Source organism: Vitis vinifera, chromosome 13, assembly GCF_030704535.1.
Source record: "Vitis vinifera cultivar Pinot Noir 40024 chromosome 13, ASM3070453v1".
Classification (NCBI taxonomy): domain Eukaryota; kingdom Viridiplantae; phylum Streptophyta; class Magnoliopsida; order Vitales; family Vitaceae; genus Vitis; species Vitis vinifera.
Genome location: NC_081817.1, coordinates 13567821 through 13639909, shown reverse-complemented (window position 1 = coordinate 13639909; position 72089 = coordinate 13567821). Strand labels below are relative to the sequence as shown.

Here is a 72089-nt window from a genome sequence, read left to right as displayed (position 1 = left end):
AACGGGTCACACTTTCTCTTCATTAAAAACTAAAACAACAAAACTTTCAATTTTGCATTTGGAAACTTACCCTTTCTTCACTCCAAGAGACGAAGAGCCTAGCCTCTCATCCTCTGAGGAAAAATCCTCAGAGTTTGATTGGCTAGAAAGTAAAATAACAAGAAAACAAAAATATATATATGAAAAGTAGAGCAAGTGCTCTGTATTTTACTTCCTTGCAAAACTGTACAAAGGATATCTTATTTGATCATCCTATATTATGATGATGATTCCTGTAAAGGAAATTACAAACTATATATAAGAGGTTATTCACCCTTTGTTCTTACTTACAGACTAAGGAATCCTATGATTGGTGGGTTACAAGGAGAGTTTGGGGATTTAGACATCAAATATCTAAAGCAAAATATCTAAAAATGTCGGTGCAAATATCTGGAAGCTTCAGGAGAACACCGCGGCACTGTGCAAAATTGCTGCGAAACTCTCCGGGTAAGCGCTATCAGAGGATCCGGATATGTCTGATCGGGGAAGTTGAAACGCCCTCCTCTCCCATCCGGCGTCAGGAGCCGGATGCAAAATATTTGAATGGAATGTCGGCGGAGAAGATTCCGAATGTGAGACATCTGGGTGGAATGTCGGCGGAGCAGAATTCCGGATGTGAGACATCTGGGTGGAATGGCGGTGCAGCAGAATTCCGGATGTGATACATCCGGGTGGAATGGCGGCGCCCTCCCCTATCCGGAGCAACTCCATCCGAATTCCCCAAGAGGACACTTGGCGCGCTCCCCTATCCGGATTTGAGAATAAGATAGAGATGATAAAAAGCCCTCCTCTGGTGTGTCCGGACGCCTTGTCCGGACATCTTTTGTCATGGATTCCAAAGAACTCTCCTCAATCTCTGGGTTGCTTTGGTGGTCAAAAAGTTATCAAAACACCAAAACTTAACACAATTTGATTAGAATTGATTGCAAGGGTCCTTAATATGTTAATTGGGTTAAAATGTGATAACTACTACTCAAAAGTGTTTAAAATAGTTAATTACAAGCTATGAAATAGCACTTTTTGAGTAGTAATCAGTGCCAGTCTAGTCATTGGGCAAGCAATTCGAGAAAAGTTTTCAACAAACCTTCTGTAGTACCCAGCTAATCTAAGAAAACTATGTATTTCAAAAACATTCTTGGTTCTTTCCCACTTTGTCACATCTTCCACTTTTGTTGGATCCATTGAGATACCCTCTTGAGAAACCATGTGCCCCAAAAATTGAATTTCTTGTAACCAAAAGTCACATTTCTCCAATTTGGCATATAACTGGTGTTCTCTAAGTGTTTGAAGTGCCATATGCAAATGATGACCATGTTCTTCTCTACTCTTAGAATATGTCAAAATATCATCCACAAATACCACCACAAAATGATCCAAATAAGGCCGACAAATACGATTCATCATGTTCATGAATGCAGCTGGAGCATTGGTTAACCCAAATGGCATGACCACAAATTCATAATGCCCATACCTTGTACAAAATATAGTCTTTGGAATATTTGATTCTCGTATCCTCAACTGATGATAACCAGATCTTAAATCAATCTTTGAAAAATAGCAAGCCCCACATAATTGGTCAAATAAGTCATCAATCCGAGGTAGTGGATAATTGTTTTTCACTGTTACTCTATTCAATTTTCTGTAATCCACACATAACCCCAAGGATCCATCCTTCTCCTTTACAAACAATACTAGAGCACCCCAAGGTGAGGTACTAGACCAATTAAACCCTTTAGTTTGCAACTCCTGCAACTGAATGTTCAATTCCTTAAGTTCAACTAGAGCCATCCTATATGGAGCTATTGATATTGGATCTGTACCTAGATACAATTCAATAGAAAAATCCATCTCTTTGTGAGGAGGTAAACATGGAAATTCTTTAGGAAAAACATCAGCAAATTCATAAACCATTGGAATACAATCTATAGTTGTCATCTTTTTGCCTTCTCCCTTGATATTAAAAATAAAATAGTATCCACCATCCTTTCTTGACCACTTGTCATCCAGGTTTCAAATTAGTGGAATAAATGTAAGCCTTCTATCACCATAGAAACTCAAATATGAACCAGAAGAGGTTTGGAATGTTACTTTCTTCAAAAAACAATCTAACACAACATATTGTTGGGTAAGCCAATCCATCCCCACAATTACATCAAATGATGAAATATCAAGAAGAACTAAATCCATTGTAACTTTAAGACCCCCAATATAAAGTACACAAGCATGACACACCCACTTGGTTTCCACCTTACCACCCATAGGAGTCTCAACACATAATGAACAATGAAGGGGAACAAATTCTATGTCTAGCATGGAGGCAAATGATGCAGAAATAAAAGAGTGGGTAGCTCTTGGATCAAATGAAACATGTGCCCAAGTGCTAAAACATAAGCTCATACCTTCCACCAAGGCATTTGACTCTACATTTTGTGACCCTATTACATAAAATCTCCCTTGTTTTTCTTTCTCTAGCTTCCCTTGTCTAAAGTTTCCTTCCCCTTGAGGTTTCTTTCCTTGGATTCGTGGGTTCATCTGTTGAAACAGCCATTGAGATGGCTGGTATGCAAGTCGTTGAAATTTTGGGCACTCCCTCCTAAGATGTCCCACCTCACCACATTCATAACATCTCATTGGTCCATTGGCCCAATCTGTAGTCCCACTATACTGCTCTTGTTTTTTGGGTTGTTGTTGGGGATGAGTCACTTTCTGGTGCTTGAAATCTCGTTCTCGTTTTTTTGAACCACTAAACCTAGAATTTCTACTTCTCAACCTTTGAGTTTCCTCCATTTCCCTTTCTATAACAAGAGCCCTTGCCACAACCTCACTGTAAGTACGAAGCATGAAGGGAGCAACCTGTGCTCTAATGTTCAATTTCAACCCCTCTTGGAATTGTTCAGCTCACATTTGTTCATCTGCAACCATATTCGAAGCATATCTAGATAGTTGTGTAAACTTGTTGCATATTCAGTCACTATCATGTTCCTTTGAACCAAGTGTATAAATTCAGCTCTTTTTTGTCTTCTAATGGCCTCTGAAAAGTAATTAGATAAAAACAGCTCCTCAAATTGCATCCAAACCATCTTAGTTACATCCTGAGTAGTCTTGATCATATCCCACCAGTTGTCTGCGCTATCCCTCAACATGAAGGAAGCTAAAGAAACACTCCTTTCCTCAAGCACTGCCATTACATCTAGTATTTTCTTTATATCTTTCATCCAATTCCCAGATTCAAGAAAATTAGGCCCACCTCGAAAGATTGGAGGAGTTAGTGCTTTAAATTCCTGAATTAAGCTCACATTATGGCATTCTAAATCAGTAGTTGGATATATTGCAGCTCTTCTCTCAGTTACATTACCATGAGATATTGGAGATGATCTAGTTGTTCGTCTAGGCCTTGGGGTTAATTTGTTCCTTGCTCTAAGCATTTTGTCTTAGAAAGGTATACAAGGATTAGATTATCAATACATCACCTTATAAGGGTTATTCATTAAATCAAGCATCCTTAAATAATACAATCAAACCACTTATGACACATACAAACATTTTCAAAACAAACCTGATAACAACAATATCATAGTAATGGATTCTCAATGATCAGGAACTCAAACGGGCAACATGATCACAATTATCATAGCTAGGCATATTCAAACCAATACAACAAGGAATGTCATCAACACAACAAAAACACAAACCTAACATTCATCCTTTAACCTTTCACTTAATATCAATATATCATTCACAACAAAATAGTGTCACAATAATAATGACTCTAGTGCACCTATTGGGCTCCCCACCTATTGTCCACAATAGGGATCTAATCCTTTATGCTCTGATACCAAGCTGTCACACCTTGGTTTTTGTTATTCTTCAAACTAAACAATTGATACTCAAATACAGTATAAGTGCTCTAAAAAAAATATGGGGATACAAATATTAAAATATTGAATCCCTGCTTGAGTTTGTACAAAAAGAAGATACACGAAGCCTGTTATAAAGAGTGCATCTTATATTAAACTTTGTGACTATTAGTTAACAAAATATGTTTTGTTTCACAAAAGAAACTTGTACTACATTAATTTACATACCAAAACCCCATTGTTCACTACAGGTAGCCCATACTACAAGTGTACCTGAAAAATATATATATTACATCATTCCTACAAAAAGATTTAGTCTTTGATACAAAAGGCAAGGCCTCAAAAGACTTTCAATGCGAGCAAACAACATCCAATCACGATAAATGGTTCGACTCATGGTAGCTTAGCTTTAAAGGCGTATCAACAAAATTTATACCTTAAATACTATTACTAAAGTAGCCAAACTACTATAGCATAGTGGTTCTAGGATCGTTCACTGGGAAGGGTTTTCGCAAACACTAGTGATATTCAAATTATGAAAATAGGTGATTTTCTTATGGATGTTAGCTTTAAAAGAAGATGTAAATGTTTTAGAAAGATTTAAACTAATCTAAGCTAACATTAAAGACTAAAATGAAAGGGTGTAAAAACAAGTTTCACAAAGATAGGATAGCTATGCTCTGGCTCTTATGCAAATTGGAAATCTCAGGATAGGCTCCTCGCGTTGGGGTTGCAACTATGGTGATGCTTGCTTCCCGAACCGGTATGGATTTAGCAAATCAAGTTTTAATCCTTTAAAATGGCAAAACAGATGGTAGTGAATTTCATCAATGGTTATTCACCTTAGACTTCCTTTGAATGGCTCGTAAGAGATAACTAATGGTCTAAAGCCAAAAGCTTACCAAATATTGGCAACTCAAAGTCATTCCAGGTGATAAACTCACCTTTCAATGGCCATTGAAATTGGTTCTAACGGATTAATGCAAAACTTGGAATTGAAAACCTCACCTTCCAATAGCTCGTAGGAGATAACTAATGGATAGAAATCCAAAAGCTTATCAAGTATTGGCCGTTGGAAGTTGTCCAAAGGAAATAAAAACCAAACTTTGCATTAATGAACCTTTAATGAAAAACGACTACCTTACCTTCCAGGTGCAAGAAATTTCCATGGGATTGCATCCAAGTCATCACATAACATCCATACTTTGAGAAACTAAAAGTTTTAGCCAATCATCCTCTGAGGAAAAGCCCTCAGAGGCTGTTTGGCTACTAAGAAAATAGAAATGGGAAAGAACAGGAGAAAAGAGAAAAACAGAGCAAGGCTTTGTATAGTCTATATATTTATATATTTTTCATCTCCATCCATCTCTGTATATCCGTCTATATATTTCTTACAATGGATGCACGGGAATATATATAGAGAAGTTTTTCCAACCTTCCTAGCTAAGAAATCTTATGATTGGTGGATTACAAGGAGAAGAATGAAAATTTATACAAAAATATCTAAAAAAAAAGATCTAAAGTGGAGTCGGCGGAACAGAGGAAAATTCGCACCATGCATGGGCTGTGCGAATTTTGAAGGTGTTGTGCGAATGTTGTGCGAGTTTCGCACAAGCTGAAGGTGTTGTGCGAATTTCGCACAAGCCTGGAGCAGTTGTCTTTCGAAGGCCATATCTTCCTCATTTCAGCTCCAAATCGTACACGGTTTGAAGTGTTGGATTTTTGACTTCCTGAGCTTTGAAATGGTATATAGCATGTAGAAAATGGACTTCGGGAAATGCTCCAAAAGTGCGAAGGAAGACTGCAGCTTCTGTCCTCTGTTTTCTTCATTCTGTTTGTTTTTCCTCTTTGCTTCCCTCCTTTACTTGGCTTGTCTTAATGATCCAAAAAGCTGTCAAAACACTAAAACTAGCCACAAATATGATTAGAATTCATTGCTAGGTCCTTAACATGCCAATTGGAATAAAGATGGAGAGCTACTACACAAAAGTGCTTAAAACATAATGAATTAAAGGTGTAAAATAGCACTTTTTGGGTAGTAATCAATAAAGCATTGCTCAAGCATTATTTCCTGCATAGGTCTTCTGACCTGCATCTAGAGGTGGATTGGATAGGGTGAGTTCACAACTCAGTGGGAAATTTTATAACCATCCCAAGCATACCCTTAAAAACCTTGAATTAAACGTTTAATAGCATGCATGATAAAAATTTTATAACCATTAACAAATGTGTAATCATGTCAAACATGCATGCATGTGTTTGTTGGTTTCATCTTTGTTTTTCCTCATCCATCCTTTCACAACTGATAAACTAATAACCCCCACCAATCTACACATTAGATATCAATGCTCCACAAGATACTCAATCAATATAATAATGACTATTCTGAGACATCACCCAAGGGCAAGTCACACCCTATGTCTTTTAAGACTCATACCCAATGGTAGACCAACCCTGTGTCTTTAGGGACTGAAACCCAGGGGCAGGACCAACCCCATACACCCACATCAGAGTGTCTTCCTCAAGGGCTTTAGGGATTTTCACCCAAGGACCCACGGTCCCACATAAACAATATATCAAAGGATAATGCATGTACCATCACATAAAGACTTCCCACCAATCAATTCTCTTAACATCATCTGTGATTATTCCATATCCTTCTTGCAATGCAACCACACCTGAACCATTTCAACAACACAAAACCATGAATCTTCATACCAATATACGTTCCAATATCATAGTAACATTTCAATGTAATAAACCGAGATGCAATGACACTTTAAAACATTTTATGAAATCATAGAAATAACATGAAATTCCAACAAATGATTCAAGGAAAGAAATCAGATACACCATAGAATAGCATAAAATTCCCTACCTTACACCGGTTTCCTTTTTAGGCTTCTTCTATGTAGGCGATCTTTGCCTATTACGAGGAACTGAAATGAAACAACATAATTTAGGTTTGCCAACCATTAAAATTCATTCAATTAAAACTTACAAAATTTTTCTTTCTTACTAATTTTTAACAACTTTCTATTATTAATTTTTTTTTCATATTCCCCAATTAATTACTAAACACTAATTCTTTTCATTTTCTTAAAGCCTAACCTATTAACAAATCCCAAATGTCCAAATAACCTAATTAATCACATGTTTACTAATCTATTTTTCAATCAAACCAAATTAAACAAAATTCATGCTAATCTTACCATTAATAAAATACTTAAGCTAAAATACTTTAATATTTAATTAATTATGATTTTTAACTAAAACAAGTTTATAGCTAATTACACTCAATTTTTACACAAATTTTACCGTTAATTCTTTTCAACATACCATTAGGAACCAAAATAAATGAAAATTACAAAGTTAAATAACTTGCTTACCTCAAATCTACACTTTCTCTCTCTAGATCCTCTCTCTAACCCAAGTTGCTACAGATGAATTGGTGCAAAACGAGTTGCAACCCCTTTTAAAGGGGTCTCCATGCAGCCAAGCACGAGGTGGCAGGCCACATGGCTGCCACCAATCCACCCAAGTAGGAGGTGGCATTCCACTAACTTCAATTTCCCAATTTTGCACTTTAGTCCTTCAAGTTGTGAAAAATAAAACCCATAATTACCCATTAGTCCTTGAGGTTTTCATAACCCTAATCAGTCCCTAAGAACCTAATAAGCATGCTTAGGTCATTAACTAATCCCACTTAACCTTAATCAAAATTTAATCCATAATTAAACATGATTAACACTAAACTAGTTTTAACATCTAATTAAGCAAACTTAAAGTTAAGTATTAAAATAATCATTATTGCCTATTTAATTCATTAGTACTAGGTATTACAATAGTACTAAAGGGAACATGTTTTATTAAGTTACCATTATCAACAAATAATTCTTTTATCCTTTAAGAGAATAGCATAGACTAGCTCCCTTACAATCCAATTTTGAAGTTGACTCAACACACTATTACAAAGAGCCAACTATGTTCCATTACCTTATGTAAATAACAATGAGATATAAGGTGCTACCGTTTGTAACCTGCTTCAACGAGATAGGTCAGTGGTGGTCCAAGCCCTTATGTCTTTGGGTAGAGAGAAAATCATTTATTTTTTCCTTTCTTTCTGGTGGAAGGCTCGATGAACCAATCAATAGTTGATCACTCTTTCTACTATTCGACCCACTATCTCACTCTCTTGAATTAGTAGTAGGGTTAGGTTGGTAGATGAGCGACTAAAGAAAAGGTGGGGTATTAAATCGACTATTGGATTGGATAGGGCTCAAACAAAAGAACGAAGAAAAGAACTAGGCAAAGGTAAATGAAGGGATGAAGGCATTCATAACCCATATTTGCTACATTCTTTTCAAAGTTGAAGATGGATATTTTAGCAGTTCCCGTGCTAGGTGGAATAGAGGTTTTGATTCGCTACTATAAAGCTAGGGATAGCTAGTCATCGGTGAACTAGGGTTATTCTAAACAAATGAGAATCTATCTATTGTTGAAAAGTGGACCATTGACACTTTCAATAGTAGATTCCCAACCCACAACAGAATCACAAGGTTTAGGCAAGTCAGGGGATCGATCTTTTATTTATTTTGTTGCTGCTGGGGAACACTCGATTGCTTTTTCATGGCTTCCTTTCTGGCTAATATGCATTGTATATAGTTTCCTCATAAACCAACATATATAATTTAAAATGGTGAATGTCATCAACCTTTTAAAGTTACCTCTACCATCCTTAAGTTACAAATCATTTTATTGTGCGATCATCTAATAAGTCCTAACTCACAAAGAGCTTACATTAAATTTCACTTTAGGAACTATTATGGTCATTGAAAAAGCCCAAAAGTTCAGTAGGTAACACCCAAAAGGGGGTATTAAAAAATTTAAACAAATATTTGTATGTTATAATTAGTTTTTCCCTTCAAGGAGTTAAAGATTATCAATTCTTTCAATGGTAGGTTATGCAATCAAGATAATCAAATATAAGCAATGAGGCACAAAGAATTTTATGTGGAAAACCCCCACGGTAACTATGGAGATAAAAAACCATGAAGTCTAAGACCCCTAATCTAAATCCATTATATGAGATCAAGTTACACAGATTTACCTGACCGCTTTACCCTAAAGACTTACACTCTAGCACCTACAACTTGATCCATGTCCATGACGCAGCAACCTCCAATTGCTCCATTGAATACACTTCGGCCTTGATAAAGGGATGAAGGTCTTTAACCCAAGATTCAAAGCTTGAATCCTTTGAATGAGAGATCGAGAATGGTATGGCTCGTTAAGCTTTTTTTCTAGGAGACTCTTTTGAAATCTCTCCAATCTATAACCCCAAGAGGGTTATAATGAAGTATTTATAGGCAAATAACCCAAAATCTTTGGTATGAATAGGTTTCCAAATCCAATTTGCATGAAATTCTAAAAAATATTATTTTATTTTTTGTAGGAAATACATGAGCGTACGAGTGCACTTGACCACTACTTGAGCACCTCGGGCACTTGAATGGTGCTAAGTGCTTGAGCAGTCCCAACGCTTGAGCGTTGCTGCTCACTTGAGCATCTCATGTTTCTTCCTAAATTCTTAAAAACTCAATTTTCTTTAATTGAAAAAGATATCATTCCTCTTTATACCTCTTAGGAGCCTAACTTGCCACAAACAATCTTTTTAGACGTACCTATGACTTCCCTGTTAGATGAACAACAATCTTTGATCTTCAATGGAGAGTAAGTCACTATCTAAAAGGACTTTATGACCAAATATTAAAAGGAACAAAATTGCCAACATACAAACAAGACTCAATGTCCTAACAATCTCCCCTTTAACCCACCTAAACTCTCATAAAGGAGTTTACATAACATAGAATAACACTCAATTAAAAATAACTTAAGAGAATGCATCACATCATCTTATAGTACTTATTTACAAAACCTGTAACCTAAACAAATATAGAAAACTATACCAAAGGTAAAGAAATGTGTGGGATAAGATATAATCAAAACAACATAACAAGATAGTTAGAGATTTTACTTGATGCATTATGAAAGCATGAAAGAGGAATAGATTCTTGTAGTAACACTAATGTACAAATCTAAACTCGAGAGGAATATATATATATATATATATGCAAATCAACCAAACATAATAGAAGCTTGATAAAACACAAAAGTTCAACAATAAAGCTTAGAGGTCCATCTCTAATATTAAAAAAAAGCAATGAAGATCATATGAAAAAGCTTTTATGACTTAGAATAGTTTTAGAGAGACAAACAATTCAAATAAAAATATCTTGCAAGAAACATATGTGTTAGGTATCCCTCTTAAATTTCCAATTATGTTTTCAATAGTTGATTTGGTTTCCTCCAATGTCTCATATTTAATTTCCTCTAGTATTTTAATTAGTTTCCCTTAAGAATTAAAAGAATAAAAAATGAATTAAATAATTCAAAATTTACTTAACTCTCCCTAAAGAATATCTTCCCCTTTTTGTTAAGAAAAAATTTAATTATCGTTTCTCAATTAGCTCTCGAAAGTAATATGCTTCCCCTATTTAAGTGAGTAAAACGTAGTCATGATCTTTCTCTTTTTGTCACAAAAATGGCATAGCATATAAAATATGAATAGGAAAGCATAGAAGAGAGAATGATAGAAACATCAACAACATATATATATATATATATATATATATATATATATATATATATATCTATATATATCAAAAGATGATTATGGATACAAGAGATGAGTAATAACAAAACTAATCCAGATCAATATAAATATAACTAAACATAAGAGATAACAAAAACTAAGCATCCAAAGAAAGCGGAAAATGAGTAGAGCTTGAGGCACCCTAAGAGTGGATCCAAGATATGATATATGAGAGCTGACCCTGGATCTCACGAAGTTGCGTGTCTTGTGAGTCCATCATCTCTTGGGAAGCTGGGTCACCTGAAGAAGATGCATCGTGTGAAGCTCATGAAGAACTAGCATGAACGTGATTGGAGCAAGTGCAAAGAGATAGCTTAAGAAAGTCATCCTTATGAATTGCATCCTGATTTATAGCTCAGAGCTCATCATCTTCTGCAAGTGCATTTTGTTTTGCCTCGAGAGTTGCATCCTAAGGGCCATGGTGAGTAGGGGGTGCCATGGGTCTATAGACGTGGCTAGAATACTTGGCTTAGGAGCTCCCATACAAGTAGGCATGGGAAGCCTAGACCCCCAAGGTTGGGTCAATATCAAACCAATGTCCTTCAAGATTTAAGAGATAAGGAAGGCGAAAGGAAGGTTGTCACCTCTATAGAAGGGATCGGGATAAAGAGTCATCGCGTCCAAGATCACTTGGCTAATATTGAACTACTAGCTGGTGAGTATAACATGAATGAATCAGGCAAAAGATCGATGCATTTAGGTCCGATGGATCGAGAGGTAGAAGTAGTAGGTGAAAAACATAGCAAAAAGTCATAATGGCTTGGAGAAGCCAACAATGGAGATATAAGAAGGAAGAAGGTGAGGAGTGTTGTAAAGAGTGGACAAGATGGCATCAAGCTCCCTTCTAATAAGAGTCTATACCTTTGGTGAGAAGGTAAAAATGCACGCCTTAAGTCGCAACATGCCAAGTACATGCCAGATGGAACAAGAAGAGACTAGAAAGGATTGGTCGTACTTAGTCACTCTAAAAGTGACTTCAGCAACAACTGAGTGCATGTTCACATAGAACATTTGCACTAGATGTGGATAGTAAGGACCTGTTTGGGAAGTGTTTCCCAAAACAGTTTTCTATTCTCCGGAACAAAAAAATGTTGGAAAACATGTTTGGGGACTTGGTATTGTTTTGGTCTTGGTGGTCCCCGTGTTCTCAAAATCCCATTTTTAGAGAACATCTTAAACTTATTTATCTTGTTTTTTCACCATTTACATAGCAAAATAAATAAAAAATAAAAAAATGGGTTGTTCTTCGTGTTTTCATTGGCTTGTTCTTCATCTTCTTTGTCTTCTCAAGTGCATCTCCTTCCTTGTGAAGATCTCCACCACTATCACCAACACATTCATTGCAGAGAAAAACAACCAACTGCATCATTTTTATTGCTTTCAAATCAAAAGAATAACACCAAAAGAGAGAAAATTTTCTGAAAAAACAAAGAAAAAATTCTTCAAAAATGCAAAAAAATAAAAAGAAAAATCTCTAAAAAATTCTTTAAAATCTTTTAAAAACCAAAAATTCTCTCAAAAGGAAAAGTTATCAAGACCCGTGAGATGAAGATGAGGATAGAAGAAACCCAAATGATTGACAGATTAAGTAAAATGTCTTAGTTCCAATGATTTCGTTGTGGTACGAGACATTCGATTCCTCTCATTGGTCGTTGTGATCGATGATTTTCCTTTCTCTCTCTGCTTTTGGCATGGGTGATTGGGTCTGTTGTCTCCTCTTTGCAGCACATCATGGGTATCTTTTTGCATCTGATGATGGGTATGCCCTTGGTGGTGTTTGGGCATTGGAAATGAGAAGCAAATTTGGCAATATTATTTTATATAATAATAGTTTATTATTTTATTTATGTAATAAGAATACTGAATCAAATCATCACATTATGTATTATTTATGGTAATAATAACATATATGGTATATCATATAAATTCTAATGAAATTGTATGATTTGAATAAGATTTGGTAATATATTATTTTATATGGTAATGATGTAGTATTTTGGTATAATATTACCAAATAATATGGATTTAAGGATACTATATCATGAGGTAGATTTAATAATATGATATAAATTTAATGATTTAAACTTATTTAATTGTAAATATTTTTTAATACTTTTAGTAATATTTTTATAATTTTTTTACCTTTTCAATTATCATATTTTGTGTTTCATCATGCTTGAGACATGAAAATTGATATACCTCAAAACCCTCTAACTTAATGACCAAGATTACAACTTTGAATAATTTGCAACACCTTGAGCATGTCCTCACCAATACATCTCTATCAAGACGTAGAATGTATTTTCATCATTTACAATTATTTAAAAATTGATATAATTGCGTTAAATTTTAATAAAGTGTAAATCTAAAAATTATTTTAATTGAAGAAAACACTCAATTTGAAAAAACAACTTCCAAACAAGCTTTTTATTTTATAAAACTATTTTTATTAATTCAACCAAACGTGTTTTTTTGTTTTAAGAACAAAAAAATGTTTTTTAGAATTCAACATCCAAATGCAAATTTTTTTCTAAAGACACTAAAAGTTGTTTTCAAAAATTATTCTAAAAATATGTTTTTCAGAACAATTTTTGAAAACACTTCCCAAATAGGCCTTAAGTCCCTTGAAGCGAAAACAAGGACTCTCATCCTCGCTCTTAAATGATAGTGGGGAAATGAGTGTCTTGGAAAGCTTGAAGGTCGACTGGATCCTTTACCTCGATACGCCTACTACAAAAAGAGGCATAGAAATGATCTCATACCTTCTGCTAGTGGAAACACTCCATTGGAAGATCTCCTAGGTCAAAAGGACCCTAGAGTGTGATGCCTTGAATGGGCTCGAGTGACTTAGGAGGGTTCACCTTACGCTACTTTCAACAACTCGCCATATATAGCAATGGAATATGAAAGGAAACTAAAACCGAGAAAAATGGAGAAAACTATAAAAGAAAACTAATTAGCTAGAAATGCTAAAAATAAGGAATAGAATAATACTATATGAATAAAAACTCCAAACATAAAAAAAACTGACCTCAAACGACGAAGAAATAGAAACCTAAAGTGCTTGAAACAACTAGGAAAGGTGAAGTGGTGCAAGTGGTGCGCGAGATGGCTTTAAATAGCTTCCAGGAGCACTCAAGCATCGTGAGCGTTGGATATGACTTATAGTGCTTGAGCGGTTTAACCGCTCAAAGTGTTGCTAGATAGAACTTAAAGCGCTTAGAGCATTGGAAATAGTGCTTAAGCATAGGTAACAATGCTTGAGCATTGCAGGTAGAAATTCAACACTAAATAGGGAAAGAAATACAATTAAGAGCTTTGAAACTTTAATGAAATTCATAAGAATTGAAGGAAAAGTAAGAGAAACGCCTTAAGGCATAATCATAATGCTCTTAAACTCTCAAAATTAGATCAATCGGTAATATACCAAGTGAATTTCCTAGATAGTACACATCAATCCATCAAAAATGAAATTTCAAGTTCAAAGGTCAAAGTTAATCAAAATTTCATTTTCAAAACCCAAAGTATAACCATTAATGTATAAGAGGACCAACATAGGTACATAAGTATTGATGTTTAAGGGAATACGACTTATTATTTAGTTTTATATTTCAAAATTGATCACTTAGAAAAGATCTAATCATGCCTTTGGTTAAATTAAAGTACACATCCAATCAATTTGATATAAGATCACTAGATTTGTATTTAACACAACCTCATTGGTCTACATACAACTGTGGACCCTCACCCGATCCATCGGACCGGCACGACTCGCTTTTAAAAGAAAAGAAAGAATGAAAAAGTTGAGTTTTCCAGTTTTGAAAAACCCGCCCCCGGTGAGGAATGGTGTTGTATGGAGTCGCCACTTACTTTTTATTTTTATTTTCAAAATGGGGAAAAGTAAGTAAGAACAAAAACCCCTAATGACCCTAGTATGGAAAAAGCAGTCTGCGAAAACTAGATTCTGGGTCCAGGGATCAGGTTACCCATTGGGAAGGTACCTCATGCGAGGTAGCACCCCTCTAGGACTGGAACTCGGTCTCTACTAATGAACTGGGTATGTGGGAGCATATGGGTCAAAGATGAAACCCTAGACTAAATAGATGTCATGAATCACACAATCCTAATTGGTATTTGGCATGCATATGAATTCAACCAACCAAAAAAATGGGTACGTACCTATGGTCCCCAGCCATGCGCTGCATAAAAGGTCAGTCAAACACAGATAAACACATAACAAACATTCAGGATTAAGCACCATGCATGCATATGATTCAACAATCAAAACCAACGATACATACATGTGGTCCCTAGCCATGTGCTACAATAGAGGGTGAGTCAGCCACGCAACATGTATTTAAAATCAAGCATCAAAGCTTGTGCCAAAAAGGAAGATAGCTGGTTGAAATGAGGTAAGGGACTCCCCAAATGTCATACAAATCGAACTAGACTCATCTAGACCACACCACCCATAACTTCAAAATTGCCCATACTAACTGAAATCAAACACTGACTTAAACCTTCAAGATGGCTCACAAGTGCCCTATAGCAAATGGGTTTGAGCCCCAATGGATAAGGGCTCGAAAAATGCCAAAATCGAGGGCTACCTAAAGTCCTCTAGCAAAACAGGTTGAACTAGTTCTCAACTGGTACAACCTATTGAGAAGAATTCCCAAATTTTTCTAGAAAACTCCTAAATGAGTGAGGATTCAAACAAAAGAAACGGTTCTCAATTCCGAGCCCGGATGAGTGAGAACCAAACAAAGAAAGGTCAGGGGTTCTTCATGGCTGACAGAGGCAGCCAGCTATGGTGCTGAACCGGTTGAACCGGTTCCCAACTAGTTCAGACGATTGATAAAAAATCCTAAATTTGGCTAGGAAGTTTCTAACTGAATAATAAAATAAACAAAAGAAACGGTTCTCAATTCCGAGGCCGGATGAGTGAGAACCGGACAAAGAAGGTCAGGGGTTCCTCATGGCTGACAGAGGCAGTCAGCTATGGCACTGAACCGGTTGAACTGGTTCCCAACCAGTTCAGACGGTTGATAAAAAATCCCAAATTTGGTTAGAAAGTTTCTAACTAAATAAGGAAGCAAACAAAAGAAACGTTTCTCAATTCCAAACCCGGATGAGTGAGAACCAAACAAAGAAAGGTCAGGGGTTCCTCATGGCTGATAGAGGCAGCCAACTATGGTGCTGAACCGGTTGAACTGGTTCCCAACTGGTTCAGACGGTTGATAAAAAATCCCAAATTTTTCTAGAAAGTTTTTAACTAAATAAGGAAATAAAAAAAAAGAAACAGTTCTCAATTTTGAGCCCGGATGAGTGAGAACCGGACCAAGAAAGGTCAGGAGTTCCTCATGGCTGACAGAGGCAGCCAGCTATGGCGCTGAACCGGTTGAACCGGTTCCCAACTGGTTCAGACGGTTGATAAAAAATCGCAAATTTGGCCAAAAAGTTTCTAACTGAATAAGGAAGCAAAAAAAAGAAACGGTTCTCAATTCTGAATCCGGATGAGTGAGAACCAGACAAAGAAAGGTCAGGGGTTCCTCATGGCTGACAGAGGCAGCCAGCTATGGTGTTGAACCAGTTGAACCGGTTCCCAAATGGTTCATACGGTTGATAAAAAATCCCAAATTTGGCCAGGAAGTTTCTAACTGAATAAGGAAATAAAGAAAAGAAACGGTTCTCAATTCCGATCCCAGATGAGTGAGAACCGGACAAAGAAGGTCAGGGGTTCCTCATGGCTGACAGAGGTAGTCAGCTATGGCACTGAACCGGTTGAACCGGTTCCCAACCAGTTCAGACGGTTGATAAAAAATCCCAAATTTGGTCATAAAGTTTCTAACTAAATAAGGAAGCAAACAAAAGAAACGGTTCTCAATTCCAAACCCGGATGAGTGAGAACCAAACAAAGAAAGGTCAGGGGTTCCTCATGGCTAATAAAGGCAGCCAACTATGGTGCTGAACCGGTTGAACTGGTTCCCAACTGGTTCAGACGGTTGATAAAAAATCCCAAATTTTTCCAGGAAGTTTTTAACTAAATAAGGAAATAAAAAAAAGAAACGGTTCTCAATTTTGAGCCTGGATGAGTGAGAATCGGACCAAGAAAGGTCAGGGGTTCCTCATGGCTGACAGAGGCAACAAGCTATGGCGCTGAACAGGTTGAACTGGTTCCCAACTGGTTCAAATGGTTGATAAAAAATCCCAAATTTGGCCAAAAAGTTTCTAACTGAATAAGGAAGCAAAAAAAGAAACGGTTCTCAATTCTGAACCCGGATGAGTGAGAACCAAACAAAGAAAGGTCAGGGGTTCCTCATGGCTGACAGAGGCAGCCAGCTATGGTGTTGAACCGGTTGAATCGGTTCCCAAATGGTTCATACGGTTGATAAAAAATCCCAAATTTGGCCAGGAAGTTTCTAACTGAATAAGGAAATAAAAAAAAGAAATGGTTCTCAATTCTGAGCCCGGATGAGTGAGAACCGGACAAAGAAAGGTCAGGGGTTCCTCATGGCTGACAAAGGCAGCCAGCTATAGCACTGAACCGGTTCAGACGGTTGATAAAAAATCCCGAATTTGTCTAAGAAGTTTCTAACTAAATAAGGAAACAAAACAAAGAAATGGTTCTCAATTCTGAGCCCGGATGAGTGAGAACCGGACAAAGAAAGGTTAGGGGTTCCTCATGGCTGACAGAGGCAGCCAGCTATGGCGTTGAACCGGTTGAACCGGTTGATGAAAAATCCTAAATTTGGTCAGAAAGTTTCTAAACTATTCATAACCAATCAACAACAATCATGTGTGGCCTTTATTACCCACACCCAAGCAATACAATCTTCATATCAAAGGAAATAAAAGATGATGCGGAAGGAAAAAAACGCATATGAAGAAGATGAAGATAAATTGCAGGTAAAAAAAAAAATTCAGCCTACTTACCTCAGAATCTCCACCAGATATGATCCGTGTATGTCGATGATGACCTCCAAAAAATGAGATGTTGTAGCTCTCCTCTTCAAAATAACCACAATGCTGAACCTTTCCCCCACGCTCTTAACTCAGAAGGTGCCGTGACCTTCTATTTTTCTCACCAGCAAAATATCCCCTTTCCAAAGTGCCCTCCTTTTCCTTCTTTCATTTCTTTCTTTCTTTTTTTCTGCCCTCCTATCTTCTCACCTTTTATACTCATACCCCTCTCAGCATTTGAGTCTCCTGGGTTCCTTCCCCTTCAGCACCGAAATCCCCTCCATCAGCATGGAAAGCACACCCCCCATTATTTCTCTTGCACTTACGAGACCAGCTCACTCCCTTCAGTTTTCAGCTTGCTTCACCACCAAGAATCCATATGGATTCGTGGTGGGCTGCAAGGAACCCAAACCAAGGCCCAAAATGGGCCCACAACATTGCCCAAAACCGATCTGGAGCTTATGGGCCTGAGCCATGTAGGATTTGGGTCCCAAAATTACCAAAATCAGTGTTTTACACCGGTTGACTCGATAAACCGGCTGAACCGGATGCCAACTTGTCGAACAGGTTACAAAAAATTTTGAAAATTTGACAGAATGTTCCTGGAAGAGTGAGGAATCCATGAAAAAAAACGGTGCACAATTCCAAGTTCGGAAAAGGGAGATATGATCAAAACAAGCCCGAGTGCTCCGAACCTCAACATGCCCCTATAAACTCCAACTAAGCTAAAGCATCGGGATGACCCCACTTCCTTCCTATAAGGTGATGTGAACGACTAGGAAAATGGTCACGATGACCCTCCAAAATGAACCACATACGCACCACAATGGACCACAGACAAGCCCACACGAGGCTCGGACACCGACTAAGCCCAAAAGGGGCCCTAGTGGTGCCATATGAGAACGATGGGTGCAGGTGACACCCCAAAGGATAAATGTCAGTGTCGAGGGACAAAATTGAGGGTCTAAAACAACACAACATGACACCCCCTTAATTTGATAGCATATTTTTCTTTTTCCTTTTTTTTTTTTTTTGATTCATTTTATTTTTCATCATGGTTGGTGTTTCCAAATGTTACAAGTGAGCAACTTATATTTAAGAGCATGACTTTTGGAAAGTGTATGAGAGTCATGCTTAACCAAGTATTCAATTTTTTTCTTACTAACTCACTTTGAGAAACAATTATATGGTCTTAGTCAAACAAGGCATGTGGATAATAAGATTTGAGCATGAAAAATGATATTTCCAAAGTAAATAAAGTCTACTTTATGAGTTAAACTTAAGAAGTCTTCCTCTTGATCAAGCACTAGACGTAACTAAGGATGAAATTCTACTATATAAAGACATTTATTTATCAGGAATCATATACGTCAATAATGATTAACAAATATCTAAGAATCAATCCACAACAAGTCTTATAAATATAGTATATTTCTCTAGTTCACAAACTCGAGATATTATTAATCATGCTAATATATCAAGTAAATTAACAAAAATCATATGCCCAAAGCAAAATAGAAGAAATTCAAAGGAAAGCAAACAATGAAACAATTAAACTTAAATCCTTCTAAGGCCTATAACTCTAGATGATTAGTCAATTAGTCATATGCCCAAGGATTTCCTAAAGAACTCAAACCTAAGAGAATTCAGGGGTTTTGTAAAGATGTCTGCCAATTGATGTTCAGTGGGGACAAACTTTAGAGAGACAACCTTTTTTAACAAGATTCTTGATAAAATGATGATGAATTTCAATGTGTTTAGTATGGGAATGAAGAACAGAATCAAACATGAAAGTCCAATTCCCAATACAAAAAGAATACCAACTCATTGCAAAGACTCACAAGCGTATAATCCCTTGTTCTCCAATGATACTTGAGTATATGCTTGAGATTCGTCCCAAACTCTAATAAGGAAATGAACTAATATCCACTCATTCCAACAACAAAGCAAATATCTAGTCTTGCACGTAACATCACATACTTAAGACTATCCATTGCAAAGGCATTGGATACCACCTTAATGCAATCTCTCTCCATAAATGTCCAAGGACATTGATCCTAAGAAAGACAACTCCAAATCCAAAGAGTAAAAAACCCTTATTAGAGTTTTGCATCATGTACTTGACCAAATGCTCATCAATATAGGTGACATGGCATAATTTTCCTATTCTTGTAGTCCTAAAGGACCTTAATCCCAAGAACATATTGTGCCTTTCTCTAGATTTTCATATAGAACTGAGTAGACTACCAGATCTTAACTGATCACAATATCCCTACATCATATCCAATAAGTAGATTGTCATCTACCTGTAAAATCTTAGAGCATCTCCATGCTTTCCTGTGCCTTCTTGTACACAATAAGCCCTTTGCTATGAAAATGTTTGGTTGTTGTATCTTACAAAAGATATACACTACAATCGATAAGAGTAATCTGATAGATTTGAGTATAACCACTATTGAAAAGGTTTTCCATAATTGAAACAAAGTTTCAAATTGTAACCTTTAGCTACTGTCTTAGCCACATAAAACTCAAGTTTTCCATATACTCTTGTGTTCTTCTTGTAGACTAACTTACTCCTATGGGTTTTATCCCTTTAGATATTTCTACAAGAACCCAAACAATGTTAGAATACAGAGATTCTAACTACTTCTTCATAACGTCTTACTTTAAGTGAGCATAAACACTACTCACTGCTTCATCATAATCTGTGGGATATAAACCTCTCATTATGATAAGGCACTAGTCTACTAGGACTCATAGGAATGGTATGTCTTTAACCCCCTGGATCCATAGTATTCTATGCAATATGGGACTATCTTCTAATATATCTTCCAATCTATATCACTTTTTGTCTTATTCCTTATCATATGGTCTTCATCGAAAAACTAACATTTGTGTTAACAAATCTCTTATGATGATCCTGATTATAAAAGTAATAACCCAAAAAACCTCTTATATATCCTATAAACCGATATACCTCTTAAGAAAAAGAGATATTACACAGTCTATAAGACATATCCCCAAAAGAATTTGGGAAAAGATGAAAAACCTATCCACGATCTCACTATGTCCATCCAAGTTTGATATATTCTTTCCACCTCTATATTTTGCAATAGAGACCACAGTGCACGTAATTGGGAAATAATCTTATGCTTTAAGGGAAATAATCAAACTTACTAGACATATCACCTTGATCTAATCGAAGTGACTTGGTATGTATACCCAATAGGTTATCCAATCCTACCTTAAATTCAATGAATGTATCCAAGACATCAAATTTCCTATGTACTTGTCCAAACCTAGAGTAATCATCACTAAAAGTGATGAAATACCCATACCCTCCCTATGCATGAACACTAAAAGTTCTATACATGTTAGTATGTGCTAACTCCAAACATTCCTCGACTCTAGTCCTCTTGGTCATCTTACCATCTATATAGAATTCATAAACTAAAAAGTCTTCGGGACTCAAAGAGTCTAGACTTTATCAGTCTTTGAATACTATTTAGATTAATGTGACCTAGGTTTAGATACCAAACATTTAATTAATGCTAGGTTCAATCCTAAGATTTGTCTATTCTCATCACTTAGCAAAGTTATAATGGAATACATATAAACGAATAAGATATTACCTCCCACTAACTTGCATAACTAACCTTGCATTTGAAGCTAAGGTAAGTATAATCTCATCATTTAACCTTCTCACTTGTTGAATATCCTGTATGGACTTACAAACAATGGGCATGGAATCCATCCACCATAAATGCTAAAATCCACCACTAAATATTCAACAACGAGAAAATGATGCATACTTTCCTTTCCCCTTTAGGTAAACCGAGCATTCCTTTTCTAATGTCCTAAAAAGTTGCAAAAGAATCACTTGCCCCTGATAATGATTTCTTATTCCTTCTCTTGAACTTTCCTTATTTGGTGTTATTCTTTTTCTTATTGAAAAAAGAACTTGAAGAACCTTTAACTTCCATATGAATACCCTATAATCTTTGAGAATCCCCTTGGCCATCCTGAAAGAAAATGGAAAGGTCTCTAAGATCATATGAATATTAGAGTTCATAACAATCCTAAGAGTAAGTTGTCAAAACTAGCCTACCTTTTTCATCAAATAACCATTACAAACTAGAAAAAGAATATCAAAGTCTCTAGTAATAAACATGTGTTGCTATTGCAACACATACATTATCCAAAGATTTAAGTATTAGACACTTGGTCTTTTGATCCATCTAACACCACCTTGATATATCACTCTTTTCTTTTGTTAGGTTAGTTCGTAAGGAATAACTAGCTCTTCCTAAACTAGCTTCTATGCAATTAGTTACTATATCCAAAATAAAATTAAGTCCAAATGATCAATTGGGCTTAGTCTAAAGTGAGAAAGAGAATGATAATAAAATCAACATGATATTTGTAATAACAAAAAATATAACCAAGCATATGACATAATTAAGCATTCAAGGCATTTGGTAATTAATTTAGCAAAAATGTAGCGCTCTCAAACTACATGTCCTTTTGCAAGGTATCCTAGTATCATAAGAATCAATCCTACATGGGGCAGGTTATGACCTTATAACTAGTTAGAGACCCTTTCAGATTAATCTCTTTGTCTTAACCATAAAGATATCTAAAAGCAAGATCAACATACCTTTTATTTGGCCTATGGGCTATGCAAATGGGATCGTGTGGGGCGATTCTACCATTTCATATCCAATGTCAAATGTATAACCATCGTCCTTGAACTATCAATGTCACCAAGTAAAGAAACCTAACGTGGGGGTGATCACTCTCACTACAGACATATCTAGTCTCATCCATGTGGAGAGTTCATATCTATTGATTCTTAGGGCTAACCCATCTGGGGTGGTAATGAACCCAAATCAAGATGAGCTCAACAATGAAGGTCGTGAGCTTGCCTAAGGCCCTCTCTCACTTAATCTTTTGAGATAAATAAGAGCATTTTAAAACCATTAGTAATTTCCATGATGAATAAATTATCTACTTTGAAAATTTTCAAAAATATTTATTTCCTAATTGGATACCTAGTGTAATAAGAGAATATGAACATGAAAAATTTAAATTTTCCATGAAAGTAATTTTCAAAAAGAATTTTGATAAAATGTCCACTCTCAAAATTTTAAAAACTATTTTCATACAATTCTCCTTCTATACACAATTCTAATTAATAAATATTTTATCTAAGAAATATTTCAAAGAAATTTATTTCCATCAATTTATTAAGTCTTTTGGTAATAATCTTTTAATGATAAATTATCTTTGATGAAGATTTCCAAAATATTAATTCCAAATTGGAAACTCTTGTGTAATAAGGCAATTACAAATTTATGAGATTTTGAATAATCTTGAAAGCACCTTATCCAAGAAAGGAACTTTTGCTTTTAATATTAAAAATCCTCATAAGATTTACTTTCCTTATTCCTTACACTTTTCCAACTTAATAAATATTTCCATGGAAATTTCACAATAATTTATTCCATTAAATACTACAAAAAATAGAACATTTTAGTAATTCCTTAATAGATAAAATATTCTCTATGAAAAACTCCAAAAAATGTTCATTTCCAAAAAGGAATTAAATATTTCATTTTGGAAAGTATTTTCAAAATATTTTATATCTCCATTAAATTACTAAAATTTTCCAAAGTTATTTTGGTAACCCTTCTTATCATAAATCATTTATCATAAATCGGGACTCCTGTGCTAAAAGAATTGTTCTCTTATTTCTTATCATTGAACTATCTAAACAGAACGATTTCCTCTTTCTCTATGGAAGGAAAAACTTGGAGGATCAACTATAGGCATAGTTTTCCTTTTCTCACCAAGAAAGAACAAAAAAACCTCCTAAAGTTTAATAAACAGATAGTTATAAAGAAATAACAATCTTCTTAGCAACAACCAGTTTAAATAAATAATCTTAGAAAATATCTTCTCATGAAAATTTACTAATAATACCAAAAAAAAACTTTTCTTTGGGTTCTAATACTTATTTTGGTAACCATTCTTAATTATCAATTATCTATCATGAATTTCAATAATTAACTTATTTTCTTTAAATTGGAATCCTATGCAAAATAGAAAAAAATACTATTTCATAATGATTTGGAAAAATAAGAGTTTTTCCATAAAAGAAAGATTTTATTCTTAGATATCTCAAAGATATGAGAAGATTTTAAATAAAATAAAATCTCTAAGAATTAATTTTAGAAATGTGAGAAAGCTCTTAATCCTTTTCCAACTTATCTTTTCTTTAAAATAAAATTTTCTAACTATGCACATTCCAATTTAAATAAGTTTTCCAATTTTGAAAAATGCATGCAAGATTATTTCCAATTAAGAATACCAAAACATCTTGAGGCCACATATTTAATTAATCAAGAGCATATAATAAAAACAAGGAAAAAATTAAAATGAATATTTCCCATGGCCTTCAGGGATCTTATTGCATATTTAGTAATTAAAATTTGGATAAAATCTAAATTACCAAAAATAGTCTTGCAAGAAAAGATAGGGTTAGTGAAAAATGAAAACCCAAAGGGCTCAATTGCCACCAAAAAGAGCTTAAAAGGAGAGGCCCAAAATTCAGTCCAAACAACCAAAAGGAATTGGACCTGTATGCAATCCCGTAACAACATGTTCTTTAGCATTGCTTCGATTGATCATATCTCCCTCATTTCAACTCCGAATTGCAATCCGTTTGAAGCATTAGACTCCTGACTTCCTAAGCTTCAAAATCATCTGCGATTTACCTAAAGAAACTTAGTGGAAGTAGTCCTGATTTTGGCTCAAAGTTGACATCATTATTCTATAATGCACTTTGCGTAGCCTTGCTTCAATCAATCGTAACTCCCTCATTTCAAGTCCAAATTGCAATCCGCTTAAAACATTGGATTTATAAATTCCTAATATTCAAATCCATATGTGTCTTGCCCCAAGAAACCTACTAAAAGTATCCCTGAACTGTGTTACCATGGATCTCAAACCAAGAACTTCCAAGAATGCTCTTTTTTTTTTCTTTAACTACCATAGAATCTCAAAAAGAACCTTCAAGATTCTTTCTTTTCTCTTGGATCACCATACATGGATATAAAAAACTAAAATTTGTGCAATAATAAAAATTCCTATGCACCTAGAATGAAGCTTACAACCCATCTATTGAAAAGAAAAGATTTTTACATCCAAATAAAAATCTTATACCCCTTATGGGGTGTACAACCCAATCTAGAGAATCAAAAGGCAAAGATAATATCACAATTATAATCGATCAATCCAAATATATTGATATATTTAATGGAATGAATAAAAATATTTCCTTCATTCATCCCTTAGGTCATGGGATGAATAAAACAACCTTACAAAACAAAGTTAGCACACCTTAGAATAGATCTAACATGTTAGAACCTACCCTAGCGCTCTAATACCAATTGTTGAGAGCCCCCGGATCACTCCGTTCCCATACCTTGGATTTCATATGGTGCATGAAAATCTATCCTAGGCTTTTTAAATATATCGCAAAGGAAAATAAGGTATTCAAAAGCTAAAAATGATACCATAGAAAGCATAGATCTAGAGATTAAATCCACATACCTTTCATTCGAATGTTCCTGAATCGATTCCAATCGATGTAGATAATTTTAAAGTCGTAATGGATTTTGTAAACATCATGATCTTTCATCCAATGACTTTTCCTTTTGTCTAAGCACTAAGATGGTGGAGATTTCAAGGGTGGAGAATAGGATTCTCTCTCTAGACTGTAGGAAGAAAATGACAAGACATGGAAACCCTAACCCCTAAATGAGTATTTATAGGCTTTCTATTGGGCTTACGTGACTTAAGCCCACCATGACCATATAGCTTAAAAATGTTGTTAATTGATTAATTAACCATACAAGGCCTTAATTAATCAATTAGTCTAGTCTAAAGATACCACTTACTTATCCTTGTGCAACCTTACATAATTACCAAAATACCCTTATGCATAAAAGTGGACTTAAAACTCATCCAACCCTCATAAACTGTGTCATCAAGGAATTTTAGCTTAGAGCAAGGACCTCTAGGACCCATAGGAGTACTAGCTCTCTTAGAATCAAATTCTGAAATTGACTCAACATCCCACTACAGAGAGTCAACTACACTTCAGTACCCTATATATATTACAACAAGACACCAAGTGCTCGGGTCCATGATCTACTGTCCACTACATATAGACTCCTCATGAATTGGTGTTCGTAATCTAACAAGGTAATGTTATCACCTATCAAAATTACCTCTTAAATCCTTGAGTTACATATCTCACTTTTTATGTGATCAAATGACATACTCTAACTCCAATGAGCATATGTCAAATTCCACTACAGGAATTACTGTGGCCATAGATTTTATGATCACATGTCCTTTGGATCATCCAAGAAGACACATTGTCTCAATTCCATGAGATATCGTGGTGCCTCTATTAAGAATACCTATTGTCACCAACCTCCATCAATAATAACTCAATCTATAAGGATATATGACCACTTTAGGGTCTCACCCATAGGTCAAACCCTCCTATTGATTTTGACACAGGATCAATATCCTCTCAAGGTTGAGAGTCTATATAGTATAGTAGCTTGGTGAATCATGACAATTGATAGCCTTGCATCATGATTCACCATAAGTCCTGTCCAGTGTGCATCACATACACTAGTGCACTTACCATGGGAAACTCATCTCAACGCCCAAGACAAGTCATCCTTCCAATTAGGAGGTGATGAACCACAATTTCTATTGGATTACCCAAATCCATGATAACTTATCTACTTATAAGAACTCATGGATTGTATGTTTTGTGCAACTCCTAATGCACACAAGTCATGTACAATATAAGATATATGAGTTGAATGCTTAAATCAATGTCAATACACCAAAGAGATAACAAGGGAATAGTTAAGTCTAACTTTGTTACATCATGTCTTGCTTTTAGGGGTTTAATCCTAACCATTTAAACTCAAGAAATCTATTTTTTTTTTTAAGTAGATTAATCATTTTTTTAGCACATCAATCTTGGATTTGAGAACTTCAAGTGTATTATGATCTTTTAAATGATTCTTAATTAGTTTTTTATGCTCAATAATAAGATTAAAAAAAAAACAGCCTTTTGGTTATTAATGAATTCATCATCACTATCACTATCACATTCACATTCACTATCATGTGTAGATTCCACAGATGCAATAAAAGCTAAAAATTCATTAGGATCATACCTTTCATCTTCAAAAGTTGTGGAACCACTTTCTTCAAAATCAGTATCACTCCAAGTAATCTGCATAGACTTTTGATATCTTTAAGGCTAGGTCAATCAATAGTAAAGCATTCCATACCATCTCAATTAAAACATTCTACTTTCTTACCTTTGGAGGAACCTTTATCCTTTTCTTTGGATGATTGTTCAAGTCTCTTTCCTTTTTTTAATTCTTAATTTTTGTAATTATTGAATTTCATGACCTTTTTAATTATTTTAGCCATATAAGCCCATTTATCCCTAGTTATGTTATATGACATTTCAATATCTTTTTCCTCATTCTATGAAGCCTTAAAGACAAAGTTTTTAAGCTTTTGAGAACTAGGTAGGGTCATCTCATATGTTTGTATGAAGCCAACAAGTAATCAACTCTCATGAAATCAATGTCCTTACTCTCCTCTATGGCAGTAACTTTAGGTTTAAATCTCTTTGGAAGAGATCTTAAAATTTTTCTTACTACCTTTGAATCTGGAATAAGTTCTCCAAGGTTAAAATAAGAATTAACTATATCACTTAGTTCATAATAAAATGAAGAAAAATTTCATGCATCCTAATGTTCTCAAACTTAGTAGTAAGCATTTTCAATTTAGAAACTTTAACAACATATGTACCTTCATGAGTGACTTGAAGAATATCCCATGCTTCCTTAGCACAAGTGTAGTTTACAATCCTGTAAAACTTATCTGGACAAACTCCATTAAAGATATTAAATAAAGCCCTAACATTGGCTTCACTCCCTTCATTATTGACTTTGTCTTAATCTTGTTTAGGTTTTAGTTCTCCGATTAATCTTCCATGGACATTAAGGATCAATGAGGGTCCCTAGCTATCTATATTCCACTGATGTCTACACCTGTTCACCTTGCATTTTAAGAAAGAACTTCATCCAGGCTTTCTAGTTGGGATAGTTACTTTTATTGAAGTAAGGTGGACTATTCAAAGGAGCTCTAGTTTTTTATTGTTCCATACTAGACTTATAGGATCAATAAAAATCCAATTTGTAATCTTATGTGATCAATAAAAACTTAATTCTTAATCTATATGATCAATAAAATTTTGATTTTTAATTAATAGAATTAAAAAAAATCAATTTTTATCATGCTCTAATATCAATTAAAAAAGCTCGAAATTCCACTAGGGTAACATCCAAATGAGGGGTGAATAGGTGTATTAAAAATTTAAATAAATATTCCCTACAAGGAGTTAAGGATTATCAATTCTTTCAATGATAGGCTATGCAATCAAGATAATTGAATGTAAGCAATGAGGCATAAGGAATTTTACATGGAAAACCCTCACACTAATTGTAGAGATAAAAATCCACAAAATCTAAGATTGCTAATCTAAATCCACTATATGAGATCAAGTTACACAAATTTACTTAACCGTTTTACCCTAAAGACTTACTCTTTAGTACCTACAACTTAATCTAGGTCTATGACGTAGCAACCTCCGATTGCTCTAGTGAATACACTGCACCCTCATTGAAGGGATGAAGGTCCTCAACCCAAGATTCAAAGCTTGAATCCTTTGAATGAGAGAATGGGAATGGTGTGGCTCGTTAGGCTTTCTCTTTAGGAGACTCTTTTGAAATCTCTCCAATCTCTAACCCTAAGAGGGTTATAATGAGGTATTTATAGGCAAATAACCCATAGAGGTTCGTATGAATAGGTTTCCAAATCCAATTTGCATGAAATTCTAAAAAATATTCTCTTATTTTCAGTAGGAAATACATGAGTGCTTGAGCATATTTAACCACCACTTGAGTGCCTTAGGAATTTGAGTGGTGATAAGCACTTGAGCGCTGTTGCCTGCTCAAGAGTCTCCTATTTCTTCCTAAATTCATAAAAACTCAATTTTCTTTAATTGAAAAGATATCGTTCCTCTTTATATCTCTTAAGAGCCTAACTTGTCACAAGTCAAACCTTTTTAGACGCACCTGTGACTTCTCGATTGGACGAACAACAACTCTTGATCTTCAATAGAGAGCAAGTCACTATCTAAAAAGACTTTTATGGTCAAATATTAGAATGCACAAAATTGCCAACATACAAACATGACTCAATGCCCTAACAGTCATAATTTACCTAAACACACATCCTTATGATCATCCAAGGAAACACACTGTCTCAAAGTCCATGAGATATCATGGTCCTTGTATTGAGAATACCTGCTGCTATCGACTTCCATCAATAACGACCTAATCCATAGGGAATATATGCTCATTTTAGGATCTCACTCATTGGTTAAAGCCACTACAAATTTTGGCATAAGCTCAAATTTCTATCAAGGTTAAGAGACAATACAGTAGCACAACTTGGTGAAGTCATGACTACTCAAAGTTCTATATAATATGTAATTGTACACACTAGTGCATTCACCATGAGATCCTTATCCTGATGGTCAAGACTAACCATCATTTCAATTAGGAGTTAGTGCATTATAACTTTAAATGGATGGCTTAAGTTCATGAACAAATCATATATTTACAAGGAATTCATGACTTGGATCTTTTGTGCAATTTCTAATATACCTGAGTCATGTACAATGTAAAAGATGTCAAACTAGAATGTTCATAAGGTATAATCCATGGAATATGATAGATAAAAGTGAAATTGGAGTCATATTAAATAAATAATAAATTATAAATCTGTTACATCATGTCTGTTTTTAAGGGCTTTATTTCAAGAATTTCATGAACCAACTATGAACAAATCATCAATTTCTAAGTGACCCATAACTTGGATCTTTTGTGCAACTTCTAATGCAATCAAGTCATGTATAATGTATATGATGTCAATCTAGAATGCTCATAAAGTATAATTCATGGAATAAGATAAATAAAAGTGAAACTGGAATCATATTAAATAAATAATCAATCCACATTTGTCACATCATGTCATGTTTTTAAGGGCTCTATCCTAACAAAAATTTATATTAAAAGGTTGCTTCTAATTCATTCCATGATCTTATGCTTCTTGGTCTCAAGGAATTGAAGCAAGTCTTCACTTTCTCCTTTTAGGTTAACGAAAACAACTTCATCTTCATCAAATCTATTGATAATTTTGATCTTAAAAGGTGGAACGTATCTCTTCCATCTCTTCTAGGAGTATACACAGACTTTTTCCTTGTAACCTCTAAAAATCAACAACAATGGAATCAATTGAGATTTGATGCAAACGTGCTTTATTAATAAAAAAATAAAATATTACTTAGTAAATTATAGATTAGAAAATGATCCCCCAATAATACGAGAGATTTCATATATTTTTTAGGATATAGTATAATTTTTATTTTAAATACATTAAAAAAAATATTGTTTTTACTTGATTTTTAAATTTTTTCACAAGGAAAATGTAAACAAGATATTACATATCTTGAGATATTATATCCATTAAATATAATATTATTATATAAAAAATAATTGTAAATTTTGAGAAAAGTATGTAATTATATTAACCCTCCGCATTGGCCATGCAATGTGAAAATAAGAAAAAGGAAATGTCTGGGGCCAATTGAGGGCAATTACGGAAAACACAAAATGATTCTGCATATATGTAATTATAATATGGAAAGCATGGAGGCAGAGGAGGAGAGAGAGGAAAAGGCGTATGAGCTTCCCTCAATCTCCCTCAATCAACCTCTTAAAGTGAAAGCCTTCATACCTCTCAACCATTCGACTCTCACTCTCATTCTAACTATTTACAGATTAAATTGAATTACAATAATCCAAGGAGATTGAATCGATCTCGAAGATCCGAAGAAATCCAAATCGATCAGCCATTTCTCAGAATGGCGTCGGCGAATCGGGAAATGGCGGTGTATTGTTTCGACACCCTGGTCGCTCACTACAACAGCCAACAGCCCCCTCCTCCTGCCTTCGACGAGGCTCAACAGTATTCTCCCTAGCCACTTTTATTTTTATTTATTTTATTTATCATTTTTGGTGTTTTATTATTATTATTATTATTATTATTGTCATTTTTATCTTTCAGGTTTATTTCTGATTTCGAGAATTTGGCGGTTTTTCATTTTTTTTTTTTTGTTTTTTTCTTCTTTTGTGATGAGTGGTTTGATCGCTGAAACTCAACACTATATTCCCTACCCACTTAATTGCTTTATATATTTATCCCAATATTTGATGTTTGATTGTTGGAGATGCATGTTGCAGCTTGTTGTTTCTATCTTTTTCTTGGGTCATGTTGTTTATGTTGAGAATTTTATTAGGTTTGCATATTTATGATGTAATCACAAGTTTGGTTGCATCTCTCTTTGTAATGAGCGGTTTGTCTCAGTATGACATTCTCTGCACCCACTTACAGACTTATGTAAATATTTGGTTTTATTTTTTAGTTGCATATTGCAGATTGTCATTGCTTTTAATTTTCTGGATTAATCTTAATCTCAATTTATAACTGATGTGATGGTAATTTGGTTTTACTTGTTTTTTTTTTCCTTTTTTTGATAATGAGTGGCTTCTTCTCTCTGCCTTAGCCTTTTTTTCAAACTTTTTGTTTATTTTTTAATTGAGATATTTTTGGGGGTGTGTATTTCTGGATATTTATATGTGATCAGTTATTGGTTTTTTTTATTTTATTTTCATTTTTATTTTAGTTTTTTTTTTACATGTTAAGGTTGTTTGGTTTTCCAGAAATTGTTGGAGGAGAGTGGAATCTGAGTTTTTATTTTGTTTCTTTTTTCACTTTCTCTTTTGATTTCTCAGAGCCTAATGGAATTTTAATGGTCTTGTTCCTACTTCTCTCTTTCTCTCTCTCTGCTTATGTATTGTGTGCTTGACTTTTATTAATTATCTTTTTAGAAGGAAACATAATTTTGTGTACTGGTTGGTGCAGAGAAAAGGTATGATGATTAAAGACAAGAAAATCAAGTTTTGAATGTTGGATTTTTTTTGGTTCTCTTGGACTCAAGAAAGACAAACCTTCATTTAATTTAGCATAATATGGATAGTTAGCTTATTTAAGAATCTAGATAATATTTTCCCTTTTTAAATGTAAGAATGGGATTTTCATTTTTGGAACTCATGATCCCACTCAACTGTTGTTAAAGCTCATTTCTTTTTATATATAATCTATGTGTAGATGTGTATTAACCAGAGTTATGACTTCAAATTTTGATCAAGCAAAAGCATCCAAAATTCAAACAAGTCCAAAAAAATATTGCTAATATAGTGAAAAGAAAAACTCAATTTTGTTTCATTTCTGGACCTTTATCTTGGATTCACATATTTCTATTATCTATTTGTTTCTTGTTTCAGCACTTGCCAAATTATTAACTTTGTTTGCACTTTGGACGGTGAAGCTATTCTTAATCCCATTGCTGCATTTGGTTGAGAGCAATTTCATGTATTGTTGAGTGAAAGAAACAAACATGAATAATAAAGAAAAATTATGGTTTTTCCTGCAAGTGTGATTTCGAATAAAGTTCAAAACAAAACATGGCATCAACTCTTCCACAATTCATTGTCTTGTGAAAAATTCGAGAAGAATTTGAGAAAAATAAATTCTTATAGAAAAACAATTATTTGTTAAATTCATTCTCTATTGTGGCAACTAAAAATATAGAAGGTACAAGAAAATTTGTTCAACTTTGTTTTTGTCATTTTTTAAGGTGTATGGTGTAATGTATATTTTGGTTATTTTTGGGGAACCAAAAATTTGAGGGAAAATGTGAGAGAAAGAAAATAGAGAGGAAAAGTAGAACGAAAGAACAAGTGAAGGAAATTAAAAAATAGATTCAAAGTCAATAAATTATTTTTATATGCTATTTCAAACTCATTTCACTTTTTTTAACTCTTCAATGTAAAGGTTAAATCATTTTAAAATGCACAAGTTTCTAACTAATTTTAATTGTACTTGATTTTCCTTATTATTTTCGATAGTAAAACCAAACATGAGAAAATAATTTTCCTTAAGGCTATGTTTGGTTCCCGGAATGTTTTTTAGGAAAGAAAATAGGGAGGAAAAGTAGAAGAAAAAAAAGAGTGAAGGAAAATAAAAAATAGATTTAAAGTCAATAAATTATTTTTATACCGTACTTCAAACTCATTTCACTTATAACTCTTTGATATAAAGATTAAATAACTTAAAAATAGATAAGTTTCTTACTAATTTTAATTATATTTGACTTTCTTTTATATTTTTTTTATGGTACAACCTATTTTTTTTTTATGGTAAAACCAAATATAAAATTCATTTTCCTTAGCATTTTGTTTCTTTCCTTAGTACTTTGCGAGAACCAAACATGGCCTAACATTTATTTCCTTTCCTTAGTACTTTCCAAGAACCAAACATAGCCTTCGGGAAGCATGCGCCACAGAATCAGGTTCCTAGCATTGAAAAAGCAAAAAAGAAGCAAGAAAAGATCCTGTTCTCTGGGTTGAACTGATACTCTGTTGGAAAAGGGAAATTTTGAAAAATATATATATTTTTTTGAGTATTTAGAGAGCAGACTCTGTCTCTGTTTCAGTTCAGTTGTATTAATAAAGAGAATAAAATTAAGGTAATTGAATCAATATTTGAGATCTCCAGAAACTATTCTTGTTCCTTAAAATGGTGGCGGCTGACATGGAAGTGGTGGTCTATTTCTTTGACACCCTGATTTCTCACTACAATGAACAGCGACCACTCCCTCCTACTTTTGAGGCTCAACAGTACTCTCACTTTTGCTTTCTACAAATTTCTCTCTTCTCTGCCTATTACATATCTATTTGAAATTTTTTACATTTATTTATTTATTTTTTTGTTGCATGTTTCAGATCATTATTGTTTTAACTTTGTGGTGCCTTTTTCATAGGCAGAGATAAGATCTTCATTCTTGGAGTTCAAAGACCCTCTCTTGACCTCTCCTAGTGTTGCATCAGCTTTTGTGTGTGTGTGTGTGTGTGTACATATGATATAGTTCTAGAAACATAATGGGTACTCATATAATTACATTCTGGTGTAATGAGCTAAAGAAAGGTGATCATAGATCTAAATTAGCTAAAATTTGGACCAGATAAAACTCATTCAAAATTCAAATGAAAACAGTTATTTTACCCTTAGTGAATAAAATTAGGCCCCTGCCGCTAAAGGAAGAGTCCAATTCTGTTTCCTGTTTATGCCCTTGTCTTGGGCATGCAAATTGCCCAACATGTCTTTTTAGTTCAGCAATGGTCAGTTGTTAATTTTACTTATAGGTAGATGGTGATGTTGATGGTCAATCTCATTGATAGGTTGACAACTTAACTAAGCTTTACTCTCTAACATGATGACATTCAGATTTGCACTCTGTAAAAATATATTTGTAATGCATTGGCTGGGTTTAGTTAAGATTTAAGGTTAAATTCATGCAGGAAAGTGGACCGTATGGAAGAAAAATGAAAATAAAGGAGCTTACCTTTATCTGAAATGTTGGAATTGCAAGCAAAGTTCAAATAAAAAAGGGAAAAACATAGCTTCAAAGGATCTCTTACCTCCATCTGAAAATGTTTGAATTATGAACAGAGTTTAAAAAAAATAAAAATGCATAGCATTAAGTTTTCTCTGATGTATTGTCTCGTGGAAAATGCAAGAAGTATTTAAAAAGATTAATTTCTTGTAGAAAAATAATTGTCTTTGAGATTCACTCTTATATGAGTTGTGGCAAACTATTTTTTAAAGAAACTTTGTTTCTTTTTATTTCTTTCTTTCTTTATTTTTTATTTTTTAACTCTAGTTTACTTTTCCTTTCATCGACTCTTAATACTTGGTTTTGCTCATTTCGTTAGGTTTATCATGTGACAGCATTTCAAATGGTATAAATAACACACAATTCAGTACCTAACACACACAGAGACACAAAAGAAAGGAAAATCTGGTCTCCAGAGGTGAATTGATTTTTATTTTATTTTTCATTCCTGAGAATTGAACTTGGAACCTTCAACATTCCCACAGCAAAGGAAAGCAAAGTGCAATTAAGGAAATTAAGAACTAAGCTTTTAACTGAACTATCTTGAGGTCCATAGAAATTGATACCATGTCCCTGAATGTGGTTGACTAATTTGGGCATAGTGAGCTATTGATTTGCCACACAGATTTCTCACTAGAAAATAATCAGCAAATCCCCACACCTTTCAATAGGATCAATATTATTCTCTCAAGCTAAAACATTTTCTTTTTACTTACACACACACACACACACACACACACACACACACACACACACACACACACACACATATATATATATATATATATTTATTTATTTATCAATTTTATATTTTTGACATTTTTCACCTTTAGGTTCCTTGGTTGAATTGAAGATTGTCGTTGTTCGATTTTTTTGGCTTTAATTGCATTTAATGGAACTGTGGTCTGCCTGACTTCTGATATGACTTTATTAATAAACATGACTTTATTAATTTTTTGTGTGTGGCTGTTTGTTTTACAAGAAAAGTTCAAAAGAAAATATAGCTGTACCTTAACAACTGTACATTGTCTAGTGAAAAATGCAAGAAAGGATTTGAAGATGTTAACCTTTCCAAGCAAATATTTTTTTCTGTCAAAATCACACTACTATAACAAATAGCCAAAAAAAAAAAGAAAAAAAGTAAATAAATACAACAGCAATTTTATTTTTCCTTTAATCCTTAGTTTTAGTCGGTTGATATGGTGTATGATTTAACTAATATTTCAAAAATTATAATAAACACAAAATCAAGTCACTAGTTTAAAAAGAAAAATAAGAAAAAGAAAATCTACAGTTACTTCTATTGAATTGGTATTAACTGGAAAAGCAAGGGCACTTGTGGGAAATAAAAGTTAAAGTTTATATATATATATATATATATATATATATATGCTTGTGTGGAGAGAGAGAGAGAGAGAGAGGGAGATAGAACTATCAAAACTGATCCCATTTCTCGGAATGGTACCAGCTAATCGGGAAATGGTGGTCTATTGTTTTGACATCCTCGTGGCTCACTATAACAGCCAGAAATCCCCTCCTCCTGCTTTTGAAGATGCTTATTTGTATTTCGTCCCCCCTAATCTCTCTTTACCTGGTTACATCTTTGCTATAGACATTTAATGGTTTTGGTGTTTGTTTTTTAGGTTTTATCATGCAGATTATTGTTAATTTACCTTTTTTTTTGCTTAATTTTGTTTAAAATTTTGTTTGTTTTGAAGATTTAGGATGTGATTAATAATCCAAGTGGTTTTTTATTTTTATTCTTCTTAAAATATTTTATGGCCTGTTTGGTTGCTTAGAAATTCTTGGAGAAGAATGTATCCGATTTTGCATTCTTTTTCCTGTGAATTCAGAGAAACAAATGAGTAGTTAATGTATTTTCTTCCTTTTCTCTGAGCTTTAGTTGCATTTAGCAGATGTGGTGTGCTTGATTTTCTTTTATTTGATTGATTGGGAATTTGCCCTTTGTTTTTAAGGAAAAAAATGGACAACGTTTCTTGCTGAGAAATGGTAGTAAAAAGGAAAGAAATTAGAGTTTTTAGTAATCAATTTTTTCTTACTTGGAATCAAGGAAAAATAAGCCTCCTCTCAATTGAATCGAAGGTGGCTAGTTTCCTTGGTTAAGATGACAGTTTCCTTTTCTGGATGTCAAAAACAAAATGACACATGATATTTAGAAGTTTTTATCTTCTTTTCTAACTGCCTTGGTTCCCTGAGTAGCCAAAGGAAGGGTTATGAAGTCAAGGACATGAATTCTGTATATAAGAGCAGCTTAGATACTTTAGAGAGAGTTAATTTTGGACTGATGCTCATAAAGGTTTGAGTTTAGAGCGTATGTGCTCATATCTTTGGTGGATTGGTTTATATAAGGAGAGATCAAGATGAGACAGTGAAATGTTGAAGTTTTAATATTATAAATATATTAATCCAGTCTAGATTGTTTTAAGCTTTGTAACTCACCTGAACTTAGCTTGTCTGCTTACCATTTTAACTTTCTTATAGAAGAAATGATTGCTGCATCAGTAAATCTTTTCTTATAAAGGGGAATCATATTTTCTTTTCTTGTCTTGATGAAAGAAGAAGCTTAATAAATTAATTTATCTGCTTGAATTTTTAGTTGAAATGATTCCCTAATTGGGTACTCTCTTTCTCTCTCCCTCCTTCCTAAAGAGAAGTTATTGTCAGTCATCTGTCATCTTAGAAAATTCAATTTTGTGAGCATTCAATTTTGATCTTTACCAGTTGTCTTTCTTAAAAAATGCTTATATTGATATATATATATTTTTTTCAAATGCTGCAGTTTTAATTCATTGCATGCTTTGTTCTTTGATGTTTAATGATGTGGTACCTATATTACCTATATTAATGATTCTGGTTCAAGAACTTTGCACTTACAATCTGTTTATATTGTTGTCTATGATAAGTTTATGTGAATGTGAATTGTAGAATCTTGTGAATCCTTGAGCTTTTAAATGCAAATTGTACCTGAAGCCATTGGCTCACGTGTTTGCCTAGGTTTCATGCACTCATAAATTTTTTTAACCTATCTAAAAGAAAAGGGGAAGAGAGGGAGAGGGTTGGTTGAAAAAGAAAGAAACAAGTGAACGTGTGTATTTCATATTTCAAGAGTTAGGAGTGTAATGTGGTGTTGGCACCTGCACGGCTGTGACTTTGTATTGCATCTCTTGATGTTTGCCAGCCCCATGCGTACACAGTGTTGTTGTGGAGACTCAATACTTGGCATATGAGGTATCACTTATTAAAACTCAAAAGTTTTATGCATACTGGAAGCACTGTTTTTCAAAGTGCATTATTCACATGTGTTGTGGGGCGTATATTTGATCTAATTACTTATCAAAAAAATTATTTGCATGTGTTGTGGGGGTATATGAATAAGAAAAAAGTTTAAAGAAAAAAAAAAACCTAGCGATCCAAAAATACTAACCTAAATGATATAAAAACAACATAAAAATATTTTGTTAAGGGATCAAGTTGGTTCAAGTTAGTTATGTTAGACAAGCCCCTACCCTAAACCAAATTGAACCTAATTAGTTAGGCAAAAATCCTAATTGAATCAAACCAAACAAGGGTCTCTACCCAAACCAATCCATGTGGATTGGTTTAGGTTAATGGGATCGGTCGGTTTTTTCAAAAACAAAAATGTTCACCTTTATGTGTGTGTGCTCATTGTGACCATTAGGTTTGAATGCATTCAAGCTTTATGTTTACAAGTTCTCAAGAACAAGGTATATGTTTACAAGCTTTATGTTTACAAGGGTCTCTACCCAAACCAATCCATGTGGATTGGTTTAGGTTAATGGGATTGGTTGGTTTTTTCAAAAACAAAAATGTTCACCTTTATCTGTGTGTGTGCGCTCATTGTGACCATTAGGTTTGAATGCATACAAGCTTTATGTTTACAAGTTCTCAAGAACAAGGTATATGATTAGTGGTCTTCATGAGGATGATGAGCAGGGGTGTGTGTCAGTGTGTGTGTTAGTATATGTGTATTTTGTACCATTTGGGTTTAGTTGTTGGTGGTGGTGTATGATAGTTAAGTTTAAGTGCCATACAAGCCTCTATCTTTGAGTCTATGAGTTCTCTAGAACAAGACAAATGACTAGCGGTGGGTTGTGGATTAAGGTATTGGTGAGTGTCATGACCATTAGGTCTAAATGCGATACATACTCTGTATCTATGAGGTTTTAGGAATAAGATAGATGACTGGTGGTTTGAAAAATGGTAAAGAATAAGGAGACAAGGAGGTGCTATTCTATTCAGTGAGAAACCTGCTTATATGTGTGTGCTAGTGGTTAGGGTTATTAAGGGTGGGGTTGTTGGTAGGTAGTATGATTGTTAGGTTTGACAGTGATAAAAGCTGTGTGTGTATGTCTGTGTTATGGGTGAATGGGGAGAGGAGGGGAGGGGAGAGAAGGAGAGAAGTGTGGGTGTGTTGGGGGTTTGGTGTTGGTGGATAGTGTGACCATAAGGCTTGCATATCATACAAGCTTTATATTTGAGGGTTCTAAGGGACAAGACCAGGAGGAATCCACAAGAAAGGGGTTCTTTTTGTCTGCTTAACTTGCTAGAGAGGCATGTGGATGGGGCAAAGAAGATCCCTATTTATTTTTGTGGACATGCACAACAAAAGGAACCCCACATATGCCTTGATGACATGAGTGATTGGCTTGTCTAGTGAGGCTAAACTTGAACTCAAGCCAGATGAGGTGATGAATTCCGTGACATGATCCTTTCTATAACAATTTGTTAGAGTCAAATTTGATGTGTGGCAAGGTTGTGCCAACATTATTGTATTGCCATTTAGACGATGTGAACTCATTTTAAGAATGGGATTTAGAAGGGCCACCATAGATATTTCAATTCCCTTTTTCAACAAAATGTATATGATGGATGATGACCTATGTCTTATTCCTTCCAATCCTACAACAACTAAAGCCAAAAACCGAAAAAATTTGTTGTTAGTTTAGTTGAAGATGAGCCTCAAGTGATGTGAGACTACTTAGAGATATAATCTATAGGAGGTAGGGTAATGACTCATTGTACAACAAGTGCATAATGTGTTTAAAAAGTGGGAGAGGCCATGCTGCCTAAGGATGTGGATCATGCAATTAAACTTGTTATAGGGGTTTAAGCCACCAAAAAGAAACCTCAAAGTTTGGAACCTCCAAAGCAAGTGTTGAAGCAAATCATTGAGAGAGGTACATGACTCAGGTTTTGCTAGACCCTTGAAAGAACCTTAATGAGTAGTATTTATTGTTTCAAGGGAAATATGATAGCAATAAGAGGAAGGTTATTAAGGCTTTAATTAGGGCTCGAAGGGTGGATTTGGTTTGTTTACAGGAGACTAAAATCCAGGAAATGTCCATCACGGTGCTACAAAGTCTTGGTGTGGGGAGATTTTTGGAGTAGGGGGTAGTAAATGTGAGGGGAGTAGTTGGTAGGGTGGTTGTTTCTTGGGATAATAGAGTGCTAGAGTTGGTTGGCATGGGATAATAGAGTGATTTTTGGGGAATTGTTTGGCCAAGATCAAAATTAATGGAACCTGGTTAGTTGAAGAGCATGAGATCTAGGGGGGCGTAATCATACCTTTTTAGAACCTGTTGACGGATTGTAGTGATTTGTGCCCAAGCTTGAACGGGCTAGTGTTTGAAAGAATTGAAGGGGAGGATGCTGCAAGGCTGGAGGAGGCTTTATCTATCAAAGAGATAGTCTTTGCTCTCTTTGATTTGAGTGGTGACACAACTCTGGGGTTGGATGGTTACCCCTTTGTTTTTTGGTAGGCCAACTGGGAGTTTGTGAAGGAAGAGGTAATGAGTTTTTTCCGAGAATTTTACGAGCACGGTGGGTTTGTAAGAAGCCTCAATACTACTTTCTTGGTTTTGATCCCAAAAAGGGAAGGGCTAAAGACCTGAGAGACTTAAGACCTATCAGTTTGGTGGGTGGGCTGTAAAAGTTGTTGACGAAGGTTTGTGGTGGGGGGACCAACCTTTGGGATCCCAATATCCAAGTCTATTTAGAGTAGTCTTGGATAAAAACATACCTATTTCTTCAGTTCTTGGTCCTACTCGCCCTTTCTCTTGGAATTTAAATTTCCGTCGTAACTTGTCAGATTCTGAGATTGAGGACTTAGAAGGCCTCATGCGCTCTCTTGATGGAGTGAATTTATCTCCTTCGGTTCCAGATGCCAGATCGTGGCCCTTGTCTTCTTCAGGGCTTTTTTCAGTTAAATCTTTCTTTCTAGCTTTATCCCAATTTTTTGGTCCTCCTCAGGTTTTTCCTTCTAAATTCGTTTGGAATTCTCAAATTCTCTTCAAAGTGCAGTCCTTCATCTGGTTAGTGGCACATAAGAAGGTGAATACTAATGACATGCTACAAGTGAGAAGACCCTACAAAGCCCTTAGTCCGGATATTTGTATTCTGTGCATGAAGCATGGGGAATCAGCTGATCATATTTTTCTTCATTGCTCCTTGACGATTGGGTTATGGCACAGGTTATTTCAGTTAGCTAAGATGGATTGGGTTCCCCCGAGAAGCATCCTTGACATGATGTACATCAAATTCAATGGATTTGGTTCGTCTAAGAGGGGGATAGCCTTGTGGCAAGCTGCAAACATCGCTCTCATTCGGATTGTGTGGAGGGAAAGGAATGCTAGGATTTTTGAGGATAAAGCAAGGAATTCAGAGGCTCTATGGGACTCTATTGTTTTCCTTGCTTCTCTTTGGGCCTATTGTTCCAAGGTTTTTAAGGGGACTCCCCTTAATGCGTTACTTCTTGATTGGATAGCTGTATGTACTCCATAAGGAGTGGTCTTTTTAGAGTGTTGCGCGTTTTTCAATGTTTTTTTCTTTAGTTTAGCTGTCTTGGGCAGGAGGATTCCTCATCCTTCTTTTGTACTTTTTTTCTATCAATAAATCTTTGTGTCGTTTCCAATCAAAAAAAAAAAAAAAGTTGTTGACGAAGGTGTTAGCTAATAGGTTAAAGAAGGTGGTGGGTAAGGTGGTATCTTCGGTCCAAAATGCTTTCATTGAGGGGAGGCAAATCCTAGATGCTACGTTGATTACAAATGAGGCTATAGATTCTTTATTGAAAAACAATGAGAGTGGGGTGCTGTGTAATCTGGATATAGAGAAGACATATGATCACTTAAATTGGGATTTTTTGTTCCAGGTAATGCAAAAAATGGGGTTTAGTGAGAAATGGACAAGTTGGATAAAGTGGAGCATTTCTATTGCGACGTTCTCGGCTTTGATTAATGGCACTTCGACGGGATTCTTTCATAGCTTTAGGGGATTGTGGCAAGGGGACCCCCTATCCCCCTATCTTTTCGTGATTGGAATGGAAGCTTTAAGTTGCCTCATCAAGAGAGCAGAGACTGAGGGATTTTTAACAGGTTGTAGGGTTAAAGGGAGGGGTGGTGAGGGGTTCAGATCACTTGCTGTATGCCGATGATACGTTGATTTTTTGTGAAGCTACTAGGGACTAGTTGACTTATTTGAATTGGTTGTTAATGTGGTTTGAAGCTATCTCTGGTTTGAGAATTAATTTGGACAAAAGTGAGATTCTACCGGTAGGGAGGGTGGAGAATTTGGAGGAGTTGACCCTTGAGCTTGGGCGCAAGATGGGGGCGCTTCCTTCCTCTTATTTAGGGCTTCCCTTGGGTGTGCCGTACAAATTAGTGGCAGTTTGGGATGGGGTGGAGGAGAGGTTTCGGTAGAGATTAGCCTTGTGGAAGAGTCAATTTATTTCTAAGGGAGGGAGACTCACTCCCATTTGGAGTACTTTTTCCAACATGCCTATCTACTACATGTCTCTTTTTCGTATGCCTAGAGCGGTTAGATTGAGACTTGAGCAAATCCAAAGGGACTTCCTTTGGAGAGGAGGGGCTTTGGAGCAGAAGACTCATCTTGTCAAGTGGGAGGTTGTTTCAAAGAAAAATAAGGGAGGTTTGGGAGTTAGATGCCTTTCAACGCTTAATAGGGCCCTCTTGTGTAAATGGAGTTGGTGCTTCATGGAAGAAAGGGAGGCTCTTTGGAAGGAAGTTATTAGTAGAAAGTATGGAGTTGAAGGAGGATGGCATACTTGGGAAGGGGGAGAGGGGTTTGGAGTGGGATTGTAGAAGGAGATTAGGAAAGAAGGTTCTTTGTTGAGCAACGACATTGTGTTCTTTGTGGGTAGTGGTAGAAGAGTTAGATTTTGGAAAGATAAATGGTGCGGGGATGAGGTTTTGTGTTACTCTTTCCCTTCTTTGTATGCTTTGGCGGTATCCAAAGAGGAGTGGGTGGTGGAGGTTTGGGACCCTTTGGTGGAGGGGGGGAGTTGGAGTCTGTTTTCTAGGTCTTTCAATGATTGGGAGGTGGACTTGGTGGAACAACTCCTCTTCACAATTCAAAGAAAAAGGGTAAGTGCAAATTTGGAGAATAGGGTGGTTTGGAAACTATCAAAAGATGGGATTTTTTTCTGTTAAGTCTATACAATGGAGTGGAGCTTGGAAATGCAGTCCTTTTTTCGAAGAGTATCATATGGAGTCTGTATGTGCCTCCTAAAGTGGTTTTTTTTTTTGCATGGGAATCCGCATGTGGAAATCTTAACGTTGGATTTGCTAAAGAGGAGGGGGTGAACCCTAGCTAACATATGTTTCCTTTCTTTTGCCGAGGAAGAGTTGCACAAAGACTAGGGTTTTGTGGGAGTTATTATTTGCTCTCTTTGGGGTTACATGGGTTGTTCCATTCTTGGTTAGGGAAGCTCTACTTGGTTGGCATGGGTCCTTTGAGGTAAGAAGGGTAAAAAGGCTTGGATGCTGGCTCCGTTATGCCTTTTTTGAGTGGTGTGGAAGGAAAGAAATAGGATAATTTTTGACAATGAAGAACTTTCAATACATAGGATGAAGAATTCTTTTGTGTGTAGTTTTTGGTATTGGACTAAGTTGTATATAGTTGATGGACCTTTACCTTTAATCGACTTTTGTGATTGGTTGGGTTCTAGGTGAGGGTGGGTGAGATTTTTTGTATCCCCTCTTATTTTTTTATTGCTTTTGCCTTTTAGTGCTTGTTGTATACTTCTTGTATGGTTTGGGTTGACCTTTGGGCAACCTTTTCTCTTCATTTATAAAATTTTCTGTTGCTTTTACCTATCAAAAAGGGAAATATGATAGATTATATATATATATATATATATTATTATGTCAATAGGGTCATTATGGGTAATACCTTATATCTCTTATTAGAGACTTATTTTGACAAGCATAGTGTTATGAAATACTTTACTTGGAGCAGCCCCCTTAGGGAGGTCTTTTCACTTGGAGCGGTGGCTTAAATAATTGATCTAAGTCGAGAATTGATCGCTTCCTGTTTTTTGAAGATTGGGAAGATCATTTTCCTAGGGCTATTTAGACTGTTCTTGCTAGGTCGGTGTCAGACTATTTCCCGATTCTTCTTGATGGGGGATGGTTAAGGAGAGGTCCCACACCATTTAGATTTGAAAAACATGTGGTTGAAGGAGGAGGGCTTCAAGAATGTCTTGAGGACATGGTGGGAGGGGCTTAATTTTAGTGGGTTTGCTAGTTTCATCCTAGTTGAAAAGTTGAAAACTTTGAAACCTATATTAAGAAGTTGGAACAATGAAGTTTTTGACTAGGTTGAAATTCAAAAGGAGCTAGCTTTGAACCTAGTGGATTGCTAGGATAAGAAGAAGAGTGCTCACTAGCTGTCTTTGGAAGAGGAGGAATCTAGGAAGGAAGCTAGAGAGAATTATAAAAAGTGGGTTCTTTTTGAAGAAATGTCTTGGAGACAAAAATCAAGAAAAGTATGGTTGAAGGAGGGGGATAGAAACATGAGTTTCTTTCATAGAATGACCAATGCTCATAGAAGGAGGTACCAGATGGTTAGAGTCAAAATTAATGGGACATGGATCATTGATGATAGTGAAATAAAAGAGGAAGTGAGTAGAGCTTTCCAGCTTCTGCTCTCTACCAATGGTGATTGGAGGCCCTGTATAAGTGGGCTATTTTTTGAGAGGCTAGAAAATCTTGAGGTGGAAGGGCTAGAGAAGCCTTTTACGAAGGAGGAGGTGTTTGGTGCATTGTCAGATTTTAGCAGGGATAAAGCTCCAGGTCTAGATGGGTTCTCCATAACCTTCTGGCAATTTTTATGGGATTTCGTGAAGAATGAGGTGATGGATTTCTTTAGGGAATTTCATGAATTTGGACGTTTTGTGCAGAGTTTGAATGCAACCTTTTTAGTGTTGATCTCGAAGAAAGGGGTGGGGGGTGCGGGGAAGGCATTATATAAGTGGTTGGCCAAAGTGCTGGCCAATAGGTTAAAGGGGTGTTAGCTAAGGTGATTTCCAAGGCCCAAGCGTTTGTGGAGGGTAGGCAAATTATGGATGTAGTGCTTATTGCTAATAAAGCCATAGACTCGATTTTGAAAAGCAATGGAGGGGCGATTCTTTGCAAACTAGATACTGAAAAAGCTTATGATCATGTGGAGTGGTCATTTTTGCTTTCGGTAATGGAGAAGATGGGTTTAGGGAGAAAGGGTAAGGTGGATCAAGTGGTGCTTATCTATAGCTAACTTTTTTTGTTTTGATTAATGAAACCCCCTTTGGATTTTTCCAAAGCTCTAAGGGTCTAAGTAAGGGAGGCCTACTTTCGCCTTATCTGTTTGTGATAGTGATGAAAGCCTTTAGCTATCTTTTAAAGAGAGCAGTATGTGGAGGCTTTTTGTCGGCTTGCTAGGTGCGGGGTATAGGGGCTGACGGGGTCAAGGTCTCCCACTTGTTGCATGTTGATGATACATTGGTTTTTTATGAGGCACAGGAGGAGCAGATGACGTTTTTATGCTGGTTGTTGATGTGGTTTGAGACAATCTCTCGGCTGAGAGTTAATATGGATAAAAGTGAGCTGATCTTGGTGGGAAGGGTAAAGAATGTGGAAGATTTGGCTTTAGAGCTTGGTTGTAAGGTGGGAAGTCTACCGTCCACTTGCTTGAGGATGTCATTGGGTGCTCTTTTTAAATCCATGGCAGCTTGGGATGGAATTGAGGAAAGTTTCAATAAGAGATTGGCTATGTGGAAGTGGCAATATATCTCTAAGGGTGGGAGAATTACCTTGGTATGAAGCACATTGTCTAGTCCGCCTATTTATTATATGTCTATTCTCTAATTGCCAAGGGTGGTTAGAATGAGATTGAAGCAGATTTAGAGGGATTTTCTATGGGGAGGTGGGCCTTTAGAGCGAAAACCTTATTTAGTAAGGTGGACAACAGTTGGTCTAGATAAAAGTAAAGGGGGGCTGGGAGTTAAGGGCCTTGCTACACTCCATAAGGCTCTCTTTGGCAAATGGAGCTAGTGCTTCGAAAATGAAAGAGAGGCCTTTTGGAACCAAGTAATAAGGGGGAAATATGGGGAGGACCGAGGTGGGTGGTGTTCTCGTGAGGTAAGGGAGGGGTATGGGGTAGGGTTGTGGAAAGTAATTAGGAAGTTTGGGTACCTCGTTAGCTCTAGACTTTATTTGACTTGGCTACTCCCAAAGAGGCTTGGGTGAAAGATGTTTGGATTGTTTTAGAAAGTGGGGAAAGGGGGAGGGAGTTAGAGCCCTCATTTCTCTAGGCCTTTCAATGATTGGGAGTTGGATGAGGTGGAAAGCCTGGTATTATGTTTGTGTGGGAAGAGAGTGAATTTGGATTAGGAGGATAAGGTGCGGTGGTTGGAATCAAAGGATGGAAACTTCTTGGTAAAGTCTCTTTACAAAGCCTTAGAGCTGGACTCATTAGTTTATTTCCCAATGAAGACAATCTGGAATCCTTGTGTGCAGCCAAAAGTAAGCTTCTTTGCTTGGGAAGCTTCATGAGGAAAAGTTCTAATATTGGATTAAATTCAAAAGAGGAGTTAGGCTTTAGCAAATAGATGTTATTTTTGCCAAGCGCATGAGGAGTCTATTGACCATCTTCTTCTCCATTGTGAAAAGACAAGGGATGTGTGGAAGTTGTTCTTTACTTTCTTTGGGTGTTTCCTTCCTCAGTTAGGGAAACCCTCTTGGGATGGAAGGGGTCTTTTGTGGGTAAAAAGCACAGGCCAGTTTGGAAAGCGGGCCTTTATGCTTGTTTTGGTTAGTTTGGAAGGCAAGGAATATAATTGCCTTTGAAGACGGTGTGCTATCCATTCAAAGGTTGAAAGCTTCTTTTGTTCATTTACTTTGATCGAAGACTAAATTATTGATAAAAATGGTCCTTCGACATTAATTAATTTCATTGATTGGGTGGGTTCCCACTAAGGGAGGGGTTGTTTTTTTGCATATCTTGTTAGATATATTTTTTTTTTTGTTTTAGTTGTTAGGGGTGGAGTGTCTTTTTCCTGTACATCTTGGGTCACTATTTTAGCGCCTCTTTGTAATACAATACTTTTACTTATAAAAAAAAAAAATGAAGCACTTCACTTAGCTTCCCTAAAGATGAAGATACCACAAGCTATCTATCCTATAAGGGGATGGCTAAAAGACTGTTTACACAATATGAGGGAATTTATTTATTTTACATTGCTTATAGGCAAAGCTATGCAAGAACAACGTTCTATTCAATTATGAATGTAGTCTTTGGTGACTACGTATAAGTTTCTGCCCTCTTCTATCTAAATGATATTATCCATAATTCCATGACTTTAACTACAAATTAAGCTTATGAGGCTTGTGGTAACTATCTCTAAGTCCTTTTTCACTAGTGAAGAGCATGTGGGGCTTCCGATACTTGTGTTTCAAATATTTTAGGTGAATCACCTCTCTATGGGGTTAAGAAATTGGACTTGGTACCAAATTATATTTGATTTCTTGTGATATTGAGGAGCACAAGCATCTTCTATGAATATGAAAGTGTTCAATTCCTACAAATTTAGTAAGCTATCTTTCCTCTTGTTGGAATAGACATTTTGAGGGATTTTTTTGAGATGTGATTCTATTGACAGATTTACTAAAGAAGATTAAGGTGTGGACTTGGAATAGAAAATGCTAGGAAACCTGAAGGATCTTTTTTTTTTTTCTTTTTTTTTTATATAGGCAAATAAGGAAATATGAATTAAAAGCTCCTAAAAGGAGGCGAAGCACTGTACACACAAAGTATACAAAAAATGCCTAATGGCGGTAGAAGAAAGAAACAAAAAGACCCCTCCCCTTACTTTAAGCTCAACCAATCTACAAAATCTAATATAAGCATTGTATGGTCATTTATATACACCCTATCATAATTTCCAAAAGTATACAAAAAAGTAGATTTGATTGCTTGGTCGGATTGCTCAACGTCATTAAAAGTCCTTTTGTTCCTCTCCTTCCAAAGAGTCAACAACAAATATAAGGGAGCAACCATCCATGGTTTTTCCCCCCACAAAAGAGTCATGCTAGGCCAACAAGTTCTCTCTAATTAAAGAATGCATAATCCACTCTACTCCGAAGAGAGAAAAAATCAAGTCTCACACCATTCTTGCTTTGGGACAATGTAGAAGCAAGTGGTTTGTGGTTTCCTTGTCATCTTTGCATAAGTAACATCTACTCAAGAGAGTCTAACCACTCCTTGTAAGCTTGTCAAGAGTAAGGATTCTACCCCATGATGCTTCCTAGGCAAAAAAATTGACCTTCACTAGTGCCCAAGATCTCCACATATTATTGGCTGAAAACAATTCTCTATTATCCCCTAGATAAGGAAGAATTGAGAGATCTAACTAAAAACTTGTTGCTTTTAGATTCTTTCCACCTCAGATTGTCCTCCACTTCCCTTTTATCTACCAAGAATTGTAATTTCCGAAAGAGACTCTCCACTTCATCCAACTCCCAGTTGTTAAACTACGTTGAAAAACGGGGGCTCCAACCAGCCCCTTCCCTATCCACCTCCCTAGCCTCTACCACCCATCCCTCCTTATTATAAATGAATGAAAATACATTTGGAAAGACTTCTTCCAAAGTTTGATCCTCACACCACAAGTCTTTTCAGAATTGAACCTTTCTCCCATTCCCAAGTAAAAAGCGAGACCTACCTTTAATAATCTCCCATTTGTGTTTGATGGATTTCCACATCCCCACTCCATGTCCACCTCTCACCCCTCTCGAACACCAACCCTCGTCCTCGTCTCTAGACTTCCCTATTATGATTTGTTTCCATAAGGATTCTGTTTTTGTAGCAAATCTCCAATTCCATTTACCAAGCAAAGCTTTGTTAAGGGCATAAAGGTTACGGATTTTGAGGCCCCTATCCTTCTTGCCTAAGAGGCCTACATTCCAATTATTAACCAAATGAGGCCTTTTCTTTGATGCTTCACCTTCCCATAAAAAGTCTCTTTGGATCTTCTCAACCCTCTCCCGTTCTCAGAAAGGAATTGCCTCTTCCACATTGCCAATCTTTTCCTAAATCTCTCATCCAATGCATCCCACTCCTTGGAAGATTAGAAAGAGACTCCTAAAGGAAGACCCAAGTAGGAGGTGGGCAGCTTCCCTATTCTACAATAGGAAGACCAAGGCTAATTCTTCCACATCAGCTACTCCAGTAGGAATAATATCGCTCTTATCCAGATTAATTTTTAGGCCAAAGATTGCCTCAAACCACATAAACACCCAACTCAAATATTTCAACTGATTATGATTGGCATTGCAGAAATCAAACCATATATGGAGACACATGTGTTCATATATGGAGACACAATCTGTTGTGCTAGAAATTTCAGTTAAAGTTGACAATGTGATTGGTAATCATTGATTGGCAATACTGAAACTGCATCTGTTAAGTTGTTAGTAAACCCTACCTGTTAACATGGTTGCTACCCTTGTGCAAATTTTGTTATGTTCTTCATATGAGTAATACATCAGTTGTTGCTATCATTACCTTTAATTATCTTCTGATTTTGTGTTTGTTTATGAGGTTGTTCCTTTGCTTGCTTGCTACTAGCCTCTACTTGTAGACACTGAAGGAACTACTGTTTGTGGTTACAAGGACATGTGCCAATGAAAGATGGAACCTTGATGACTAAGTAATTCATGGAATTTATTTGTATGGTCCACACCTCATGCTGTTGGTTCACAACACACTTTGATTTGGATTTGTGGCAAGAGAGAAATGCTAGGATCTTTGAGGATAAATGGAGGATGTTATAAATGTTGTGGGATTTACTTCATTTCTTTGCTTCTTTTTGGGCCTTGTGTACTGACGATTTTAAAGGCATTCCTTTGAATCTCATTCTGTTCAGTTGGCATTTAGTATGCACACCATTAGGGTTTGGCCAACAATGAGAGGAGCCTTGCTGGGCTTAATGAGATGAAATCCTTGTACATTCTTTTGTGATCTATCTTTTTTTATAAATCTTTGTATAGCAAAGATTTCTTTGTGTTTTAATCAGGTTTGTGTATTTGTGGCAAAGATTCCTTATCCTTGTCATGAACTCTTTTATGTAATTAACACATCTCTTGTTTTTGGTTAAAAAAAATAAAAAAACAATATGAGAACTAATAGATAATTGAGCAGATGGAGAAGTGCACAAAACAGGTCTTCCTATAATATTCAAGTGATCATGATTTAATTATGAACTTTGGGCATTTTTAAATTTTAGCTTATTTTCTCTTTTATCATTCGATAAAGGAGGGTTTCTAATGAGAAAATAGGAAAGAACTGGGAATTAGGAATTGAATCTCATTAGGGCCGTTTTGCTTTTCATAGATATTTATTGGTCTTGGATGGTTTACTTTCATCATTTCCTATCAACTTAGATATCAAATATAATGGCCACATTCCATCTCTTATCCCATTTAATACCAGTTTTTAACAACATCAAATGAACAGCTTTATGCTCTCCACATTGGCATGTTATCATTATTTGACACAAATAATTTTCTGGTTTCAGCCCTCTGTTTGTGACCTGGAAGAAAGTAGTGAATGGTGGGGAACCTCGTTTGCGTGGATGTATTGGAACTCTTGAAGCTCGTTGCTTGATCAATGGCTTTAAGGACTATGCTTTAACCAGGTATTATTGCAACACATATGCTAGGCATTTATTTACTTATTCTATGTCTTGCTGTGGTTTTGAATCTCTCTCTCCCTCCCCATCTGTCCCCTACGCCAAATCACTTACCCTCTTAGGATCTAATTTCAAAATATTTGGGTACTTAAGTTGCTTACTTCAACTGTCACTCTGTCCAGCTAAAATTCTTCTCACAACCCAGCTCCATACCCTCAAAGAATCTAGTTTCAAATTATTTGGGTTGTTGAGTTGCCCTTTTCATTCGCTTTACTTTTGCCATTCAAATGTTATCCTTTCCATTTTGAAAATTTCTTTTGATCGCATTACTTTCCATTTTAATCCCTCATATTATACATTCATCCACCAATACCTAATTTTTTGCTAGAGCTTGATAATTTCTGGTTGACGATATAACACCGATTCACAAAATATTTAATTGGATGCATTCAAGAAATCAGCTTCAACTAGATGCATGTTTTATTCATAGATGCATGTCTGTGACCTTAAACCTGTGTGTTTTTGTGACCTTGTATCTATGTTTATGTACATAAGAGAGACCTTATGGCTCCATTTGGATCTTGGAAAATACTTGGAGAAAAAGAAGTAGGAGGCAGTCACACATTCCTTTTTATTTATTTTATTTATTTATCATGGAAAATCTTAAGGGAAAGAATTGTAGATATGACTGCATTTGGATCATGGAAATTACTAGGGAAAAGAAGAAAAATAAAGTAGGTAGCAATCACACATATTATATATATATATATATTATCATGTAAAATCTTAAGGAAAGTCAAATGTAGTGAAAATTATTTAAAAATTTTAAACATGTTCAAATTCTTCACTTTCTATATGAACACAGAAAGAAGAGAGAAAATTTAGACTAGCATGTCTGAAAATTTTTAATTAAATTTGAACCTTTTTTTTTAATTTTCTTTCACTTCTTTTTTCCTTTTATTTTTCCTCTTATTTTCTTTCCTTCATGTTTTTTCTTAAACTTTTTCAAGATCTAAACAAAGCCGTAATCTTTTCCTCTATGGTTGTGTGTGCATGTTTAATGAAAACAACTTATATCTATGCATGTGTGCCTGTGTGCCTATGTGCAAGTGGATGTACATATGTACGTGTCTGAGCTTCACAATATCATAGCTGTTAAACCATTTGCTAAACTTAAGCAACTAAGTAGTCTATTAACACTCTCCTACTATGACTTCAGCTCTAAATATAATTCTCCTACTATAACTCCAGTTAATAGTACAAGCAAATTTAAAGGCTAGCAGTACTCTAAGCAAATTGATAATCATGTCTAATTTAACATAGAAATAACACTTGCTGGTGTCCTCTGCAACCAATGTGTCAAGTGTTGCTACTCTTCCTTGACCTCTACATTAATTGTTGCTCACAAGCAGTTCTGGTGACAAAGAGAATTGAGCTTTAGAACCAAGGATTTGATTTTCAGTTGAGAATGTCATGGTTGATAGACATGTGGAGTGTTGAGGTTCGGTATTCTAATTTCACTTCAAACTTGATTCTACTATTGACTTTTTAACTTGTCCTTTGGAAGAATTGTCATTGACATGTAACATGTCACCATGTGAGGAATTGCGTAACATGCATTTTAGGACCATTTTGGCATTGGAATTAATTGCAATTTCAATTGGATTCTTAGTGATATACTTCTTTTGCTTTTGCAGCATCTTGTATCTTTGTTTGTTCGTCCTTGATCATGTTTAGGATGGCTTTGGTGGATTTGGTTTTTGGTCCTTATGCGAATTATAAGAGTCCAATGTAATGTGAGATTGGCAAGGCCAAATCTTGAGAATTAATGTCACTCCTCCATATGGGCTTTGACTTCGTTGACATTTTCTTAGAAGTTGAAGCATTACGAGTTTGAAAAGAAACTGGCTTATTAAATGGACTAGTAGGTATAATCCAAACTTAATAAGTGGCTTTAGAATGTTTTTAGGATGTAGCAAGATTTTAAGTTGCCATGTCCTCAAATTCCCATCTTTAAAGGCGATTCTATTCCTTGTCTTCCAAACTGTCCAAAAAATGCATAAACCGCTCTCCGAACTGTCTTGTGCTTTTTACCCACAAAAGACCCATTCCAACCCAAGAGAGTTCCCTAATCGAGGAAGGAAACACCCAAGACACTCCAAAAAGAGTGAAGAACATTGCCCACAAAGCCCTTGTATTTTCACAATGGAGAAGTAGATGGTCTATGGATTCCTTGTTCGACAAAAATAACATCTATTTGCTAGAGCCCATCCCCTCTTCTGAATTTGGTTCAAAGTTAAAACCTTACCCCACAATGCCTTCTAAGCAAAGAAGCTTACTTTTGGCTGCATTAGTCAACTATTATATGTAGGAAAATTGTATAACTGAATTATAGGAGTTCTTGTATATGGTAGGACAATTGTATTTAAATTATAGGAGAATTTAGGGGTCAGAATAGGAATAATTTAAGGGTCAAAATCTGCTAATCCTCTTGTATAAATATGTGTATTATTTCTCTATTAAAAAAGAATTGGTTTTTTATCCAACATGGTATCAGAATCATCTGGGCTCGTTTTCTTTCTTTTCTTAAGTGCCTTTGCCCCTTCCTTTCTGTAACTTTTTCATCAGCTATGTTGTGTTAATCAACCACTCTAGTTTCATATGACTGAACAATCTTTCAATAACAAAATCCCTAAAAACAGCAAAGGTTTTCAATCAAAAGCATTGCAAGCTGCAAATTCTGCCACTACAGACAATGCAACAACTTCTCTAAGTGCTGAGAACCTGCCTTTTACAAAAGAGTAGCCTGACCTTTAGTATAAGCTCATAGGACAATCAGAGGTTCCCCCATTTTTCACTTCTCATGCATTTGCACAATCAGGTACAGTTGGAAAAGCCTTTAATACCTCTACATTCTCTAATTGTAATTCCTAAATCATTGATTCAGGAGCCAATGAATATGTGATCAAAGAATTGGATCTTTTCTCATATTATGTTCCATGTTTTGTAAAACAAAAATAGATCTTTCACCTTTGTAAGTGGTAAAGGAAATGTGTCCATTTCACCAAAAATTACTCTCTTCTGTATTACATGTTTCTAACATGTCTTACAATTTATTGTCCATCAAAACTGACTAAAACCTGCAATTGCTCTGGAACTCTTTCCCAAATCATCGTATTTTTTGGGACCTCACTTCATGGAAGATGATTGGTGGCGCTAAAAAGAAAATGGCCTTTACTACCTAGATGTCTAGGAAGAGAAATTCAAACTTATCAAATAAAGGGAAATGTGGTTAAGTGAGCCAAAGAAGAATATTGGCTAATGCATGGGAGATTAGGACACCTGACACTCAAGTTAATTTTACTTACAACATTTATATCCTAAACTATGCATCAGCTTAGTTCATTCTAAATTCAACTGTGAAGTATGTGAGTTAGCTAAAAGTCCTCGTGTTCCCTATCCTTTAAGTAATGAAAAATTGAAAGTCCTTTCTCTATCATCCATATTGATGTTTGGGGACCTTCACAGGTAAATTGTCTCTTTGGAGTGAGATTGTTTACTGGTTTCATTGATGACTACAAAAGGATTACATGGGTATACCTCTTCAAAGAAAAATCTGAAATTACACAGTGATCCAAAATCAATTTTGCACACAGGTGAAGCTGATTAGATCTGATAATGGAGGAGAGTATTTCAATGAGAACCTCTTCTTTACACAAAGGTATTATTCATCAATCTCTGTGTTGATACTCGCCAACAAAATGGGGTGGCATAACGGAAGACTAAATATTTGTTAGAGGTTGCTTGGCCACTTATGTTAGCTAGGAATGTTCTGAAACAATTTTCAGAAGATTCTACACTTGTGGCAGCCTACTAAATAAACAGAATGCCTTTAAAAGTCATTACCTCAAAAACTCCTGTTGGAACCTTGAAACTATATCTTTCTCATATACCATGTCTTGGATCATTTCCTCTAAAAGGTTTTGACTGTACTACTTCTGTTCATAGCTGAAGCAAAGACCATTCTAAACTTAACTGTAGAGCCATTAAATGTATTTTCTTAGGCTACTCTCCCCTAAAAAAAGGCTATAAATGCAATCACCCACCTTTTTGAAAAATGTTTGTTACAACGGATGTTAGTTGCTTTGAAAAAATAGATTTACTATAAAAAAAGAAAGGGGAGGATCAACAGAATCTAGGAGATGCTGAAGCTGCTGAAAATAATATTGGTGTCAACCATCAACCTACCAAAGGAAATTTAGACTTGTCTACTCATGAAGACCTCGGAAAACTAGGTTAGATTAGGACCTTATCTCTCTGGTACACGGTCAATTATCGACTCTAGAAAGAGATGTCTTCTATTTCTCCTAATTCTACTCTCTTGAATCTTTCCAATACCTAGTGTTTGATACTAACCTGGACATTCTTATAACCATTTGAAAATGTGAGTTGTACCAATTGTCCTCTGTCCAATTTTTTGTCTTATCATAGTATAAGCAACTATAAGGCCTTCACCACTCGTTTGACCTTAGGTCCAGTTCCCAAAATATGCAAGAAGCATGTGCTGATCCTAAGTGGAAGGAAGCTATAAATGGAAAAATGAAAACCTTGTACAAAAATGATACATGGGACATAGTTGATTTTCCTAAGGGGAAGGATTTAGTTCAATGTAAGTTGGTGTTTACCATCAAATACAAGGCTACTAATTTGCGGAATGATATAAAGCAAGATTAGTTGCTAAGAGATATACACAAACCTATGAGATTGAATACGAGGAAACCTTTGACCTATTTTAAAGATTAACTCCAACAAAATCCTACTATCTTGTTGCAAATTGAGACTGACAACTTCAATGATGTTAAGAATGATTTCTTACATAGAAATCCGGAAGAAAAGGTTTTGAGGGTAATAGTTCAACAAGGAAAAGTGTGTAAGCTGAAAAAATTCATTGTAAGTTTGAAAGATTTGCTCAATCTCTTGTCAAATCTACATACCGACAGAGCCAAGAAGGCCATATAGTGTTCATTAGTCAATCACTTGAAAAGAGGATGACTATTCTTATTGTCTATGTTGACGATAACTGGAGATGACTTAGAGATACAAAAATTGAAAGTGAATTGGTGTAGGAATTTGAGATAAAAAAATTTGGGAAATCTCAAATATTTTTTGGTATTGATAGCAAGATCAAAGAAGGGAATATATGTATCTCAAAGAAAGTGTATTCTTGATTTATTGAATAAAATTGGAATGATAGCATGTAAACCTATTGATTCGCCTACAGATTAGAATCATAAGTTGGGAGCAACAATGAAAGGAGTACTAGTTGATGAGGAAAGATATCAAAGACTTGGCAGTAAGTTAATTTGGTTTTAAATTAATTTATTTGTCTCATACAAGGCCAAACATATGCTATAAGCATGGCATGCCAATTTATGCATGCTCCTTTATAAGGCCACATGGAAGCCACGATGAGGATCTTAGATATCTTAAAGCTACTCCAGGCAAAGGGTTGTTATTCTCTAAAAACAGATCATATGCGTGTCAAGGCTTATACCGATATTGATGGGGGAGGATCAATGACTAATGGAAGGTCTACTCCTGGATACTGCACCTTTGTGGGAGGCAATCTGGTGACTTGGAGGTGTAAAAGACATGTAGTTGCTAGGTCATGTGCTGAGGCTGAGTTTAAAACTATGGCCTTAGATATTTGTGAAATCATGTGGATTAAAACTTTAGTCAAGGAATTGCAGGTAGAGATTGAAAGATCTATGCAGTTGTATTGTGACAACAAAGCAGTAATAAGCATTGCTCATAATCTTGTTCAACATGATAGAATGGATTATATTGGAATAGATAGACATTTCATCAAAGAGAAAATTGATAATGAACTAATTTGTACTCCTTTGATTTCTTCTAAGTTGTAGCTAGTTGATATTTTCATTAAAGGAGTTCGTAGTCCAAGTTTCAATTCAATAGCGAGCAAGCTGGGTATGGAAACCTTTTCAAACTAGCTTAAGTGGGAGTGTTGGAAATTGGCAGAATTACCAAAGTTTAGGAATTTGATTGTATTATAATTGGCTGATTTTATATCTTTTTGGTAAGTGATGCCTGGTAAAAGGAATCAACTATTGTATAGAGTAGGACTACTTTATAAGGGCTCACATATGGTAGGCAATTTTATAAGGGCTGAATTATAGGTGTAATCAGGGGTCAGAATATGAGTAATTTAGGTGTCAAAATCTGCTGAGTGTCTTGTATAAATGTGTATTATTTCTCCAATAAAAGAAAAATTGTTTTTATCCAACATCCTTAACCTCCTTCGGCTTGCTTGAAACTATGAACGAAGCAAGTGTGCATTATCATAGCCTCTCTACTGTTGGTTTTTCTTCTTCAACTTGCTTAAAAGTTTGTGCATATGTTGTCATAGCTTCTTTAATGTTTGTTTTTTAAAAAAGTCACTCGTTTCACAAGTTTGAGCTTCTCCTTACCTTTTCTTAGCTCTTGAACAGGTGAATATGAGCTTTGTTGGTTGAGATGCTAAAAACCGTTGTCATGAGGGCGTGTTGCTAACTCTTAAAAGGTTCTAGCTTTATTCGTTGAAGAATATTGTAAAACCCCAATGGACCCTTTTGTACATTTCATTATTAAAGCTTAGGATAACTTCATCCTTGTAATCAAGGTTTAAGATCCTCAATCGGTTAACATAGTTGATCATAGTTAAATCTTTTCACTTGTAAGAAATGGAAAGATTGACCATTCTGACAGCACAACACAGTTTGTTTGAATGGTTGCGGAATTCTTGCTTCAATTGATCCCAACTGCTTATCAAGTTTGGTTTAAGATTGGTATCTAGTCGCATGTTTTTTTTTTCCTTTTCTGAATAGATTACTCGTTTCACCAAGAGACCCCATCATTGGATTCATTATTACACATTCTCTCAAAATGAGCAACTTCTTGTCTTGAGTTTCGCTTGCGAGTGAATTGCTGGAATTTGGTTGTTGGTGACCTGGAGGCATATTATATTGGAGAGTTCAATCTTTTGTGATTAGAGCTTGGCATAAACATGGGAAGATTGAGTACTACCTTTATTTATGCCTTCATGAGTAATGCTTGAAGGTGATGATTTCTTACTATAGTTACTTCAAATGGACCGGATGGACTTCCTGAAAACTTGAATCTATCATTTGGATGCCAAAAATAATCCCAAATGATGAAACCTTTCACATTTGAAACAAATCTTCAGTCCTTTATAACCTCAATCTCATTTGAACAAGAATGTCTTTGTTTCCTTCTATCGCTTCGCATAGTTTTTCTAAGTTCTTGAATCTGTTCGTATCATCTATCTGGAGGTAGTCTGCATGGGAAAAACATAGTTTTAAAAGGCAGAAAGCACACTTAAGGCTCAAAAGTCTCTTACAGCTTCAGCGCAATGTGCAACACAAGGCATGCTTGAGCGAAGTGAAATGTGACCTAGGATGGATATCAATTTTATAAGATACAATCCAAAATCTAATACAATCAATTAAAAAAAATTCTGATTCCAAACATTTAAAAGAATCATTTAACAAAAAAGAAATGAAATTATATAAATTTCAGTATTCAATTAGAAATTTCAAGAATAAAATTGTTTAAGAAGGTAAAGTAGATGAGGCATGTCTATCCAACAAGGCGCATTACTTGGTAAGCAACGCGCTACAACTAGGGAGTGGTTGCGCTTTGGGCCTGGGTGTGCTTGAAGTACACCTTTTAAAACTATTGGCAAAACTGAGTCTCTTATGATCAGAAATTCGGAAATGATTGATTGTTCAGTTCTCTCACCTTGTGGCAGATTAGTAGCAGGATGAAAAGGAAAAGATGATGACTCTGAAGTTAATGGACTCAAGTGACAATAAGTTAATGAACTGATTCAATGAGCTTTCCTAGTTGTTGATCCTGCACAACTTTGATGAACTGATTCATGGAGGTTTCCAAAGTGTAGTCCCATGTGTAACTTGGTTGATTGGATGATGCAATACCAAAAGATTCAGAATGCTTACTAGTTCAAGGGAAAAACAGGGGGAAAAGCTTTTTTCATTGTCTAGTAATTTGATGCTTTGATTAGTAGTGAACTATTGTTTTTCTTTTCAATGTGCATTCTAGTTATTTTGATTAGTTGTTTTTATTTTGATTAGTTGTTTGTGATTGCTACTCATTACATGGATTTGCCATAAGATTGGCTTAACTGAAATATGTTTATTCTGCTAGGTTTAATGTTTTGACTCATTTTTTTTCCTATTTTCATGCCATCTAAAGCACCCGCTTATGTGTTCATTTGTAATATCTTGCAGTGCTCTGAGGGACCGTCGATTCCCTCCTATACAGGCTAAAGAATTGCCTTACCTGGAATGTACAGTTTCCATTCTGACTGATTATGAAACTGGGCTCAACTACCTTGATTGGGAGGTATGGGTTTGTTCCTTGTTTTAATATTTGGAACTCGCAATGCATGTAGGTTCCATCTATTATACTGTGTTGATCAGCTGCCTGATGAATTATCTCAGCCTCAAATATTCAACAGCTTGATCCTAATAATTGGTGCATTAACATGGTGTGTTCTTAGGACAGGCTCATTACAACAGTGAGTTTGCTTGAAATTATTGAACTTGTAACATGATGGAGAAGTTGTTTTAAAAGTTTTGAAAGAAAATGATTCCCTAGAAGTTGCTTTCAAATGCACGATAATAATGTTTGGATGGTCAGGGTTATCAGGGTGGGCTGATGGCTTTGAATCTTGGTGGGAATTAGGTCAGTAAGCTCTTCTACATTGTGCACCATGGAATCGGAGATATAATTTTTGTTTCTTTCTTCTTTCTCTTGCCTGTTTCTTTGGTTAAGTGCAATCATTATGTTTATCCACCCGCAATTATGGAATTGGCCAGTCAGATGCTGAATGGAATATCATCTGTGGGATAAATTGTCTTCTTGCACATTGGAAAATAGCTCCTAAATTTAGCATGAATGAATTCTGGATAGTGGATTTTTTACTGCTCTTCTTTCCCACTGTCATAATTTATTAATTTCTTTTTGCAGATTGGAAAGCATGGTATAATTATTGAGTTTACTGATCCTGACTATAATACAAGGCGAAGTGCCACATATTTGCCCGAGGTGGCTGCCCATGAAGGTTAGCTTTGTTCCATATCCTTTATACTTTTACTTTTCTATACAGCAAACCTTAATAGCATGCTCTCATCTAGGAGAGTGGAATTGCTCTTTGCTCTCTTCTTTTTTATTGGTAGTTCTTTTATCCTTTATACTTCAACCTTCTTACTGCGATCCATACCAAATAAAATGCTATGTGAAATTGAAGAGTGGGATTGCCTTCTCTTTTCTTTCTTTTTATTTGAAGTTCATCGTGTGTATAATGGGGTCAGTTCTTGGTCTTAGGCATGCTTAGTGGTTTTGGTTGGTTATGTTTGTGGATAAGGGGCTGAGTGGGCAACTACCCTTTTTAAATTAATTTCATTATGTATAATTGAAACATGAAAAGTATAAATTTGGGCATCAGCAGAGTTTAGAACTTACTTTATTTGTATATTGTAATGTGAAAATTTGAGGAGTACCAAGTTTAAAGAATCTGCCAAGTCAAAGTTGCTCTAGTTTCTGGGCACAGTCATGGAGTTGGGAGGGATTTGTTGTCCTGAAGGATGGACTTTGAAGTGTGTAAAGCTTTTGTGGTAGTAAAACTGCTTCTGTGTAGGCATGCTGTTTTGTCTGATCAAACTAAGTTCCAATGTGGGCATACTTTGGATTCAGGTTGGACAAAGATGGAGGCAATTGACTCACTGATGCGGAAGGCAGGTTATAATGGCACCATCACTGAGACCCAACGCAAGCGTATACGACTGACCCGTTACCAGAGTACATTATTTACCATGCACTACAGTGAGTATGCCTCCTATGTCAAAACTACCAGAGGCGCGGCTCCTACAATTGCAGGGGTCAAACCCGGGAACTAATTGATAGTTCCAAACAGCTTTCATTCAGGCCAAAAAACTAGCTTGGTCTAAAACTAAAAGAACTACATTAAAAGGCAACTGGTTTGGAATGGGTTTGCTAATCTTCAAACCCAGATTGCTTCATTAATCATTGTGACCTGTCTCTAAATTATTCTTCAAATTCCTTTGATTTTGAAGAGAACCCTGAAACATTCCTGTTGTGAATCTGAGTTAATGTTCCGGTGTTGTTCCTAAGTTGACAGCTTCTCTGGAAAAGCTGTACTGGTGTAAAACTTCTATCCTATAATCTATACTTATCATGCTGTGTGCTTATTTAACTTTGCTTTCTTCACCCCTTTTTTTCTGCCCTATAAATGTTTGATTTGTGATCTCTATGTTTGGCATGGGCAATATAAATGGGAAAGGGGATGGGAATAAGAATGCAAATGGGGTGAGTCACGGTCCCATGTGTGGGAGAGATTAAATTCAGATCTTAAAAAGAGTGAGTTTTGATTTTCATAAGAATATATATATATATATATATATTTTAATTATTTTCATATTTATCAAGTCATTCAAATATGGCAATGAATGACTTCTATGTCCTTGTAAACGTTCCAAATGTGATCTTTGAATGGTCAAGGTAATGACTCCAGAATTTCAACTTGGGTTTCTCAACTACTTAATGTGGTTTGTTTTTGCTATTTTGGTTGCTTGATTGCTATTTTTCCATCCCTCCCTTGTTATGAACTCAAAAAGCATATTTGGGTTTAACAAAACTTTCCAAAAAGGTTAAAGTTGACTACATGTTTCATAAAAGCATTTTCAAAAACATCCATTTAGGATTTGATTTCAGGCCTTCTAACAACAATGATTGTTACATGAGAGTTATTTTGACATGGATGATTGCCATGTAGGGGTGGTATTTCAAAAATGTTTTTAAAAAATCAAAAGCATTTTCTCTACCAATCTTTTAAATTACCTAACATGCACTCAAATAATATGTGAAATACCATGTTAGCCCTTATAAATATTTGAAATGCCCCTCAAAAAATTTATGAAATATTAGTTTTGTACTCAATATGAATGTCATATTAGTGATGGTTTAAGATCATAAGAACCGACTAATTTGAAGGGTAAAGCATACATTATATATGCCTATTGGAACATTTTTATAATTGACGTTTACTTGAATTTATTTATAATATTAAAATATTATTATTATTAATGATTAGTGTAGATGATAAAACAATTTATTTAATTAAAGGTTGTTTTTGTATCAAAATAGAAAAATAGTTAAAAATTAAGAAATACCAAATACCTTACAACACTTGGAAACCAGTTGACATTTCCCTTTCAACTCTTAGCTTTTACTTCTTTAACTCATGTGTAACAACCGACACCTATTGTGATAATGTCATCATGTTGATTATAATCATGTGGGACCAAGGCCTCATGTAATGATACCTTGCATTGAATACTGTCTATGGCATGCAACACATGTTCAACACAAGGTGATAAAGAGAGATACATGTGAGACAAAGTAGCATGGCAGTGCAAGGGGATGAGCGTTATGGGTGCTAGGTGGTGACTTGATAGTGGTTTCAGGATGGCAACATGTAGGCATGCACACACAAGGTGCCACATGAATGGCTTGGCTCAATGAAAATTCAAGCGTGAGATTTCCTTGAATTGAGATTTTTCCTTCAAAGGAGATGTCTTAAAGAGGAGTTTCTAAGCAAAGGAATATATATATATATATAACTCCTCTTTATAATTATGGAAAATCCATTCTACCTATGGAAGCACTTATGATGTCCTATCTCGTTAGAATGGGAAATTCTTAAAAAGCTCTTTAGGAAAAGGGCTCTCCTAGGGTGGTTGTAGAACGTGGGTAACAAAGTCACACTAAGAGCACAACATGGGACCTCGTATATGAGCAAGGTGTGACATGGTAAACCTTACTAGCATGCACACTATGAACCTACATTTTTAGTGAGTCTAATTGATGATGAACCATTTTATTTGATTGTTTATTTTGAAAATAATTTTTTGTGACTTTGATGATGTTGCTTATTTTATTTAATTTTTTAAGGTATAACAAAATAAGAAAAAAAAAAACTCTAAGTAACTCTCAAAAATGGAAAGACAAAGTCTACAAACAATGATAGGTTTGGGTATTAGATTATCTAGTGGAAAGGTGTTATGCACCTTATTGAGTTTGAAGATACATAGACTTCTATTAAGTGAATTAAGGAAACTTTGACATTTCATTAATTAATTTACGGATATAAAGGCAAAATAAAGTAATAATACAACAATGAAACATATACTCAAGACAGACCATGGTGGATTACAACTTTACAAAAAAGCCACATGGATTTCAAGGTGATATTAGAATTTCGATATAGGCATTAAGAAATTAATCCCAAATCATAACATGAACTATGCATTTCAAGATGGTTTCGGAATTATAATTTTGATAACCAATACCAAATTCAATATCAATTTATGCCTTAGACACTTCCAAATTTGATATCAATGATGCGTAAAGGATACCGCTACCAAGAAAGAACTCCTTGTTGTGGTATATGCCATGGAAAAATTTAGATCCTATCTATTGGAAACTTAGAGGGTGTTGGTAAATCAACTTAATGACTTAAAATGACTTAATGACTTAGTGACTTGGTTTATATCGATCTCAATTTTTTTTGTAAACATAATTTTAGATTTAATTAAGAATAATTAACTATTTTGACTTAACACTTAAAGTTAGTTTTGACTTTAAGTTGTGATATTATGTTATTTTAACAAAGATGCTTAATTTATTTAATAACTTAAATTAAGTCATTAAGTCACTTTCTGTCATTAAGTCGATTTACCAAACACTTTCTTACATAGTGATTTTCAATGGCTACTCAACTCTTAAATATTTTCTTTGGAAGATGGACAAAGTTGAGACTTATAACATGGATTTTCTTTTGCAAGAGTTTAATATTGAGATTAGAGCCAAGAAAGGAGTTAAGAATGCAATAGATTATCTCCTGTTTAGAATTGTCACTGAACTTAAAGAGGAAGAGCAGATAAATGATAAGTTTCCATAACCATCCTTGATGGTTGAGGGAAAAGCTCCATAGTATGCACATACAGTCAATTGCCTTCCTACTAGTCAAATGCCTTCAGAATGGAAGATAGAAGATAGAATTTTTTTTTCTTGTTAAAGGTGAAGCACTACATATGGGATGATTTGTATACTATAGTGATTAGATTATCAAAAAAAATATTCAAGAAAAAGATATTGAAGATGTCCTTAAAATGTGATGATGCGTGTGGTGACCATTTTGCTTGAAAGAAAACTACTACAAAAATACTTCATTCTAGGCTGTATTGGAATTCTCTAATGAAGGACACTTCGAAATATACAAATAGTTGTGAAAAATGCCAGAATTTAGGGTAATAACAAACTTCATCTTTTCCTTAGAAGGTTAAGCTCTAAATGGATTGATCCACATGTAGTAAAGGCAATGCACCATTCTAAAGTAATAACAATTATGGGTCAAAGATCAAGGAATGAATTTAAGGTGAGTGTGATGTGATTGGAAGAGTTTATTGATAGGATTCCAACTCAAGGAGAGGTGATTCCATTGTTTGCTATTGTTGAGGAAGAATGAGAAGGTGAGTACGTTTCTTGTACATTAGTAGAGTAGCATTATTTTCTTTGTAGTTTTTGATAAGACAATGAGTTTACAATGTATGTTGGTAATTTTGTTCTAATTATTTTTTGGCTTAGAAAATTTTTTAGATAGTGACTTGCTTTTCATCGAAGATTCAAGGTTGTTGTTTACTCAATCAGAAAGTCGCACGTAAGTCTAAAAAGGATTGAGTAAAGATAAGTTAGTTTTTTTGATAAGGTAGGGTTGAATTGGAAGTTTTAATCGAGTTAAAATGTCTTAACTAATTTCAAAAGAAAAATCTTTCCAAATAATAAAAATAATTTGAAAAGGAATTTTAAATCAAGAATTTTAATTTGGAAAGGAATTTTAAATTGAGAATTAAAAAAAAAATCTTTCCAAATAATAAAAATAGTTTGGAAATGACTTTTAAATTGAGAATTTAAAATTAAGAATTTTAAAAAGATTTTTTTTTCAAATATTTTTAAATTTAAAGTACGAAATCTTTTCAAATTCTTTTAAACCTCTTATGTTTCTAAATTGCTTTTAGTAAAATATGATTTCTAAATTGATTCCAATTCCACTAATTTTTTTTTTCTCTTATACATACCCTACCTAAATGTGTTTTTGGGGGAACACATTGAGAGATACTGAACATAACTTACCCTACCATTCCCAATCTCTCAAGAAGAATTCAAAGTGTTGAATCTTGGGTTGTTTGAAAACTTGCATCCTTTTAGCAAGGTTGAGGAGTATTCATTGGAGCACATGGAGATTATTGTGTCGTAGAAATGAATCAAGTTATAAGTTTTAAAGAGTAAGTCTTTAAGGTAAAGAAGTCGGGTAATTTTGTGTAACTTGATCTCATACAGTGAATTTAGATTTGAGGTCCTAGACCCCGTGTTTTTTTATCTCCATAGTTAGTGTGGGGGTTTTTCACATAAAAATCCTTGTGTCCTTTGCATATTTGTTTGATTTTGGATATTCTATTTATCTTTGATATCTCACAGGTTAAAATTTGTTTATAATATTTAAAGCTTATATTGTAATCTTTTTAAATACACTTATTCACCCTCTTTCGGGTGTTATCCCATTGAACATTGGTTTTTCAATTCGTATAAGAGAGAGATAAAAACCAAATTTTTATTGATCTTGCAACTTTAATATGAAACAACCAAGATTTGGGGCTCCTCTAAATAGTCCACTGATTCGTGCCCAGTTGGGTATTTTAATCAAAAAATATTTATAAATCCTATGACCTCATACTAGCGTAGCAAAACTACTATAGTATAGCAGCTCTAGGGTCGAACTCTGGGATGGGTTTTCACTCTACCAGTGATAGACTCAAGATTAGAAATTGAATCTGATGATTTCCTTTGTCAAAAACTTAAAGTTTAAAAGAAAATAAAATTTGTTTTGAAAGTGGTGTTTGAAACTAAACTAACTTAGAACTAGGTAAAAATGGAAGAAAGAAAGTCTCCCGGAGCTAAAGGTTGCTAGGATCAAGTTCAGAATGCAAAGTGGGAAATTCCAGATTTTTCTCCTCATATTGGGGACAACAACATAAAGGATGGTTGTTTCCCGAACCGGTATAGGTTTAACAATGAAGATTTAATCCATAAAAGTCAATAGAAATGGTAGTCAAGTTCTATTAATGGCTTTAGACACTACGGGTCTTCACCTTGAGCCACTTTCCAATGGCTCGTACATGATAACTAATGGTCTGATGTGGATCTAGCAATAAGTATCCACAGAGACCTAAAGCTTATCATGTATTGGCCATTCAAAGTGATTCTAAGGGATTTAAAGCAAAACTTTAGATTTAAAAGTCATTTATGAACTCCAACTACCTGTATTTAATGCACGAGAGTTTTCCACTTTTGCATCTGGACTTTTCACCTAGCTTCCTTCACTCCAAGAAACTAAAGGTTTAGCCTCTCATCCTCTGGGAAAACATCCTCAGAGGTTGTTTGGCTTCCAAGAAAAAGAAAATAGAAGAGAGAAAAGGAAAGCAAAGAGAGCTCTGTATTTCTCCTTCCAAAACTATACAAAAGTTGGTCTCCTGGAAAAAGCTCCCCAGCGAGAGTTTTTTAAGTGTTTACAAGAGAGCTTATATAGGAAGGTAATTTACCCTTCCTTGAATACTTCCTAGCTAAGGAATTACATGAGTGGCTGAATACAAGGAGAAAATGGAGATTTAGACACAATATCAGAAGAAAAAGAGTCGGTGCACAAATATCCTAGTTTCGCACGTTGCATGGTGACTTGCGAAAATTTCGCAAGTTGATTTCGCAACTTAGAATCCACTTTCGCATGTTGAGATCCAAGTTCACAAGTTACAAAATCACTTTCGCATGTTGGGCTTCACCGCGACTGCACAGCTGCCATCCACTTTAAATTTCGCACGTTGAAGTTCTAATTTCGCAAGGTGTGAAATTGTCCCTCAGCTTGATGCAGTTGTCTTCCAAAGGCCATATCTTCCTCATTTTAGTTCCAAATCGTACACAGTTTAAAGAGTTGGATTCTTGACTTCCTGAGCTTTGAAATGGTATATAGCATGTAGAAAATGGACTTCGGAAAGTGCTCCAAAAGTGCAAAGGAAGACTGTAACTACTGTCCTCTGTTTTCTTCACTCTGTTTTCCTCTCTCCATTGCTCTTTCCTTGCATACTTTGAACGACTAAGGAAAAGGACTATGAGGCTCCAAAGCTTGGTTTCTTCATGAATTTGAGCTTCCAAAATCTTTTCCATGAACTATATACAACTCTCCCTCATTCTTAAATTGCTTTGGTGAGCAAAAAACTATCAAAAACACCAAAACTTAACACAATTTGATTAGAAACGATTGCAAGGGTCCCTAACATGCCAATTGAGTTAAAAGGTAATAATTACTACTCAAGGGTGTTTAAAAGAGCTAATTACAAGCTACAAAATAGCATGTTTTGAGTAGTAATCATCCATCATACTTTGATGGGAGTAACTATCCCCATTGGAATGTTCGAATGAATTTTTTTATTAAAATGCAAGTTGAAAGGGTTTGGAATTTAGTGGAATATGGATAGGGATCTCCATTGAGACTGGATGTGAATGGCACATCAACTATTGAGTTAAAACCCAAACAAGAATGGGATGAATTATATAACGATGGAAGTGAAGCTAATGCTAGGGCTCTCTTTAGCATATTTAATAGGGTAAGTCCTAATGAGTTTCAAAAGATAGCTAATTGTACTTGTGCTAAAGAAGTCGAGGATATTCTCAAGGTCACTCATGAAGGAACTTCTATTGTGAAAGTGCCAAAGTTACAAATGCTCACTTCTAAATTTGAAAGTCTTAGAATGCAAGAGAATTATAACTTTTCTTCTTTTTATTCTGAATTGAGTGATATTGTGAACTCTTTTTTTAACCTTGAAGAACGAATTCCTAATTCTAAAGTAGTTAGAAAAATCTCAAGATCCCTTTCAGAAAGAATTAGGTCTAAGGTCACTGCTATAGAGGAAAGTAAGGACATTTATCTAGCTATTCCTTATGAACTAACCTAGCAAATGGAATGAGTGGTATATCAAGGTGGTATTAGACGAATCAAAAGACCAAATGTCTAATACTTGAATCTTTGGATAATGTGTTGCAATAGCAACATATATCTATGACTAAAGACTTTGATATTTTCTTTCTAGTTTGCAATGGTTATTTGGTGATAAGGGTAGGTCATCTTTGACAAGCTACTCTTAGGCCTGTTATGAACACATATGATCTTAGAGACCTTTCCACTTTCTTTCGAGATGGCTAAGAGGATTCTCAAAGATTATAGGGTGTTCATATGGAAGTCAAAGGTTCTTCAGGTTTTTCTACTAAGAAGAAGAAGAATAACACCAAATAAGGAAAGTTAAAGAAAAGGAATAAGAGAGCAAACTCAGGGGCAAGTGATTCCTTTGTGACCTTTTAGAGCACTAGAAAAGGAATGCCCATTGTACCTAAAGAAAAAAAGGAAAGTATACATCATTTTCTCATTATTGAATATTTAGTGGTGGATTTCACTATTTATGGTGAATAGATTCCAAGCTCACTATTTGTAAGTCCTTATAGGATATTCAACAAGTAAGAAGGTTAAATGATGGAATTATACTTAGCTTCAAATGCAAGGTTAGTTATGGAGGTTAGTGGAAGGTAATATGTTTTTTTCTTTTATATGTATTCCATTATCACTTTGCCAAGTGATGAGAATAGTCAGATTCAGGATTAAACCTAGCACTAATTAAACATTTTGTTTCTAAATCTAGGTCATATTAATCTAAATAGGATCCAAAGACTAGTAAATTTTGGACTCTTTGATTCCAAAAGATCTTCCAGTTTATGAATCCTATATAGATGGTAAAATGACCAAGAGAACTAGAGCCAAACAATGTTTGGAGTCTAGTATACTGAAATGTATGGAACTTTTAATGTCCATGCATAGGGAGGGTATGGGTATTTCATCACTTTTAGTGATGATTACTCTAAGTTTGGATACATACATAAGAAATTTGATGCTGATTACTACCCAAAAAGTGCTATTTTGCGCCTTTAATTCATTATGTTTTAAGCACTTTTGTGTAGTAGTTCTCCATTTTTATTCTAATTGGCATGTTAAGGACCTAGCAATGACTTCTAATCATATTTGTGGCTAGTTTTAGTGTTTTGACAGTTTTTTGGATCATTAAGACAAGCCAAGTAAAGGAAAGAAGCAAAGAGGAAAAACAGATGAAAGAAGCAGTTTTTGTAGCCGTGCACTGTCACTTTGGGAGGCTCTATTTTGTTCATCGTGCAGAATCACCTTTCAAGAATCCCATATTCGGAACCGGCTTGGAATTGCTGACAAATCAAGTACCTATAGTGGTATATTGCCATTCGTATAAGGATCTCAAAATGGCAAATTTCGCACTTTGTATTGTTCATGCGAAAATGCCATGCAAGTGCGAATTTCGCACCAGCCAATGCAAGTGCGAATTTCGCACTAGCCCATGCAAGTGCGAATTTCGCACCTTGTATTGTTCATGTGACTTTGGTGCGAAATCTCCTCTGTTCTGCCGACTCCACATGAGATCTTTTCTTTTGTATTTTTTAATGTAAATTCCTTTCTTATCCTTGTAATTAGCCAATCACAGGCTTTGCTTTGTAAAGACTATAAGAGGGGTGGAAATCATCTCTCGAAAGAATTATTGTATTTTTTACACTTAGTGAAATTTTCCTCTCGGGGAGAAATACAGAGTTCTCTTTGCTTTCCTTTTCTCTCTTTTATTTTCTTTTTCTTGGAAGCCAAACAACCTCTGAGGATGTTTTCCCAGAGAATGAGAGGCTAAACCTTTGGTTTCTTGGAGTGAAGGAAGCTAGGTGAAAAGTCCAGATGCAAAAGTGGAAAACTCTTGTGCATTAAATACAAGTAGTTAGAGTTCATAAATGGCTTTTAAATCTAAAGTTTTGCTTTAAATCCCTTAGAATCACTTTGAATGGCCAATACATGATAAGCTTTTAGGTCTCTGTGGATACTTATTGCTATATCCACATAAGACCATTAGTTATCATGTACGAGCCATTGGAAAGTGGGTCAAAGTGAAGACCCATAGCGTCTAAAGCCATTAATGGAACTTGACTACCATTTCTATTGACTTTTTATGGATTAAATCTTCATTGTTAAACCTATACCGGTTCGGGAAACAACCATCCTTTATGTTGTTGTCCCCAATACGAGGAGAAAAATCTGAAATTTCCCACTTTGCATTCTGAACTTGATCATAGCAACCTTTAGCTCCGGGAGACTTTCTTGCTTCCATTTTTACCTAGTTCTAAGTTAGTTTAGTTTCAAACACCACTTTCAAAACAAATTTTATTTTCTTTTAAACTTTAAGTTTTTAACAAAGGAAATCATCAGATTCAATTTCTAATCTTGAGTCTATCACTGGTAGAGTGAAAACCCATCCCAGAGTTCGACCCTAGAGCTGCTATACTATAGTAGCTTTGCTACGCTAGTATAAGGGCATAGGATTTATAAATATTTTTGATTAAAATACCCAACTGGGCACAAATCAGATGCCTTGGATACATTCATTGAATTTAAGGCGAGATCGGATAACCTATTGGGTATACATACCAAGTCACTTCAATTATATCAAGGTGATATGTCTAATAAGTTTGATTCTTTCCATTAGAGCACAAGATTATTTCCCAGTTATGTGCACCAGGGTTTCCATTGCAATATGGAGAGATGGAAAAAAGATATCAAACTTGAATGGACATAGTGAGATCATGGACAAGTCTCTTATCTTTTACTAGATTCTTTTAGGGATATGCCTTGTAGACTGTGTAATACCTTTTTTTCTTAAGAGGTATATCCGTTTATAGGATATCTAAGAGGATTTTTATGTTATTACCTTTATAGTTAGGATCATCAGAAGATATTTGTTGACACAAATGTCAGATTTTTTATTGAAACTATACAATAAGGAATATGGAAAAAAGTGATATACATTGGGGGATATAATAGAAGATAATCCCATATTGCATAGGATACTATGGATCCGAAAGGTTAAAGACATTCCTATGACTTCTAGTACACCAGTGCCTCATCGTAGTGGGAGGTTTATATCCCACATATTACGATGAAGCAATGAGCAATGTTTTTTCTCACTTAAAGCAAGGAGTTATAAAGAGTAGTTAGAATCTCTGTATTCTAACATAGTTTGGGTTCCTGTAGAAGCACCTAAAGGGATAAAACCCATAGGTGTAAGTTAGTCTACATGAGGAACGTAGGAGTAGATGGAAAACTTGAGTTTTATGTGGCTAAGATTGTAGCTAAAGGTTATAGTTTGAAACTTTGTTTCAACTATGGAAAGCCTTTTAAACAGTGGTCATGCTCAAATCCATCAGATTACTCCTATTTATTGCAGTGTGCCTCATTTATTAGATAAAACAACCAAACATTTTCATAGCAAAGGGCCTTATGTGTATAAGAAGGCACAAGAAAGTGTGGTGATGCTCTTAGATCTTATAGGTAGATGACAATATACTTATTAGATATGATGTAGGGATATTGTCATCAGTCAAGATCTAATAGTCTATTCAATTATAGATGAAAATATAGAGGAATGCGCAATATATTCTTGGGGTTAAAGTCCTTTAGGACGGCAAGAATGGGAAAATTGTGTCATGTCACCTACATGGTTGAGCATTTGATCAAGTACATGATGTAAAACTCCAAGAGGGGTTTGTTACTCTTTGGATTTGGAGTTGTCTTTCTTATGATCATTGTCCTTGGACATCTATGGAGAAAGACTGCATTAAGGTGGTATCCAATGTGATTCGTTTCCCAGCCGGGTCTTTTAATCAAAAACATTTATAAAACCTATGACCTTATACTGGCGTAGCAAAGCTACTATAGTATAGCAGTTCTAGGGTCGAACTCAGGGATGGGTTTTCACTCTATCAGTGACAGACTCTAAATTAGAAATTGATTCTGATGATTTCCTTTAGCACAAACTTGAAATTTAAAAGAAAATAAAATTGTTTTGAAAGTGGTGATTTAAACTAAACTCACATAGAACTAAGTAAAAAGTGGAAGAAAGAAAGTCTCCCGGAGCTAAAGGTTGCTAGGTTCAAGTTCCAGATGCAAAGTGGAAAATTCCGGATTTTTCTCCTCGCATTGGGGATTTAACCTATAGTTATTTCCCGAACCGGTATAGGTTTGACAATGAAGTTTTAATCCATAAAAAGTCATTAGAGATGGTAGTCAAGGTCCATTAATGGCTTAAGACACTATGGGCTATCACCTTGAATCACTTTCCAATGGCTCGTACATGATAACTAATGGACTGATATGGATCTAGCAATAAGCATCCACAGAGACCTTAAGCTTACCATGTATTGGCCAGTCAAAGTGATTCGAAGGGATTTAAGGCAAAACCTTGGCTTTAAAAACCATTTATGGACTCCAACTACCTGAATTTAATGCACGGAAACTTTCCATGTTTTAATCTGGACTTTTCACCTAGCTTCCTTTACTCCAAGAAACTAAATGTTTAGCCTCTCATCCTCTGGGAAAACATCCTCAGAGGGTGTTTGGCTTGCAAGAAAATAGAAAATAGA

The 72089-nt window shown here is 35.2% G+C and overlaps 1 protein-coding gene across 2 annotated transcripts; it reads left to right on the top strand.

Moving 5' to 3' along the window:
• The first annotated feature begins 30438 nt into the window (after nucleotides 1–30438).
• LOC100255042 (uncharacterized protein At2g38710) lies at nucleotides 30439–60642 on the top strand. 2 transcript variants are annotated; one of them, XM_002268122.5, is made up of 5 exons: nucleotides 30439–30774; nucleotides 50214–50333; nucleotides 58655–58769; nucleotides 59397–59490; nucleotides 60123–60642. In XM_002268122.5, exons 1-5 carry the CDS (start codon nucleotides 30671–30673, stop codon nucleotides 60323–60325), a joined length of 636 nt encoding a protein of 211 aa, XP_002268158.2. In that variant the 5' UTR covers nucleotides 30439–30670; the 3' UTR covers nucleotides 60326–60642. The 2 variants fall into 2 exon arrangements, with proteins under 2 accessions (XP_002268158.2, XP_059597446.1); XM_059741463.1 differs by lacking the exon at nucleotides 30439–30774 and adding an exon at nucleotides 33433–33548.
• The last annotated feature ends 11447 nt before the right edge of the window (nucleotides 60643–72089 follow it).

Bases quoted from the DNA above. Each gene is read 5' to 3' on its own strand.
- LOC100255042 (XM_002268122.5), top strand. From the start codon at position 30,671: ATGGCGTCGGCGAATCGGGAAATGGCGGTGTATTGTTTCGACACCCTG. The intron at 30,775-50,213 runs GTATTCTCCCTA...TTCTGGTTTCAG, and splicing joins GCCTTCGACGAGGCTCAACA to CCCTCTGTTTGTGACCTGGA. The intron at 59,491-60,122 runs GTTAGCTTTGTT...CTTTGGATTCAG, and splicing joins CGAGGTGGCTGCCCATGAAG to GTTGGACAAAGATGGAGGCA.